Source organism: Meriones unguiculatus, chromosome 18 (genome assembly GCF_030254825.1).
Source record: "Meriones unguiculatus strain TT.TT164.6M chromosome 18, Bangor_MerUng_6.1, whole genome shotgun sequence".
NCBI lineage: Eukaryota > Metazoa > Chordata > Mammalia > Rodentia > Muridae > Meriones > Meriones unguiculatus.
In genome coordinates, this window is record NC_083365.1 from 4174595 (window position 1) to 4246683 (window position 72089).

The window sequence follows — 72089 nt, forward strand, 5'->3', positions numbered from 1 at the left end:
GGATCATGGGTTTTGGCGGTAGGTTGTTGTTGCCCTCCTTCTGTTATGCTCAGTTTGTGAGACCCCCAAAGACCACCAGGAGTCTATTCCACTGCAAACACATGAGGGTTTACTCAGTTCAAGCTGAGCTTGGGACACAAACCTTCCTGTTGAAGCAAGAGAGGAGTACAGCACTGAGGTCCAGGGGAACAGGGTTTTTAAAGCACAAAAAAAAAAAAACAGAAAACAAAAAACGCAAGTGGGGGTGAGTGAGGGGGCTCCAAGCCTTAGCATTACAAGATTGGGTAGGGAAGTTGACCTTTAGAATTATTATTTTAGGTGCCAAGACCATAAACGGTTCTGGCCAGGCCTTCTAGGCAGTTTGCCAGGAGATAGTATTACTCCCTGCAGCTGGCCAGACATATCTCATCATGCCCGTTTCTTTGTTTAAACTTGTGTCCAGGACCCGAGTTACGTGGCTCCAAAATTCGAATTTTAAATCTTGGATCTCTCACTTCCACTAGTCCCTCCTGGCTAGGAGGTGGTCATTCAGTCTTCGTGGTAGGATTTTAGGGGTCACTTATGTATGTTACCATATCATCTGTGAATAGTGATACTTTGAAATTTTCCTCTTCCAATTTCTATCTTCTTGATCTCCTTTACTTGTCTTATTGCTCTGGCTAGAACTTCAAGTACTGTGTTGAATAGATATGGAGAGAGGGGGCAGCCTTGTCTTTTCCCTGATTTTAGTGTGAACACTTTTAGTTTTTCTCTATTTAACTTGATGTTGGCTATTGGCTTGCTGTATGTTGTTTTTTTTCATGTTTAGGTATGTGCCTTGAATCCCTGATCTCTCCAAGACTGTAAACATGAACTGGTATTGGATTTTGTCACAGGCCTTTTCAGCATCCAATGAGATGATCATGTGGTATTTTTCTTTCAATTTGTTTATATAGTGGATTATGTTGATGGATTTTTGTATGTTGTACCATCCCTGCATTCCTGGAATAAAGCCAACTTAATCATGGTGGAAATTTTTAATATGTTCCTAGATTCTGTTTCCAAGTATTTTATGACTATTTTTGTACCAGTGTTCATGAAGAGATTGGTCTGAAATTCTCATTCTTTGTTGGGTCTTTCTGTGGTTTAGGTATCAGGGTAACTTTGGTCTCATAAAATGAGTTTGGGAGTGTGCTTTCTGTTTCTATTTTGAGGTACAGTTTGAGGGATATTGCTACTAGTTTTTCTTTGAAAGTCTGATAGAATCTTTTTACTTTCTAAGCAACTAAGCTAATTGTAATACTATGACTCTCTGGTCTTCAACCCCATCAGACACTTTAGAAGGAATAAAATTAATTACTTGAGTAAATAGAAAGTGTATGCTAGCAACTTTAAAAAAAAAAAAAAAAACAGAAAATTGGCAGAGACTGTTTGCTGCCTGAATAGCTACCTAAAACTCTCTCTAATGTTGGAGCATCATCTTCAGCCTTCTGGCCCAGTACATTTGACAGACATATATGTGCAGCAGGAATTATTTAAGACTTGCTTACCCTGTCTTCGCAGAGTTTGTCAGTCAACTTGGCCTGCATTTAAGCTTGCCCATTTTAGGCAGAATTCTGTCTGTATAAAGTGAGGGCATTTTCTTTACCTAAGTACCTGGTTTGCTGCATTGGAAACAATCTCCATGTGGAGGTTCTTTGATGATCATCATCTTCTTTGAGATAGTCTGGGTGCTGCCAGGAGATAGCAAGTCTCATTGTCAAATAATCTTTAAATAATAAAAATATTTCTAAATGCCCTTTGGCACCATTTCTCCTGTGGAAATCCCACTTTCTGAGGAGATTGTCTCTAGTCATTTTTTTAAATATTATTTTTTTATCTTCAACAAATGGTACTGGTCTACCTGGATGTCTAAATGTAGAAAAATGCAATACATCCATATTTATCATGCTGCATAAAGTTCAAGTCCAAGTGGATCAAAGACATCAACATAAAACTAGAGACACTAGTTAATCAGTTAAAAGAAAAAGTGGTGAAGAGGCTCAAACTCAGTGGCACAGGAGACAACTTTCTGAACAGAACACAAACAGCTCAGGCTCTAAGATCAACAATCAACAAATGAGACCTCATGAAACTGAAAAACTTCCGTAAAGCAAAGGACACTGTCAACAGACCAAAACGACAGCCTACAGACTGGGAAAAGATCTTAATCAACCCTATATCTGACAAAGGGCTAATATCAAGAATATATAAAGAACTCAAGAAATCACACAACAAGAAACAAAATAACCCAATTTAAAAAATGGGGCACAGAACTAAACAGAGAGTTCTCAACAGAGTAATATGGAATGGCTGAGAAGCATTTAAAGAAATGTTCAACTTCCTTTGTCATCAGGAAAATGCAAATAAAAAGGATTCTGAGATTCCACCTTAAACACATCCACTAAGATCAAAATCAGTGGACTTGGAGAAGGGCTTGGGAGGAAATGAGGGAGGGAAGGTGGGATTGGGAGTGAATGAATGAGGGGGCTACAGCTGGGATACAAAGTGAATAAACTGTAATTAATATAAAAAATAAAATAAAATAAATAATCTAAAAAAAAACAAAAACAAACAAACGAACAAACAAAAACTGAAAAACCTCAATGGCCAGCCCTTTGATCACCTCTCTCTGGGAGGTGCAGCCTTTCCAGGCCACAGAGGAAGATGAAACAGCCAGCCTTGATAAGACCTGCTAAGCTAGAGTCAGATAAAAGGGGAGGAGGTCCTTCCCTATCAGGGGACTAGGCAATAGGTAGAGGGGAAGAAAGAGAGGGTGGATGGGAGTGGGAGGAGATGAGGGAGGGGGCTTCAGCAGGGATACAAGGTGAATAAATGTATAAATAAAATTAAATTAGAAAAAAAAAAAAACCTCAAGTGACAGCACATCCCGGCTGGCTAGGGTGCAGAGAAAGGTGAACCCTCTTCCATTGCTGGTGGGAATGTAAATTTGTACAACCACTTTGAAAATCACTGTGGTGCATTCTCAGAAAATTGGGAATAACTTTACCTCAAGACCCAGGTATACCTTTTTCTGGTATATACCCAAAAGCTGCTCCACCACACAAGAACACTTGCTCCACTCTAGTCCTTTCAAATGCTAACTCATCCCTTTTTTTCCATGAATACTGTCCTTGTATTGTTATGGATATTTCTTTTTTTTTCTTTAGTTCTGATTTTTTTTTTCTTCTTGAAGTCAGCTATAATTTTTTATTTATTATTATTATTTATTATAATTTATTCACTTCGTATCCTGGCTGTAGCCCCCTTTTTATCCCTCTTCCCCTCCCATGTTCCTCTACTAGTCAACTGATAAGGGAGGCACTCCTCCTCTACTATCTGACCCTATTCTATCAGAGCTCATCAGGACTGTCTGAATCCTCTTTCTCTGTAGTCTACTTAGGCCACCTAGACAGGGGGAGGTGATCAAAGAGCCTGCCACTGAGTTTATGTCAGAGACAGCCCCTACTCCCCTTACTAGCAAACTTACATGGGCTACATCTGAGCAGGGGGGCTAGGTCCTCTCCATGAAGGTCCTTGGTTGATTCATCAGCCTCTGCAGGAACCCCTGGGCACAGATTTTTCAACTCTGTCTCCTTGTGAAGCTCCTGTCCCTCCAAGTCTTTCTAGCTCCCCCTTCTTCCATAAGATTCCCTGTACTCTGCCCAAAGTTTGGCTATGAGTCTCAGAATCTGCTTCAATACCGGGCTAGGCAGAGTCTTTCAGAGGCTCCCTGTGGAAGGCTCCTGTCCTGTTCCCTGTTTACAGACTGAGTAAACATCTTCACTAACCCTACATCTGACAGAGGGCTAATATCCAGAATACATTAAGAACTGAAGGAGTTAAACACCAGCAAATCAAGTAATCCAATTAAAAAATGGAGTACAGAGCTAAGCAGAGAATTCTCAACAGAAGAATATTGAATGGCAGATAAACACTTAAAGAAATGTTCAACTTCCTTAGTCATCAGGGCAATGCAAATCAAAACAACCCTGAGATTCTACCTTACACCCATCAGAATGGCTAAGATCAAAAACTCAAGTGACGGCTGGAGAGATGGCTCAGCAGTTAAGAGCACTGTCTGCTCTTCCAAAGGTCATGAGTTCAATTCCCAGCAACCACATGGTGGCTCACAACCATCTGTAATATGAACGGATTCCCTCTTCTGGCAGATGTAAATGCAGACTGAACACTCATATACATGAAATAAATAAATCTTTAAAAGAAACAAAACTAAACTAAAAACATGATTTAAAAAAAAACAAAAACAAAAACAAACAAAAAAATATTAAAAAAAAAAAAACTCAAGTGACAACACATGCTGGAGAGGATGTGGAGAAAGAGAAATTCTCCTTCACTGCTGGTGGGAATGTAAACTTGTACAACCATTTTGGAAATCAATCTGTTGCTTTCTCAGAAAACTGAGGAATAATGCTAGGAATAGTTGTATAGACCCAACTATACTACTTTTGGGCATGTATCCAAAATATGCTCAAGCATACAACAAGGGTATTTGCTTAACTATGTTCATAGCAGCTTTATTCATAATAGCCAGAATCTGCAAACAACCTAGATGTCCCTCAACCAAGGAATGGATACAGACATTTTGGTACATTATACAATGGAATGTTACTTAACCATTAAAAACAAGGAAATTATGAAATTTCCAGGCAAACAGAACTAGAAAAGATCATCCTGAGTGAGGTAACCCAGAAGCAGAAAGACACACATGGTATATATTCACTTACAAGTGGATGTTAGATATATAAGATAAGCATACTAAATTCTATAGTCCTAAGAAGCTAAACAATAAAGAGGACCCTAAGGAAGAGGCTGAATCCTCATTCAGAAGGGCAAACAGGATGGACATGGGAAGCAATAGAAGACAGGTGCATTTTTTGGCATGTATTTTTGTTTGCTTGTTTTTATATGGTTCTTTTTCACGACCCTATTTAAAATTCTATTTTCCTGTCTCATTCTTCTACTTAACTTTTATTCCATGACATTTATTACTATATCATATTCTCTACATTTTGTCAGCGTGTTGATCGAGTTACTCTATGACCGGTATATTTGTCATAGCCGCTGACAATTAATGTGCTTGGAGCCTGACAGTAATGAGTGGGGAAGCTGGAACATCAAGTGATTAAATGCCTTATTGACGGTTATTGCATTAGTTATGGAGATAGCTTTTTCTTTCATTCAAGAGTATATCACTGTCTGAGTCTAGAGACCACCAATGTCTGTTTATCACTATTAAAATAATACCATTTTTATACAATAGTATGCCATTATAATCAGCTTGGTGGTCCTACTCATGTTAAAAATATTAGTGATAATTTTATTGACTTAATTTCTCATTAAAATATAACATTGTTACTGAATTTTGTTTTTAATCCTGATTTTGCATGCTACTATTTACCTTTATCAGAACAGGTTTGCTGATGGAGGCAGGTGATCTTTTCCTACAGGGTCAAAACTATATTTTGTTATATAGTGTTTTCCAGTCTGAACACAATAAAATAACCTCACTGAGAATAGGCCTCATCTCAATGAAATAAAAACAGATTCCATCCTTAATACTTCCTTATGTAAATTAATTCTGTCATAGAAATAAATGCAGCAAAATGAAAACAACAGATGCATTCTTGAGTTTAAGTGAATGTTTTTTCAATATTATGAGACTTTTCTTGGTCATGATTTTGCTGTAACAAATGCAAAATAATTCTTAGACATGTAGTAGAAGATTGGTTTGGGACCTGAGCAATGACTTTTAGCATAAAAGCAATTATTAATTCAATTCATCAGGCAACCTGTATAAACAAATGGCATCTATTGAAGCCAATTTAAGATTATTCCTTTAGTCTATACTTTCATTTGCAAAGCTAATATGTGGAAATCTTCCCAGTAACCACTAAATGTGTCAGCTTAGGTTTTGAAGTTTCTATTCCATCTCTATGATTAAAGTGTTGAAAGGAAAGACTTCAATAGAAACAAACCTCTGATTTAAAGTCAATAGCCCCAAATAATGCTTAAATGATGAGTTTAATGTGTGTATGTAAGAAATCCTTGTGCAGTTGCAGCAAAATTTCACAAGACAAAAAAGAGTAATTAAATTCATATTATATTTTCAAAACAAACTCTCTATGAGAAATTATAAGCTAAACAACCCTAATATAAATAATTTCTGACATGTCCAGCATGGACATGTCCAGCTGCAGTTATCTGAAGTCTGTCTATAAGACTATGCACTGTGTTCTCTACTGGGCTGGGAAGCGGGGGCTGGGTTGTTCTGCTTACAGGGTGTGGGGGCTTTTTGTTTCTCTCAGGGACAGGTAGAGCCAGGGGATAAATAAAGAGTCTCAGAAGGTCGTGGTGGAAGGCTGATGGTATCAGGCAGCCAGTCAGCAGCACTTTTATTTGAAATCAGGGTTTTATAAACTTTGGGCAGTGGGAGGGCTTTCAAGGGTGAATGTATTTGATTCCCTGTGGTTGGAGGGTCAGGGATTCTTGATTTACATTTTCCATGCAGTAGCATGGTCCTATCACAAGAAGGAAAATACAGTAGTTATCCTAGAGTGAGGAGAAAATCTCCAAATACACTTGAAGGCCACTGCTTAAGACTAAGATCTCCTTACCAGGGTGGGGCATTTCTAGGAATTCCTAGATGCTTGCTGGAACAGTTTTCTTATCAGGAAAGGATCCTGGCCTGTAACCTGCCCTGAGGGTTATGTGACACAAGTCCTAGGGTCACCCAGTTCAGGGAAGACATAGAACCTCTCTAAGAAAGGGGAGTCCATCTTCATGGACAGAGCACAAATAAATGGCTAGAGACATCAGACTTCAACCTTATCCAGCAGAGCCCCACAAAGAACATTCATAATTAATTGATGTATTTCAGTTTAAACAAAATATAGATATGTAAAGCATATGCTAACATTCCTACGTGCTATATTTAAGATCAATGCTTTTATGGAAAAATATGAGGCATATAAGGTACATGATATTCATATATGATGTAAATGTAAGCTTATGTGAGTTTTAGGTTTCAATTCAATTTTTGAAATGTGTTTTATTCATGAAGCAATTTTCTCTTGAGTAACTTTCTCATTGCCTCTTTTACATCTTTGTTTCTCAGACTGTAGATGATAGGATTCAGCATGGGAATCACAATGGTGTAAAATGTGGACACTACCATGTCATGTTCAAGGGTATAGTTAGAACTTGGTCTCACATACATGAAGAGAATTGTCCCATGAAAAAGGGACACACCTGTTAGGTGAGCTCCACATGTAGAAAATACCTTCCTCCTCCCTTCAGCTGAATTAACCTTCAGAATGGCTAACAGAATAAAACCGTAAGAGACCAGGACAATGAAGATGGTGACTAGCTCAATGGAGCCTGCACAGTAGAAGAGCAGAAGTTGATTTAAGTGGGTGTCAGAACAAGAAAGTGCAAGCAACGGAGGAATATCACAGAAGACATGCCTAATTTCATTGGACCCACAGAAAGAAAGGCTAAAAGTAGCCACTGTGTGTATAGTAGCATGTAAAATTCCACCAGTATATGACGCAATAATGAGTGGCACATAGACTCTGGGTGACATCCTCACTGCATACAGAAGTGGGCTGTAGATTGCCAAGTAACGGTCATAAGCCATTGCTGCCAAAAGGAAGCATTCTGTGGTTCCAAATGTAACAAAGAGAAGCATCTGTGTTTCACATCCGACAAATGAAATAGATTTATTTTTAGAGAGAAAATTGATCAACATTTTGGGCGTCAGTACTGTAGAAAAGCAGGCATCCAACAATGACAAAACAGTAAGAAAATAGTACATGGGGTTATGGAGCCGAGAATCCTCAATGACCAATACGACCAATCCCAGATTTCCAATCAGAGTTACAACATATATTGCAAAAAATAATATAAATAAGAATATGTTCATGTCAAAATCCTCTGTGAATCCCAGTAGTATAAATACAGTGATTTCCGTCATATTTTTCATCTCGGTTTTTTCTGCATTCATACCTGATCATGTCCTTGGCATTTCTTGTTTTGCTTACACATTCTAAAGCTACAGCCTGTAGATAGAAGTCAACACAATCCAATGCTCGTGGTCATATTTTGAAAAGTTACTGTCATTGATGAGATTGTCAGTAAAGTGAGTCTGAGTAGATCGATTATTCTGTTCAAGTAAATTGAAGAACAATTATTTGTCAGTTTTTTTAATTAAATTTTTTTACATTAATTACATTTTATTCGCTTTTTATCCCAGCTATAGCCCCTTCCTCATTTTTCGGTTTTTGAATAAAATTTATCAGGTTAAAATATAGTCAAGCAGTTAAGTCTAGTTACCCTAACCACTCAAACACTTTTATCATAGTTCATGTTATATTATATTAAAATTCAGAGAGAGAGCCTGAACATAATTCATATATGGCCAACAGAGGGAATTTCCTTAATTTTCTAAGGAATATTGTGTTTGTGTGTGTGTGTGTGAGTGTGTGTGTGTGTGTGTGTGTGTGTGTGTGTGTGTGTGGAAGGGCCATGATAAAGATTGTAATTCTCATTACAAATTTATACTTGCTCAAACTACAGTTTAAATGATTTTTGGAAAATCAAGAATATAATATAAATTAGGTGAATACATACATATGAATATGGAAGCTATGCATGCATTTTTTAAACTGGTCTTCAGTTGACAGGTATCCAACTGGATAGGAATCATTATATAAAATACTCTTGGACATGTTGATTGACATACAGACTAAAATTTCAAATCTATCAACAGCCTTTAATTTCTTTCCCATTCAGAGAAGTAACAATTGTGGGGAGTGGCTCAATGGAGCAAGTATGTAAGACACTGAAATAACTGAAAATAACTGGGTTCAGAGACTTTTTCCAAGGATCCTAAACACAAACACAAAAGTTTCCACCAAATATTTTAGAAAGCTTGAACCAATGTTTGTGTGTGTATGTGTGTGTGTTTAACATATATGACATATAGTAGAATGAAGAAGATTCTAGAGAAGTATTTATTAAAATTTTAATTAGAAAACACAAAAACAATTGTACCTGTGTTTGCCATATTTGATGGGTCATAGAGTGATGAAGATTTTAGAGATTTTTTTTTAATTAATTACAAAACACGAAACACGGGACATAAACAAGAACAGTATTCCTATGCAAGAGGGAAAAAGTCAGGAAGGCAACTGCTAACTAATAAGTTTGCACAAGAAAAAAGATATGTAATATACATTTTCTTATGTACACTTTGTAAGTCTGCAAAGAATGCTAAGGAAATGATTCAATATCCTTTAATTGATAAGGTAAGTTTGACTAGTCTAGTCACAGATCCTGAGGTCACATAGTTCATAAGCAAGCAATGATTCATGTCTAATTTTTTTGTGAGTGCACTTAGACCTACCGTAACATAGGAATATTATTTTTCTAGAAACAACATAAAATCAAGTTTCCACAGATTCAAATTAGTTCACAAATTAACCTTTGATTTTTATTAATTTTTTAATTAAACAAGTTTAAGCTTTATTTTAATCCTCAATAAGAAAAATAGTAGTAATACCTAATGGCAAGTAAACAAAGATTGGTTTATAGTTTTTATAAACTACACATATATCCCTGATTGCTTTGCTCTTGTGCTGCTTTCTCAAGTGTGTTAAAGGAAGTCCTTAACTTAGATCTGTGCTCACAATGTACACCGGGAATTCTGCCTCTTTGTTTGGCTATGTTCCTTAATGCAGCCTGTATTTCAGTAATAGTACACAAACATTTCAATTTTAAATGAAAGGTTATGTCTTCTAAATATTTCATATGCAATAAGAAGCGTTCCTTCTTACCTTTAGAAAACGATGTGTCAGTCAAGGGAGGCAAGGTGTAAACACTGCACATTCCCTCCTTATGCCAGGCCCTTGAGCACCTCGGAAGCTCCCAGGGGCTCGCCAAGGAGGAAACACTGAAACTCCTTAGGGCAGAACAGTACCCATGTGCTATTATTTCCCCCACAGTAAGCAACAGAATTGCTTTCAAAAATGAAATTTCAATATAAAAATAATACAAATTATTATAAAAATGAAATTAGGCCTTGACAGCTATTAACCCTCAATACAAAAAGCATATCTGGGGGATGGAAAAACAAATTTAATGATTTAAAACATAATTCTAGCTCTGATTTTGTGTCATGGACCTAATAAATATTCAGAAATCCCGCTTCCTCTCTTGAAATATATTTTTCTCTGATTATTCTGTAAACATATAAAATCAAAGATATTATATAAACACAGCTTATGAGAGAATATGTACTCTTTCAACAAAGATTACTAACTAAACACAAATTTTAAAACATCATACTTCTAATTTATATGAGAGATAGATTTCGGGTTATATAATATAATGGATTAGAAAATATACAAGTGTACATAGTTAAGCTACATTTATCTGGAAAAGAAACATTAAAAGTAGAGCTATACAAATGGATTAATCACTATAAAATTCTTTGAATGGGACAATATAAAATTAGAGCATTGGCAGTCCAATGTCAGCCTTTTAAGGCTTAGCAGACCCTTGTGTATTTCATATGTTCTAACTGCTCACTTCTCCATCTGTGTGTGTCAATATACAACAGGGATTTTTAAACACATTACTGAGAAAATTTGGGTTACCTCTTTTGGGTTCTCCCTATGAATAAACAACAAACCTGTAAGGAAGCGCAAAGCTAATGTTGTTAACTCTTTAGAGAGAATTGATACAAGAGGAAAATTATAAATTCTAGCAGCTATCTAAAGGGAGGTGACAATAAAGACAGAAAAACATATCATTTGAAAGCACTGGAGAGGGAGAAATGGGTGCTTGAAAAATAGATTCAGAAAAAGGGTGAAAGAGCCAAGAGTAACACACACTCAAAAATACCAAGTTTAAAAAAAAAATGAAATAAAAAGACAAACAAAACCATACAATGTAAAAAAGATAGCATCTTCAACAAATGGTGCTGGTCTAAGTGGATGTCTACATGGAGAAAAATGAAAATAGATCCATACTTATCACCCTGCACAAAACTGAAGTCCAAGTGGATCAAAGACCTCAACATAAACCAGATACATTAAATTGGTTAGAAGAAAAAGTGGGGAAGACTCTAGAACTCATTGGTACAGGAGACAACTTCCTGAACAGAACACCAACAGCACAGGCTCTAAGAGCAACAATCAATAAATGGGACCTCATGAAACTGAAAAGCTTCTGTAAAGCAAAGGACACTGTCATCAAAACAAAACGAATACCTACAGTTTGGGAAGAATCTTCACCAACCCTTTATCTGACAGAGGGCTAATATCCTGTATATATAAAGAACTAAAGAAGCTGAAAAACAGCAAACCAAGTAATCCAATTTAAAAAATGGGAAACAGAGCTAAACAGAGAATTCTCTGTAGAGGAATATAGAATGGCAGAGAAACACTTAAAGAAATGCTCAACATAATTAGCTATCAGGGAAATGCAAATCAAAATGACCCTGATATTTCACCTTACACCCATCAGAATGGCCAAGATGAAAAACTCAAGTGACAACACATGCTGGAGAGGCTGTGGAGAAAGGGGAACCCTCCTCCACTGCTGGTGAGAATGTAAACTTGTACAACCACTCTGGAAATCAATCTGGTGCTTTTTCAGACAACTAGGAATAATGCTTCCTCAAGATACAGCAATACCACTCCTAGGCATATATCCAAAAGAGGCTCAATTACACAACAAGGACATTTGCTCAACCATGTTTGTAGCAGCTTTATTTATAATAGCCAGAAGCTGGAAATGGCCCAGATGCCCCTCAACTGAAGAATGGATGCAGAAATTGTGGTACATCCACTCAGCAATGAAAAATAAGGAAATCATGAAATTTGCAGTAAAATGGTGGGACCTAGAAAGGATCATCCTGAGTGAGCTGTCCCAGAAGCAGAAAGACACACACGGTATATATTAACTCATATAGAGATATAATATAGGATAACCCTTCTAAAATCTGTACATCTAAAGAAACTAATCAAGAGAGAGGACCCTGACTAAAATGCTCAATCCCCATCCTGAAAGGCAAAGAGGAAGGACATCAGAAGAAGAAAACAGGAAACAAGCTAGAAATCTGCCACAGAGAGCCTCTGAAAGGCTCTGCCCTGCAGACTATCAAAGCAGATGCTGAGACTTATGGCCAACTGTTGGGCAGTGTGCATAGAATCTTATGAAAGAAGTGGGAACTAGTAAGATCTGGAGAGGACAGGAATCCCACAAGGAGAACAACAGAACCAGAAATTTGAACACAGGGATTTTCCCAGAGACTCATACTCCAACCAAGTACCATGCATGGAGAGGAGGGATTGATTGCTGAGTAGTATTCATTGTGTAAATGTACCACAATTTCTGTATCCATTCCTCAAGTTGAGGGACATCTGGGTTGTTTCCAAGTTCTGGCTTTTACAAACAAAACTGCTACAAACATGGCTGAGCAGATGTCCTTGTTGTATACTTGAGCATCTTTTGGATATATGCTTAGGAGTGGTACAGCTGGACCTTGAGGAAGCATTGTCTTTTAAACACAAGATGCTGTTAACTGAGGAAGACAGCTGCATTTGTCCTCTCGCTTATGCAGCTGTGTGAAACAGACATGTAGATGTGGCCTGTCTGCCTGTCCCTCCCAAGTGCTGAGACGATAGATGTGTACCACCTTATCGGCTGTGGAAAAACTGTGTGTTCCTAATTTATCAACGCCAAATGCTTTTACCACGGCTCTAAGAACGGGATGTTCTCTTTCTACTTCTGTGTGCTTATGTGTCAATTCTATATGGTATTTCTGCATGGGAGCATATACATACATGTATGTATGAGGAAGTATATATGAATGCTTGCAAGCATTCAGAATACTTCAAATGAGTAGACTATAAGTTTGGATCATGATCCACAACATAAGCTTTACAAAGTCTTAAAGAGGAGGGCTTTGCAGCCAGTCCTGAAGATACCTGATAAAACAGATCAGATGAATGGGGAGGAGGTCCCCCCTATCAGTGGACTTGGAAAGGGGCAGGGTGGAGATGAGAGAGGGAGGGTGGGAATTGGGAGGGAATGAGGGAGCGGGACACAGCTGGGATACAGAGTTAATAAAATGTAACTGATAAGAAAAAAATAAAACTTAAAAAATTTTAAAAAATTAAAAAAGAATAAGAAACTTAAATAAACAGCAAATTAAAAATTGTTTCAGAATTACACCATAATGAACATTGCTTCACTTAACCAGCAGTTAAGACACAAAATATTTGAGTGGAATGGCCTGGATTAACATATCTGACTCTGCCTTTTATAAGCAGTGTTGGTGGACTAGTTACTAATTTTATGCTTCTATTTTACCATCTTTGTAAATAGAATATTAGTAATATTATTAATAACAAATAAATATATGAAAACTATATAGACCATTAACTGAAATTAATAAACATTTGATTTTCAGGAAAAAAAAGAATTAGATTGTTTTTGTCTTCTCAACATTTTTCTTTGTTTTCATTTTGTTTTTCAATACAGGGTTGCTCTGTGTAGCCTTGAGTGTCCTACAATTACTTTGAAACCCAGGCTTGTCTTGAACTCACAGAGATCTGCTTGCCTCATTCTTAAGTGCTGAGATTAAAGGCATGTGCCATTACCGCCTGGCAACTAGCATTTTTCTTTGACTTTTACTTGAAAATAATAATCCTCTGATATTCTCAAATTGTATTTTTTGTTTATTTCTAATAGTTTAAATTGGGCAGAATGTTAAGGATCTGAGTGGCTTTAATCATCTCTGCTTCAATGTTCCAGCAGCCTAACATGAAAGCTGATTGATCGCAGTATAACTAGGCTAGACCATGGCCATGCATCATCAAACTTAAATTTTAACTCTGTCAAAGCTGTAAGATTTTTGCCTGCTATATCAAGATTTCTTAATTCATATTAAAATATTAAATATTTTCTGAATTTGTCATTTTTTGAAATTTTTTTCTTTTTATATTCTATGAATTGTCTGCATGTGTTGCATTGTTTTCCAGCCCCTTGTCTATTTCTATTGATAAGTTATCACATTGTTTACTGAAACAGAAGATAATTAGTACCATTTCTACACAGGAGAATTTCCTCTGGGCTTCACGGCAAACTCAGCAGATATAAACAATCTCAGTGAACCCTATCTGTCAGTTAATTAAACCTGTATTTGATCTTCCTTGGTAAGATACATTTTTTTTTTTTAGGCCTAGACTTAGAATGTTTAGGAGACCTAAAATTCAACATAAAGTATGTTATTTTGTACTAAACAGTTTCATTATTAAACATGGAGGATAAATTTCTTTTAACATGTTTGTGCTGTTGGGATTAAAATAACTAGGTAATCAAAATTGTTTTCATAAAAATCTAATTTGAAAAGAGATGGGTCACAAATTTGTATTATGTAAAAAAAAAATCTTAAAATATATCACCCTAGCTTTTTTAAACACATATACTTTTAAAGTTTTACTTTTATCCTAGTACATCACTTTAAGCATACTAAGCAAGTCCTGTGTAATTTAGCTGCTATCCCAGTGAAACTTTCTTCTCTTCTGCATGCACATGGGAAATATTTGTATTGTAATAGATTCAAAATGTATCCTTTCATAGCTTTCAGTTGGTCCTGTAGTAGCTTGTTTGTATTCACTTTAATCACAGTTGCTTACTTTATCTCTGTGTGTTTGGGGTTCCTGTAGACAGAGTCAGTGGCCAGGTTGTGCAGCACATGGGCTGGTCCCAGGGACTGACCCCAGGTTGGCATGTTTAACGGGAACACCGTTGTCCACTGAGCCACCTCAAGCCCTTGGTTATGTTCTCATTTTCTCTTCTCAGGCTTTTGCCTCCAGATTATAATGCAAAAACTATCTAGCAGTTCTGAAAATTTCATGATATGCTAATAACAAAAATTATAGAATGGATAACAATTGTATTTGTTATATTTTAGTGGTTTTCATCTTGTCTTATATTAATGATTTAAAAGAGTCTTATATTAAAACTTTCATCTCATGTGAAACTCTCATAGTGGTGCCTGTAATAGTCCAGTGTGCACAGTATATACATTAATCGAATTCAGACTCCTAACGCCCAATCTTTTACTTTCTTCTAAAACTCTAATAATCACTGATTATTTAATTAGTTAATTAATTTAATTAATTAATAATCACTGATTGTATAATTTCAGATAAATTCTTTTCTCCACGTCGCAACACTAGGTAATCCCAAGAGAGTATAGATGCTGTGTATAATTAATACACAGTTGTCTATATTAAAATGACTTAGTAATGAATAAAAAATGACAATAATCCACAAAGAAAATAATAATGTAGAATAAAGATTTTTTTAATTTTTTTAATTATTTACACTTTATTAATTTTGTATCCCCGCATAAGCCTCTCTCTCCTCCCCTCCCCATCCCACCCTTCCTCCCGTTTCTGCATGCATGCCCCTCCCCAAGTCCACTGATGGGGAGGTCCTCCTCTCCTTTCTGATCTTAGTCTATCAATTCTCATCAAAAGTGGCTGCATTGTCCTCTTCTGTGGCCTGGTAGGGCTGCTCCCCCCTCAGGGGGAGGTGATCAAAGAGCAAGCCAATCAGATTATGTCAGAGGCAGTCCCTCTTCCCATTATTTGGTAACCCACTTGGACACTGACCTGCCATGGGCTACATCTGTGCAGGGGTTCTAGGTTATCTCCATGAATAGTCCTTGGTTGAAGTATGAGTCTCTGGGAAGTTCCCTGTGTTCAAATTTTCTTGTTCTGTTGCTCTCCTTGTGGAGACCCTGTCCTCTCCAGCTCTTACTATTTCCCACTTCTTACATAAAATTCCATTCACTCTGCCCGAGAGTTGGCCATCAGGCTCAGCATCTACTTGGATAGTCTGCAGGGCAGAGGCTTTCAGAGGCCCTCTGTGGTATGTTCCTAGTTTGTTTCCTGATTTCTTCTGGCTTTCATAGGCCCTCTGTAGCAGGTTTCTAGGTTGTTTCCTATTTTCTTCTTCTTCTGATGTCCATCCTCTTTGCCTTTCCAGATGGGGATTGGACATTTTAGTTAGGGTCCTCTCTCTTGCTTGGTTTCTTTAGATGCATAGATTTTGGTGGCTTTGTCCTACGTTGTATGTCTATATGAGTGAGTATATACCCTGTGTGTCTTTTTGCTTCTGGGACAAGTCACTCAGGATGATCCTTTCCAGGTCCCACCATTTACCTGCAAATTTCATGATTTCCTTGTTTTTCATTGCTGAGTAGTATTCCATTGTATAGATGTACCACAATTTCAGCATCCATTCTTCAGTTGAGGGGCATCTGGGTTGTTTCCAGGTTCTGGCTATTACAAATAAAGCTGCTACAAACATGGTTGAGCAAATGTCCTTGATGTGTACTTGAGCCTCTTTTGGATATATGCCTAGGAGTGGTATGGCTGGATCTTGAGGAAGCGCTATTCCTAGTTGTCTGAGAAAGCGCCAGATTGCATTCCAGAGTGGTTGTACGAGTTTACATTCCCACCAGCACTGGAGAAGGGTTCCCCTTTCTCCACAACCTCTCCAGCATGTGTTATCACTTGAGTTTTTCATCTTGGCCATTCTGATGGGTATAAGGTGAAATCTCAGGGTTGTTTTGATTTGCATTTCCCTAATGGCTAATGAGGTTGAGCATTTCTTTAAGTGCTTCTCTGCCATTCGATATTGCTCTGTTGAGAATTCTCTGTTTAGCTCTGTTCCCCATTTTTTAAATGGATTACTTGGTTTGCTGCTTTTCAGCTTGTTTAGTTCTTTATATATACTGGATATTAGGCCTCTGTCAGGTAAAGGGTTGGTGAAGATTCTTTTCCAATCTGTAGGCAGTCATTTTGTTTAGATGACGGTGTCCTTTGCTTTACAGAAGCTTTTCAGTTTCATGAGGTCCCATTTATTGATTGCTGCTCTTAGAGCCTGTGCTGTTGGTGTTCTGTTCAGGAAGTTTTCTCCTGTACCAATGAGTTCTAGGGTATTCCCCACTTTTTTTTCTAGCCAATTTATTGTGTCTGGTTTTATGTTGAGGTCTTTGATCCACTTGGACTTCAGTTTTGTGCAGGGTGATAAGTATGGATCTATTTTCATTTTTCTACATGTAGACATCCAGTTGGACCAACACCATTTGTTGAAGATGCTATCTTTTTTCCATTGTATGGTTTTGGCATCTTTGTCAAAAATCAGGTGTTCATAAGTGTGTGGGTTTATTTCTGGGTCCTCTGTTCGGTTCCATTAATCCACCATTCTGTTTCTATGCCAGTACCATGCAGTTTTTAAAACTGTTGCTCTATAGTACAACTTATGATCAGGGATAGAGATACCTCCAGAAGATCTTTTATTGTAGAGGATTATTTTAGCAATTCTGGGTTTCTTGTTATTCCATATGAAGTTGAGGATTTTTCTTTCCAGGTCTGTAAAGAATTGTGTTGGTAATTTGATGGGAATTGCGTTGAATCTGTAGATTGCTTTTGGTAAGATGGCCATTTTTACTATGTTAATCTTGCCAAGCCATGAGCATGGCAGACATTTCCATCTTCTCATATCTTCTTCTAATTCTTTCTTCAGAGACTTGAATTTTTTTTCATACAAGTCTTTGACTTCCTTGGTTAGGGTTACTCCGAGGTACCTTATGTCATTTGTGGCTATTGTGAAGGGTGTTGTTTCCCTAATTTCTTTCTCAGCCCTTTTGTCTTTTGTATACAGGAGGGCTAATGATTTTTTTGAGTTAATTTTGTATCTGGCCACTTTGCTGAAGGTGTTTATCAGCTGTAGGAGTTCCCTGGTGGAGTTTTTGGGGTCACTCACTTATACTAACATATCATCTGCAAATAGTGATAATTTGATTTCTTTTTTTCTAATCTGTATCCCCTTGATCTCCTTCAACTGTCTTATTGCTCTAGCAAGGACTTCCAGCACTATGTTGAAGAGATATGGGGAGAGTGGGCAGCCTTGCCTTGTCCCCGATTTTAGTGGGATTGCTTTAAGTTTCTCTCCATTTAGTTTGATGTTGGCTATAGGCTTGCTGTATATCACCTTTACTATGTTTAGATATGTGCCTTGTATCCCTGATCTCTCCAATACTTTAAACATGAATGGATGTTGGATTTTGTCAAATGCTTTTTCAGCATCTAGGGAGATTATCGTGTGGTTTTTTTCTTTCAGTTTGTTAATATGGTGGATCACATTGATGGTTTTCCGTATATTGAACCACCCCTGTATACCTGGGATGAAGCCTACTTGGTCATAATGGATAATATCTTTGATGTGTTCTTGGATTCGGTTTGCAAGTATTTTGTTAAGTATTTTTGCATCAATATTCATAAGGGAGATTGGCCTGAAATTCTCTTTCTTTGTTGAGTCTTTGTGAGGTTTAGGTACCAAGGTGACTGTGGCTTCATAGAATGAGTTTGGTAATGTTCCTTCTGTTTCTATTTTGTGGAATAGTTTGAAGAGTATTGGTGTTAGCTCTTCTTTGAAGGTCTGGTAGAATTCTGCACTGAAGCCATCTGGTCCTGCGCTTTTTTGGATGGGAGACTTTTGATGACCACTTCTATTTCTTTGGGGGATATAGGACAATTTAGTTGATTTACCTGGTCCTGGTTCAGCTTTGGTAAGTCAAATCGATCAAGAAAATTGTCCATTTCTTTTAGATTTTCAAATTTTGTGGCATATAGACTTTTGAAGTAAGTCCTAATGATTGTTTGGATTTCCTCAGTGTCTGTAGTTATATCCCCCTTTTCATTTCTGATTTTGTTGATATGGATGGTGTCTCTCTGCCTTTTAGTTAGCTTGGCTAAGGGTTTGTCAATCTTGTTGATTTTCTCAAAGAACCAGCTCTTGGTTTCATTGATTCTTTGAATTGTTTTATTTGTTTCCAATTGATTGATTTCAGCCCTGAGTTTGATTATTTCCAGCCATCTACTCCTTCTTGGTGTGTCTGCTTCTTGTTTTTCTAGGGTTTTTAAGTGAGCCATTAAGGTGCTTGAATGAGCTGTCTCGAATTTCTTCTTGAAGGCACTTAGTGCTATGAACTTTCCTCTTAGCACTGCTTTCATTGTGTCCCACAAGTTTGGGTATGTTGTGTCTTCATTTTCATTGATTTCCCAAAAGACTTTAATTTCTTTCTTTCTTTAATGACCCAGCTGTCATTTAGTAACAAGTTGTTCAGTTTCCATGTGTGTGTAGGCTTTTTGCTATTTCTGTTATTGTTGAGGTCCAGCTTTATTCCATGGTGATCAGACAAGATACAAGGGATTATTTCAGTCTTTTTGTATCTGTTGAGGCTTGCTTTGTGACCAACTATATGGTCTATTTTGGAGAAGGTTCCATGAGGTGCTGATAAGAAGGTAAATTCTTTTGTGTTTGGGTGTAAAGTTCTGTAAATGTCTGTTAGGTCCATTTGATTCATGACCTCTGTCAGAGACATTGTTTCTTTGTTTAATTTCTGTTTTGTTGACCTGTCCTTTGTTGAGAGTGGGGTGTTGAAGTCTCCCACTATTAATATGTGGGGATCTATATGTGGTTTAAATTTTATCAATGTTTCTTTAACAAATGTGGGTGCTCTTATATTTGGGGCATAGATGTTCAGGATTGTGATGTCTTCCTGGTGGAATTTTCCTTTGATGAGTATGTAGTGTCCTTCCCCATCTCTTTTTATTAATTTTGGTTGAAAGTCTATTTTATCAGATATTAGAATGGCTACTCCTGCTTGCTTCTTGGGTCCGTTTGCTTGGAAAGTCGTCTTCCAACCCTTTACCCTCAGGTAATGTCTATCTTTGTGTCTTAGGTGTGTTTCTTGTATGCAACAGATTGCTGGGTTCTGTTTACGTATCCATTCTGTTAATCTGTGTCTTTTTATTGGAGAGTTGAGTCCATTGATTTTGAGAGAGATTAATGACCAGTGGCTGTTAGATCCCTTGATTTTGATGTTGGCTGTGGTCATCAGGTTGTGTGCTTGGTTGCTTTTTGTTTTACTGTAGTATGGTTATTTATTTCCTGTGTTTTCTTGAAAGAAGCTATTTTTTGGGGTTGTATTTTCCCTTCCAGTGTCTTCTGTAATGCTGGATTTGTTTGTAGGTATTGTTGAAATTTGTTTTTGTCATTGAATATCTTGTTTTCTCCATCTATGAGGACTGAGAGTTTTGCGGGGTATAGTAGCCTGGGCTGACATCTGTGTTCTCTTAGGGTCTGCATGATATCCGTCCAGGCCCTTCTGGCTTTCATAATCTCTGCTGAAAAGTCAGGTGTGATTCTAATGGGTTTGTCATTATATGTTACTTGGCCTTTTTCCCTTGCAGCTTTTAGTATTTTTTCTTTGTTCTGTATACTTACTGTTTTGATTATTATGTGGTGGGAGGATTTTTTTTTTATGGTCAATTTGGTGGGTGTTCTGTAGGCTTCATGTATTCTTATTGGCCTCTCCTTTAAGTTGGGGAAATTTTCTTCAATGATTTTGTTGAAAATATTTTCTGGGCCTTGGAGAAGGGAGTCTTCTTTTTCCTCTATTCCTAGTATTCTTAGGTTTCATCTTTTCATATTGTCTTGGATTTCTTGGACAGTCTGTGTCAGGAATTTTTTGGATTTAACATTTTCTTTGACAGATACATCGATTTCTTCCATTGTATCTTCTACACCTGAGATTCTTTCTTCTATCTCTTGTAGTCTGTTGGTTATGCTTACCTCTGTAGTTCCTGTTTTCTTCCCTAGATTCTTCCTCTCCATTATTTCCTCCATTTGTGTTTTCTTTAATTTTTCCAATTCTATCTTCAGGTCTTAAGTTGTTTTGTTTACTTCCTTCACCTGTCTGATTGTACTTTCCTGTTTTTCTTTTAGTTCCTTCAACTCTGTTTCTTTTATTTCATTCAGTGCTTTAAGCATTTCCTTTCTAAAGGCCATAAACTGTTTGGCTGCAGCTTCCTCTATTTCTTTACGGATGGCAATATTCTGTTTCAGTTTATCTTCCTCTATGTCTTTACGTATCTTATTTGTTTCCTCTGTTATCATCTTCATGAGCATAGTTTTTAGGCCATCTTCTTGGATTTCAGTTTTGCTGGGGTGTCCAGGGCTACTTGCCCCTGGGTAACTGGGTTCTGGGGATGCCATATTGCTCTGTCTTTTGTTGCTTGAGCTTTTACACTGGCCTCTACCCATTGTGCTATCTTAGGTGTTTGGGGTTATTTTCTGGTGGTTCCTGGGGATCCTGTGGTGGAGAGAATCCCCTTTGCAGAAAGCTGGTTTTTCCTGAAGGATGTCTTCTCAGCTTTTTGGGTATAGTCCCTGGATGGATGGCGTTTTTTCAGGAGTTGCTGCTGCTCACCTCAGGGATAGAGATCTGAGTGGTAACTGTGGTCTTTGTTAGTCGAGAGGGTTCTCCTCTCAACCAGGGAAGTCCTGAGGACAGCTGCCTTGTTTCTGGGTTTCTTGCTGTAAATTTAATGATCAGCTGCTGTGACCCAGTTGGACATCTGGTGCGCAGCAACTGTTTGTGCCTGTGTCTGGAGCACAGCTGAGTGATGGCGGCTCGGCCCCCCTGGTCTTTGCTAGACTTTTTCCAGGGAAGGATTGGGTGATTTAAGTCAGTACAGTTTCCTTCCTTCCCTGTGGATTCTCTGGAGACAGGGACTCTCAGTCTCTCTCTTTCTCTCTCTTTTTTTTTTTTTTTTTGCCCTGGTGCACACTGCTTGGTCTCCGTCAGCTGGCTGGCCGCAGAAACTGCCTGTGTCTGGAGCACAGCTGAGTGATGGCGGTTCAGTCTCCACCTTTCTGGCCTTTGGGAACCTGGGTGTTTGCCTAAACTGGGTAATTTTCCCGAGACCTTTTCGGTGTGGGGGTGTCGGCTGAGTGCTCTGAGATCAGGCCAGCCATTTCCCTCCCTGTGTGTTTGCACCGGACAGTGAATCTCATTCGCTGGTGCCCTGGTGCCCACAGTTCTATCTCAGGCAGCGAGTCAGGCACGCAGGCAGGCAGGGCTCTGTGCCGGAACCTGGGTCCCCGGCTCTGGCTCCAGGCTGGCTCCTGGGGTGCCCGTGGAACCCGAGTCTTTTCCAGGGGATGTCTGGGTGACCTAAGGTCGGTCCCAATCGTTTCCTGTACTGTGGGGTTATCTCTTTACTGAAGATTCCAGTCTCTGATAGTGTGGTGCACACGGTTCAGTCTGGGACCGTGACCAGAGTCACTGGCTTGTGGCTCTGGGCTGGGGCTGGGGCTGGCGGCCAGCAGCCAAGCGTCTGGCGGAACTGGGATCTCTTCAGTGGTTTAGCCGGGGGAGTTAAAAGCTGATTGAATCCCCCACCGTGGGGTATCCTCTCACCTGGGAAACACAATGACTGTGTTTTATGGCCGAGAGTTCTGATTACTGGTCACTGTGCTGATCCTGCTGCTGCTGCTCAGAATGGGAGTCCTCCTGGTGCCGCCATCTTGCCCCTCCTCCTAGAATAAAGTTTTTATATAAATATAAAATCCTATGTAAAAGGAGCCCCACAAGGACCAAATATATCTGGGCACAGGGGTTTTTTCTGAAACTGTTTCTCCAACCAAGGACCATGTATGGATATAACCTAGAACCTTTGCTCTGATGAAGCTCATGGTAGCTCAATAACCAATTGGTTTCCCATAGTAAGGGGAACAGGGACTATTTTTGACAGGAACTCAATGGCTGGCTCTTTGGCCTCCTCACCCGCCAAGGGAGGAGCAGTCCTGTTAGGCCACAGAGGACTTTGCAGCCAGTCCTGAAGATACCTGATGAAACAGGGTCAGATGAAAGGGGAGGAGGTCCCCCCATCAGTGGACTTGGAAAGGGGCAGGAAGGAGATGAGAGGAGGGTGGGATTGGGAGGGAATAAGGGAGCGGGATACAGCTGGGATACAGAGTTAATAAAATGTAACTAATAATAATAAAATAAAAATAATAATAAAAAATTCTATGTAAACATAATTTGAAGTAACACAGTAGTCTCCATATGTTTTCATCACTATGATATTGCTCCTTTTTGAAAATTCATGTTAATTTTATATAATATTTAATTCACCTCTTTTAGCTCAGCACTAAAGTAATATGTAATGTGTATACTACAATCATAAAAACCTTTTATTTCTAGTTCTCTGTCCTTATATATTCTGTACTTTCATGTGGAGTTTTAGTTTATTATTTTTTCAAGATATGCAGCATCTATTTCTTCATCCTCAGGGTGGATTTTATCAAACCTTTTTATGATAACATGGCTATATTTTATTGATGTCTGTGATTTTGTGTTTGATGAACTTTTCAATAAGGAATAATCCCCACCCTTTTCAGTTGAAAGAATTAAATATTCACAATTAAAAATAATATGCCTCATGACAGTTTTATGACTTGACAAAGCAATTGTATTAATGCCAAAAGGAAAAGAGGGGGAATCTTAATAGATAACCACCCACCTTGAGATACTGAGGTTGAGAATTATTGTGGTAAGAGATAGTAAAACGAGTGATGAAAAGAATAAATAATGGAAGGATAACTGGAAGAAAAGGGGAAGAAAACAAAAGAGAGTAAGGAAGAAGAAAGAGAAGGGGGGAAATGAAAAGGGGAGGGAGAGAAAAGAGGCAAAGAGTTTTTATAATTCCTTTGGCCTTATTATTTCTACAAATGCTGCCACAATATTTTTCAGGATATTGACAGTTCTTTCACACAACCCAGAATTCCTGTCAGGGCTTGTTGAAACGTGGCTTCATTCTTTTTTCCAAAGACTCTTCTGAAATAGATGATACCAGTAGTTTGAAACAGGACTTTGGTAAGTCTAATTAATTTATTTATTATCACTGGTAACAGATAAAGTGTCAAGAATTTAAGAGATGTGATATATTGTAATGTAATCATAATGTTCCATTTACTTCAACTATTTATCAATTTATTAACCCATTCATTTTATAGAATACATGAAATTTGTTGCGTTTTTGGAAGATTTTGTCATAAATGTGGCAAGGCATGCATGTGGAGATCGGAGGAAAACTTGAAGTATTTGGTTCTCTCCTTCCACCATGTTAGTTTTCAGGGATTAAATTCAAGTTGTCAGTTTGGCAGTAATGACTTGACTTGGTAAGCCACCTCAGCAGCCACAAATTACATTAATAATATCTAAGAGAGACAACATTCTTTTAAAATATTTTTTAAAAATATTTAAATTCATGGTTCTTTTACTCTAGATCATCAACTTATTTCAGCATATTGTTTAAGTGTAGAACAATGCTACTAACATGTTTTTTCCTCAATGTTTATACTTACATTGTGAAATCATGTTCACATTCTACAGGACTGAAGATTGTAGCAAATTATTTTACCCAGTTGCTGAAGGACCTAGAAATCTACATTTGAATCCTGTGCGCTGACACTAACAGAAATTAGATTGTCTGAAATGTCAGAGAAATTTTCACCCCTTCGACTTGTTTGTTTGACAGTCTCACGTGCCTCAAGCTATCCACACACTTACGAAGACACCTTTCCGTTTACAACTTCACCTCCCAACACTGTACTATCACTCTTGATTCTCAAATTGGATTTCTTATGGAATTTGAAATGATAAATAAAGCTAACTGAATGCAGGGATGAAGTGGCTAATAGAGCTGACAGTTATAAGCACAACATGAGTTCATCAACATACTTTCTGCTGGATTCTGTGTTTGTGGTTGAGCATTTTATATGATAAATTGATAAATGAAAGGGGTCATTACCTATCTTAACTCCAAGACTCTTTACTGTTTTCTAGTACTATGAATGATTATTCTCTGAATGACTTTAAGATAGCTGTCTGAGATTTCAGCATGGAGAATGTCACTGACTTCCTTCTATTTATCCTGAGAGGCCTCCCAGACAATGCTGAACTTCAGATCGTTCTTTTTGTACTATTTCTAGTGATTTACCTTTTCACACTAATGGGAAACGGGGGACTGATTGCAGCAGTCATTGGGAACACCCAGCTCCACAACCCAAAGTACTATTTGTTGGGTGTTTTATCATTCATAGATGCTTGCTTTTCTACCATTATCACCCCCAAAATATTAATAGATTTCATGTCAGAGAAGAAAGTCATTTCATTCCTTGGATGTGCAGCACAAATGTTTCTTGCTGTCAGTTGTGGAACCACAGAATGTTTTCTCTTGGCAGCAATGGCTTATGACCGCTATGAGGCTATCTACAACCCACTTCTGTATGCAGTAAGCATGTCACCCAGAGTCTACATCTCACTCATTATTGGCTCCTTGGCTGGTGGAATTCTCCATGCACCTATCCATACAGCAGCCACCGCTAGCCTATCTTTTTGTGGCTCCAATGAAATGAAGCATTTTTTTTCTGTGATATTCCCCCTCTGCTGGCTATTTCTTGCTCGGACACGAAAGTGAATGAGCTTATACTCTTCATCTTTGTAAGCTCTATTGAGGAAGTCACTATCTTGATCATCATCATCTCTTCTAGTTTCATCCTCTTTGCCATTCTGAAGATACATTCTGCTGAAGGGAGGCAAAAAGTGTCCTCTACATGTGGCTCTCACCTCATTGGAGTGTCCATCTATTATGAAACAATCCTCTTCATGTACATGAGACCAAGTTCCAGCTATGCCTTGGAGCATGATATGGTAGTATCCACATGTTATGCTATTGTGATTCCCATGCTGAATCCCATTATCTACAGTCTCAGGAACAGAGATGTGAAAGAGGCAATGAGAAAACTTTTAAGAAAAATGTTTATGTCTATAAAATGAATTTTTCACCTTAAATCCTCAATAAAACAAAGATTTACTTTCAATGTCTTATCACTGATTCTGTTAGAAACTTCTTTTTATTATTTTTAATTTTTTATTTGTATCTTATATTTTTATATTATTTATTTACTTTACATCCAATGGGTGCCCCTTCCCTCCTCTCTTTCTAGTTCCCCCCACTTCTCCTACTTCCCCCTTTCCTTTTCTCCCAATTTCTCATTGAATTTTAATTGTATTTCTATTCTCAGTTAACAATTTAAAGTAAAGACCAAAACTCAAATCTAAGTGGATCAAAGAACTCAATATAAAACCAGAAACACTGACCCTGATAGAAAAGAAAGTGGGAATAGCCATATCGACACAGAAGACTACATTCTGAACAGAACACCGATAGAGCAGGCACTAAGATCAACAATTATTAAAGGGACCTCATGAAACTGAAAGGCTTCTGTGAGGAAAAGGACATCATGAATTGGACAAAGCAGCAGCCTACAGAACAGGAAAAGATTTTTGCTAAGTCCACATCTAATAGAGTACTACTATCCAAAATATGAGTAGAACTCAAGAAAGTAGATATCAAAAAATCAGATAAGCCAATTTAAAATTAAGGTACATATCTAAACAGAAAATTCTCAATACAGGAAACTAAAATGGCTGATAGTCACTTAAAGAAAAGTTCAATATTCTCAGCCATCATGAAAATGCAAATATAAACTACATTGAGATTCCATTTTGCATCTTTCAAAATGAAGATGATCAGTAACACAAGCAGTAGCTCATGTTGGCAAGAATGGGGAGCAAGGAGAAACATTTCTCCACTACTGGTGGTAGTGCAAGCTTGTACAGCCACTATAGAAACCCTGCCTTGGGGGCTAGAAACCGGAGACTAGATAGCCCAGACACCTAAGGTAGAACCAACCATGACTTGGGGAAAAGAATCAATGATGAAACAATTCCTAATGATATTCTGCTATATTCCTAGATTGATGTCGTTGGTCATCATAAAAAAGGCTTTCTCTGCAGCATGTAGGATTGAGCACAGAAACCCACAGCCAGACATGTGAGGAGAGAGTCTAAACTGGAGGTCTCCATGGGTCCCTCCCCTTGGAAATTGGGGAACTCCATGGAATAGGAGCGGGAAACATTGTAGGAGCCAGAGGCGGTAAAGGACTCCAGAAAAACATGGCCTACTTAATCTACTAAGGAGGGCTCACATGACATCACAGGATCTGAAGCTGCAAACATACTGCCTCCATGGATCTGTACCAGGTCCTCTACAGATAGATAGATAGATAGATAGATAGATAGATAGATAGATAGATAGATAGATGATAGATAGATAGATAGATAGATAGATAGATAGATATAGATAACATATATTATATGTATATGTAATGGCTGTTAGCTTGGTGTTTTTGTGTGGTTCCTAGAAGTAAAAGCAAGGGTGGCTGGACCTTTTACCTGATCTTGGGACTCTTTCAGATATTGGGTTGCTTTGTTCAACATCAGGGCTTTTGACTTGTTTTATTGTATATTGTTTTTGTTGTGTTTGTTTTTGTCTCTCAAAGACCTGCTCTTTTCTGAGTGTATCTTGGGGAGGCAGGTGGAGTGGTGCTGGGAAGACTGGTAGGAGGAGAAACTATGGTTGAGATATCTTGTAGAAGAATTTATTTTAATAAAAAGTAAGTAGAAGTCATAATTACCACTGTATTCATTTCATTTTCACAGGCGGAAAGAAATTCCTCCACTATTTTAATCTTCTCCATTTCATACACTCATATACATCCATACACACATATTCCTGCAACACTGATAGCAGTTAGGTTTATTTGCTGTGCTTAAAGTAAATACATGCAATATAACAAATGGTTTAAGTGATAGTCATATTTATTGTCAGTCTTCTGAAGGACAGATTCGCTTAGGTATGTTGTTGTGAGTTGATTTCTTCTGAGAATTTTCTCTATGGTTTGCAATAGAAAATTATTCCCAGTATCTCCATATATTCTTCACTCTAAATATCTCTATATGTTAAACTCACCTTACACATATACAAAAAGATTGAATACATGCTTACTTAGATCTCCTCATTTCATCTCAGTGCTTCGTTAAGTAATATGATTCTGAATACAATCACATTCTGAGGCAAAGCACAGTGAATATGCAAGTATGAAGAGATGTGTACAATTTGCACATGCTTATGTACACACAGAGATTCACACATTTATTCAAACTTTAAAAAATTATAATCATGCAAACATTTAATATCTTAATTGTATAAAATACAATGCTCTAATATGTGTTACAGAATCATACTTATAGCCAGTCATACTAATCAAATATTATCAACCTAATAGGAAAATAGAAAGAAACTCAATGTTAATTTATTTTTTAAATCAATGTTGTTAAATTTCAGTTTAAAGCCATCTCCTGCTTCATTTAGTATATGAATCTGAAGCAAGGCAAACATGGATAAAGATTATGACATCTCAGATTAAGTGCTCAAATCCCTGAGTTTTATTGTAACTATGCTAAGTGTGGAAGATGTATTTTTTCATTATTTACTTCATTATTCATTGCACTGACTCAAGAAACATTGCTGAGGTGGGAAGTGGCACAAGGCCATATTCTCATCATTTAGGAGGCTGAGTCGAGAGAATGAATAGTCTGAGGCAAGTTGTTCTACATGGTGAGACTGTTTTATGACAGTAAATAAGATAAAGTTCTTAAATTCTGCACACAAAGTAGTAATATTTACAGAAGTTTGTATTTAACTCACGTACACACACGAACTCTCAAGGACTGTTCTAATCATCAGATGCAGCTGATGGTATGTTACAGCTCCTTCTCAGGCAAAGCCTCCTTCCATCTGGATCCCACTTACCACTCAGCCTTAGGTTCAATTTTATTTGACATCTGCCAACTTGTGGAGTATTGTACATGCCACTCATACCTTATGGTCCAAGCCAAAGGAGGAGTCATTTCTACCTATTCAAAAACATTAATTTCATTTTGAATTTAGACTAAACTCACAGAATCTTTCCCTGAAATAATTTCATTTCCAGCAAAAATATTTTTAAATAAAATACACAGCTACTTTAAACTCACATTCACACCCCTTCATTCTTATTAAAAGAGCCCATTTGACACAATTATGAATATATGAAATGAGCTTTATTTTACTTAATTAATTCTAGAATTATTATTAGATTCAGACAGACTTTGTTACATTTTCACAATATTTTTAAATAAAAATGAACTTAAGAGACTCACTGACGAAATGAAGCAAATTTTGCAAGTTTCATATGTTGCAGAAGATAAAACAAATGGGGTATTATCCATCCTTGTGATGCTAAAATGTGCTTATCACCTTGAGAATGTCAGTTCATTTCTTTAAGATTGATGCCAATCTAATCAGAAATACATGAATCTAAGGACTTTGTAAAATGTCAGCAAAAGACAGGCCATAATACATAAAATTCTTAGGGTAAAATATCAGAAAATATTGAATATACAGTATAATATTTATAAAAATATGCAAAACACTGTGCTTGTTCACGAAAGGAAATCATTGAGAAAGCTGCTATTTATGTTCTAAAGAAAACTATTAACAAGAACTGGGACTTGCCTTCATTGATTCATATCAGATTTGAATTAGTCTACTATTTCTACAGAATACATTTTATTCAGGAACTATCACAGTTTTCAACTCAAAATATCTCTTATGGAAAATTTGCCACTTTATCCTTGATACTGTCGCTCATAAATGTAAGTTACAAAATGTATACATGTAGGTAGATAGATATGAATAATATTTTTCTCTTTCATAGTGTAGGAGATTATCTCATGGCCATTGTAATCCCTAAAAATACACCTCATAAATCCATACATTCATTTATAATATGTGTTCATTTTAAATATGTGCTTTAAATTTAGTTGGAAAAACAGACATATTCAACATAGCCAGTCTTTCCCTCAGGCTCCTTTGAAGCCTTTGCTGAATTAGATCTAGAACTGTGGTTTTTGAAAGCATGCCAAATAATCTTGCAGGAAAATTGGTCCCTAAGGAAGACCAATGGTGGTGCTCATTGTCCTTAGACCCTGGCAGAGATAAGAGCTGTGTACAGCTCAGCCTGTGTTCACAGTAGCTCTCTGAAATGCTTTTGATTCATAGCTGTCTAAGAAATGCTCCATTTTGTCAAGACCCAAGAATAATTTCTAGGGTAACTTAACTCTGAATTTAAAAAAACAAATGGATAAAAGATCCAAAAGTATTGATCACATGAAAAATATATGCTGTAGTACTGAAATATTTATGTCTTTATTCGGATTTCATATGTTAGTCATGAGAAAAATTGGAAACTAGCATCATTTTGGACATAGGATGTTGAAGGTTTATTGCATTCATTGCTGTGTTTTCCATTCACGTCTGGCTCACAGTAGGTATTGTTAAAAGTGGCACGGTGTAGATCTGTTAGCATGAAGTAAGGCTTTACTGAAGACACAGGTGAGCACTTAGTACTTGTGCCTTATCTAAGTAAATATCAATATTTGTGCAATCAGACATGCAGAACTAACGGAATTAGACTCCACAGGTGACGACTGTGATTTTAGAACGTACTTGATATTGCACTGACAGGAGGAGAAAGCATACAACCTTCATTAATGTTTATATGGTTTCAAGTACCCTATTGAACTCTATAAAAAGTAAAATATAATTGTAATAAGTTTTTACTGACATCAAAAATGAACCAAGAACAGATAATCTGTAAGGTTGTTTTATAATAAGTAAGTAATTAGAGTGTGATGAGTAGTCATATACAGGAGTCAGCATCACATTTATAGTCCTTTGAGCATAACTAGTAGAAACACCAGAGAGACAGCATTCATTGTATACAATTCTGGTAAGTTATTTGACCTTTCTAGATTCTTCATTTAAAATCAATGCATGCCAGTAGTACCTACAGACAAATATTCTATACTAATTAAATGCTATTAAATAAAATTATTTAGAATATTTCCATGGTAGTTTTAAACATGAAGTATGCTGCGTTATATCATATCCTAGCAAATGTGAGTTTTAACCTTCACTATCTTTAGTATTTGTTCATCCTTATACTCTAAAAGAAATATCAATATTGAGCCAACCAAAACTACAAATATACCAATATTTAATTTAAACAAAACTGTTTTTTAAAATTATTCCAGTTTAGTATTACCTTTGATTTCTCATCAGTTTTAGGGCCATTCACTATGAAAAATTTGAATTACACAAGTGAGCCTGACTTCTTCATCCTCATGGGGCTGACAGATTCCAGAGAGATTCAGAGGGTCCTTGCTCTACTGTTCCTCCTGATATACCTGGTCACTGTGCTGGGCAACGCAGGCATGATGCTGATCATCTGTCTAGATACTCAGCTTCACACTCCAATGTATTTCTTTTTAACCCATCTGTCATTCCTTGACCTCAGCTACTCAACTGTCATCACACCTAAAACCCTAGAGAATCTGCTGACTTCCACTAAGATTATTTCCTGTACTGGCTGTTTCACTCAAATGTACATTTTTGTGCTCTTGGCTGCTGCTGAGTGTTTCCTTCTTGCTTCAATGGCCTACGATCGGTATGTAGCTATATGCAACCCTCTCCACTACCCAGTTGTCATGTCCACAAGACTCTGCAGTGTCCTTATCACTGGTTGCTATATGATTGGAACTATGGACTCCACTGTTAATATGCTATGCATGAGCACCTTACATTTCTGCAGACCCAAAGTAATCCATCACTTTTTTTGTGACACAACTCCAATTTTAGCACTCTCTTGCAATGATAAACGTAACATTGAAATCATTATGTTCATTTTTGCTGATTCCACCCTAATGGTGTCTCTAACTACAATATCTGTGTCCTATGTGTCTATTCTCTCTACTATTTTGAAGATCAATTCCACTTCAGGAAAGCACAAAGCCTTCTCTACTTGTGCCTCTCATCTCTTGGGAGTCACTGTCTTCTACGGGGCTTTAATCTTTACTTATTTGAGACCAAGTAAGTCCTACTCCTTGGGAAAGGATCAAGTGGCTTCTGTTTTCTATACCATTGTGATCCCAATGCTGAACCCACTCATTTATAGTCTCAGAAACAAAGAAGTGAAAAATGCTGTCGGTAGAGTTATCAAGAAACGGGACAGCTCAAGGTAGTTAAGTTCACAGTGATGCTAAGTGATTAAACTATTGTTTTATTTTTTTAATATTGAAATCTCTCTTGTTCTGTCCTTCCAAACGCACCTGACAGCCTGTTTTCCTGAAATATCACTTGTTTTGTCTTCCTAAATGCAACTGACAGCCTGACTTCTATATTTGTGGAGCTCCTCTTATACAAACACTGTTTTAGCCACTCAGAAGACTGTGGTTTCTAAAATTTATTTTATTTAGAAAATAGAAAACACATTAGTTGTGGCTTAAATATGTTTTTGAAAACATCTATTGTAAAAAAATAATAATTTTTAAGTTTAAGCCTATATTAAACAGAAACTCAACACATTAAATTTTAATTGTTCACACCATGGAAAAGGTAACTTTGACACAATATCAATAGTTTCAGAATCATTTTTATAGTATATGGATTAATGAGTCAGCTACCAAATGATAAATGAATATTTAAGCCTCATTTTCCCAACTTCAGAATATAAACAGTAAGTCTAGCTGCATGTGATAGAACAATAAGCCTGGCAATCACAGTACTATTAATTATCATTAAGATTTAATTTGCAATAATTTATATGCATGATGCCTTTTGTTATAGACCATCTAGTATGCTTTGCAAATAATTTTCCATTTCGTTAGTTCAGGAAAACACTAGAAAGAATACAATCCGTAATTCTCTGATTTTGTAATGTAAATTATATTGGTAAATTGTTGTGTGTCATTTGTGTTTACTGTTTAGTTGTCTGTGTAAGTGGTGTTTCCCTGTCACTTTCAGAGCCAAGCCTGCTTGTCTCAAAGCATCCACCAAGGCCCCAAATGGTAGTCCTGTTCTCCTAACACTTAGGGTTAGGGTTAGGGTTAGTGTTATATCACTTTTCAGTTTTCCTGTTATAATAATTGAACAGGCGACACGTATGTGAATTAGTTTACAAAGTTGTGCTTTGCGTTTCTGTTCTTTCGATGGAAACTTGTTCCTGTGCTGTACAGTGCGTTATATCACTTTTCAGTTTTCCTGTTATAATAATTGAACAGGCGACACGTATGTGAATTAGTTTACAAAGTTGTGCTTTGCGTTTCTGTTCTTTCGATGGAAACTTCTTCCCGTGCTGTACAGTGCGTTATATCACTTTTCAGTTTTCCTGTTATAATAATTGAACAGGCGACACGTATGTGAATTAGTTTACAAAGTTGTGCCTTGCTTTTCTGTTCTTTCGATGGAAACATGTTTCTGTGCTGTACAGTGCGTTATATCACTTTTCAGTTTTCCTGTTATAATAATTGAACAGGCGAAACGTATGTCATTTAATTTACAAAGTTGTGCTTTGCGTTTCTGTTCTTTCTTTGGAAAATTGTTTCTGTGCCATACAGTGCGAGATAACACTTTTCGGTTTCCCTGTATTCCTAATTGAGCGAGCGACACACATGTGATTTAGTTTACAAAGTAGTGCTTTGGATTTCTGTTCTTCGGTTGGAAACTTGTTTCTGTGCTGTACAGTGTGATATATCACTTTTCAGTTTTCCTGTTGTAATAATTGAACGGGTGACACGTATGTGATTTAGTTTACAAAGTTGTGCTTTGCTTTTCTGTTCTTTCGATGAAAACTTGTTTCTGTGCTGTACAGTGTGATATATCACTTTTCGGTTTTCCTGTATTCCTAATTGAGCGAGTGACACACATGTGATTCAGTTTACAAAGTCGTGCTTTTCATTTACGTTCTTTCCTTGGAAACTTGTTCCTGTTAGGAACAAGTTAGGTTAAGGGTTAGGGTTAGGGTTAGGGTTAGGGTTAGGTTAGGGCTGGGTAAGGGATATGGTTACGGTTACGGTTAGCGTTAGGGTTAGGGTTAGGGGTTAGGTTTAGGGTTAGGGTTTAAGTTAGGGGTTAGGTTTAGGGTTAGGGTTGGGGTTAGGGGTTAGGGTTAGGGTTAGGTTTAGGGTTAGGATAAGGGTTAGGGTTAGGGTTAGGGTTAGGTGTTAGGGTTAGGGTTAGGGGTTAGGGTTAGGGTTAGGGTTAGCGGCTTAGGGTTAGGGTTAGGGTTAGGGTTAGTGTTATATCACTTTTCAGTTTTCCTGTTATAATAATTGAACAGGCGACACATATGTGAATTAGTTTACAAAGTTTTGCTTTGTGTATCTATTCTTTCAATGGAATCTTGTTTCTCTGCCGTACAGTGCGAGATAACACTTTTCAGTTTTCCTGTATTCCTAATTGAGCGAGCGACACACAGGTGATTCCGTTTAAATGTAGTGCTTTGCTTTTCTGTTCTTTCGTTGGAAACTTGTTCTTGTGCTGTACAGTGAGATATATCCCTTTTCAGTTTTCCTGTATTCCTAATGGAGCGAGCGACGCACATGTGATTTAGTTTACAAATTAATGATTTTCTTTTTGTTCTTTCATTTGAAACTTGTTCCTGTGCTGTACAATGTCATATATCACTTTTCAGTTTTCCTGTTATAATAATTGAACAGGCGAAACGTATGTCATTTAATTTACAAAGTTGTGCTTTGCGTTTCTGTTCTTTCGATGGAAACTTGTTTCTGTGCTGTACAGTGCGTTATATCACTTTTCAGTTTTCCTGTTATAATAATTGAACAGGCGACACGTATGTGAATTAGTTTACAAAGTTGTGCCTTGCTTTTCTGTTCTTTCGATGGAAACATGTTTCTGTGCTGTACAGTGCGTTATATCACTTTTCAGTTTTCCTGTTATAATAATTGAACAGGCGACACGTATGTGAATTAGTTTACAAAGTTGTGCTTTGCGTTTCTGTTCTTTCGATGGAAACTTGTTCCTGTGCTGTACAGTGCGTTATATCACTTTTCAGTTTTCCTGTTATAATAATTGAACAGGCGACACGTATGTGAATTAGTTTACAAAGTTGTGCTTTGCGTTTCTGTTCTTTCGATGGAAACTTGTTCCCGTGCTGTACAGTGCGTTATATCACTTTTCAGTTTTCCTGTTATAATAATTGAACAGGCGACACGTATGTGAATTAGTTTACAAAGTTGTGCCTTGCTTTTCTGTTCTTTCGATGGAAACATGTTTCTGTGCTGTACAGTGCGTTATATCACTTTTCAGTTTTCCTGTTATAATAATTGAACAGGCGAAACGTATGTCATTTAATTTACAAAGTTGTGCTTTGCGTTTCTGTTATTTCTTTGGAAAATTGTTTCTGTGCCATACAGTGCGAGATAACACTTTTCTGTTTCCCTGTATTCCTAATTGAGAGAGCGACACACATGTGATTTAGTTTACAAAGTAGTGCTTTGGATTTCTGTTCTTCGGTTGGAAACTTGTTTCTGTGCTGTACAGTGTGATATATCACTTTTCAGTTTTCCTGTTGTAATAATTGAACGGGTGACACGTATGTGATTTAGTTTACAAAGTTGTGCTTTGCTTTTCTGTTCTTTCGATGAAAACTTGTTTCTGTGCTGTACAGTGTGATATATCACTTTTCGGTTTTCCTGTATTCCTAATTGAGCGAGTGACACACATGTGATTCAGTTTACAAAGTCGTGCTTTTCATTTACGTTCTTTCCTTGGAAACTTGTTCCTGTTAGGAACAAGTTAGGTTTAGGGTTAGGGTTAGGGTTAGGGTTAGGTTAGGGCTGGGTAAGGGATATGGTTAGGGTTACGGTTAGCGTTAGGGTTAGGGTTAGGGGTTAGGTTTAGGGTTAGGGTTTGGGTTAGGGGTTAGGGTTAGGGTTAGGTTTAGGGTTAGGATAAGGGTTAGGGTTAGGGTTAGGTGTTAGGGTTAGGGTTAGGGGTTAGGGTTAGGGTTAGCGGCTTAGGGTTAGGGTTAGGGTTAGGGTTAGTGTTATATCACTTTTCAGTTTTCCTGTTATAATAATTGAACAGGCGACACATATGTGAATTAGTTTACAAAGTTTTGCTTTGTGTATCTATTCTTTCAATGGAATCTTGTTTCTGTGCCGTACAGTGCGAGATAACACTTTTCAGTTTTCCTGTATTCCTAATTGAGGGAGCGACACACAGGTGATTCCGTTTAAATGTAGTGCTTTGCTTTTCTGTTCTTTCGTTGGAAACTTGTTTCTGTGCTGTACAGTGTGATATATCACTTTTCAGTTTTCCTGTTGTAATAAATGAACGGGCGACACGTATGTGATTTAGTTTACAAAGTTGTGCTTTGCGTTTCTGTTCTTTCGATGGAAACTTGTTTCTGTGCCGTACAGTGCGAGATAACACTTTTCGGTTTTCCTGTATTCCTAATTGAGCGAGTGACACACATGTGATTCAGTTTACAAAGCAGTGCTTTTCATTTATGTTCTCTCCTTGGAAACTTGTTCCTGTTAGGAACAAGTTAGGGTTAAGGTTAGGGTTAGGGTTAGGGTTAGGGTTAGGGGTAGGGTTAGGTTAGGGCTGGGTAAGGGATATGGTTAGGGTTACGGTTAGGGTTAGGGTTAGGGTTAGGGGTTAGGGTTAGGGTTAGGGTTAGGGGTTAGGGTTAGGGTTAGGGTTAGGGTTATATCACTTTTCAGTTTTCCTGTTATAATAATTGAACAGGCCACACATATGTGAATTAGTTTACAAAGTTGTGCTTTGCTTTTCTGTTCTTTCGTTGGAAACTTCTTCTTGTGCTGTACAGTGAGATATATCACTTTTCAGTTTTCCTGTATTCCTAATGGAGCGAGCGACGCACATGTGATTTAGTTTACAAATTAGTGATTTTATTATTTGTTCTTTCATTTGAAACTTGTTACTGTGCTGTAAAATGTGATATATCACTTTTCAGTTTTCCTGTCATAATAATTGAACAGGCGACACGTATGTGAATTAGTTTACAAAGTTGTACTTTGCGTTTCTGTTCTTTTGATGGAAACTTGTTCCTGTGCTGTACAGTGCGTTATATCACTTTTCAGTTTTCCTGTTATAATAATTAAACAGGCGACACGTATGTCATTTAATTTATAAAGTTGTGCTTTGTGTTTCTGTTCTTTCTTTGGAAATTTGTTTCTGTGCCATACAGTGCGAGATATCACTTTTCGGTTTCCCTGTATTCCTAATTGAGCGAGCGACATACATGTGATTTAGTTTACAAAGTAGTGCTTTGGATTTCTGTTCTTCGGTTGGAAACTTGTTTCTGTGCTGTACAGTGTGATATATCACTTTTCAGTTTTCCTGTTGTAATAATTGAACGGGTGACACGTATGTGATTTAGTTTACAAAGTTGTGCTTTGCTTTTCTGTTCTTTCGATGAAAACTTGTTTCTGTGCTGTACAGTGTGATATATCACTTTTCGGTTTTCCTGTATTCCTAATTGAGCGAGTGACACACATGTGATTCAGTTTACAAAGTCGTGCTTTTCATTTACGTTCTTTCCTTGGAAACTTGTTCCTGTTAGGAACAAGTTAGGTTTAGGGTTAGGGTTAGGGTTAGGGTTAGGTTAGGGCTGGGTAAGGGATATGGTTAGGGTTACGGTTAGCGTTAGGGTTAGGGTAAGGGGTTAGGTTTAGGGTTAGGGTTTGGGTTAGGGGTTAGGGTTAGGGTTAGGGTTAGGGTTAGGATAAGGGTTAGGGTTAGGGTTAGGGTTAGGTGTTAGGGTTAGGGTTAGGGGTTAGGGTTAGGGTTAGGGTTAGCGGCTTAGGGTTAGGGTTAGGGTTAGGGTTAGTGTTATATCACTTTTCAGTTTTCCTGTTATAATAATTGAACAGGCGACACATATGTGAATTAGTTTACAAAGTTTTGCTTTGTGTATCTATTCTTTCAATGGAATCTTGTTTCTGTGCCATACAGTGCGAGATAACACTTTTCAGTTTTCCTGTATTCCTAATTGAGCGAGCGACACACAGGTGATTCCGTTTAAATGTAGTGCTTCGCTTTTCTGTTCTTTCGTTGGAAACTTGTTCTTGTGCTGTACAGTGAGATATATCCCTTTTCAGTTTTCCTGTATTCCTAATGGAGCGAGCGACGCACATTTGATTTAGTTTACAAATTAATGATTTTTTTTTTTTGTTCTTTTATTTGAAACTTGTTCCTGTGCTGTACAATGTCATATATCACTTTTCAGTTTTCCTGTTATAATAATTGAACAGGCGAAACGTATGTCATTTAATTTACAAAGTTGTGCTTTGCGTTTCTGTTCTTTTGATGGAAACTTGTTTCTGTGCTGTACAGTGCGTTATATCACTTTTCAGTTTTCCTGTTATAATAATTGAACAGGCGACACGTATGTGAATTAGTTTACAAAGTTGTGCCTTGCTTTTCTGTTCTTTCGATGGAAACATGTTTCTGTGCTGTACAGTGCGTTATATCACTTTTCAGTTTTCCTGTTATAATAATTGAACAGGCGACACGTATGTGAATTAGTTTAAAAAGTTGTGCTTTGCGTTTCTGTTCTTTCGATGGAAACTTGTTCCTGTGCTGTACAGTGCGTTATATCACTTTTCAGTTTTCCTGTTATAATAATTGAACAGGCGACACGTATGTGAATTAGTTTACAAAGTTGTGCTTTGCGTTTCTGTTCTTTCGATGGAAACTTGTTCCTGTGCTGTACAGTGCGTTATATCACTTTTAAGTTTTCCTGTTATAATAATTGAACAGGCGACACGTATGTCATTTAATTTACAAAGTTGTGCTTTGCGTTTCTGTTCTTTCTTTGGAAATTTGTTTCTGTGCCATACAGTGCGAGATAACACTTTTCGGTTTCTCTGTATTCCTAATTGAGCGAGCGACATACATGTGATTTAGTTTACAAAGTAGTGCTTTGGATTTCTGTTCTTCGGTTGGAAACTTGTTTCTGTGCTGTACAGTGTGATATATCACTTTTCAGTTTTCCTGTTGTAATAAATGAACGGGCGACACGTATGTGATTTAGTTTACAAAGTTGTGCTTTGCGTTTCTGTTCTTTCGATGGAAACTTGTTTCTGTGCCGTACAGTGCGAGATAACACTTTTCGGTTTTCCTGTATTCCTAATTGAGCGAGTGACACACATGTGATTCAGTTTACAAAGCAGTGCTTTTCATTTTTCATTTATGTTCTTTCCTTGGAAACTTGTTCCTGTTAGGAACAAGTTAGGGTTAAGGTTAGGGTTAGGGTTAGGGTTAGGGTTAGGGGTAGGGTTAGGTTAGGGCTGGGTAAGGGATATGGTTAGGGTTACGGTTAGGGTTATGGTTAGGGTTAGGGGTTAGGGGTTAGGGTTAGGGTTAGGGTTAGGGTTAGGGGTTAGGGTTAGGGTTAGGGTTAGGGTTATATCACTTTTCAGTTTTCCTGTTATAATAATTGAACAGGCCACACATATGTGAATTAGTTTACAAAGTTGTGCTTTGCTTTTCTGTTCTTTCGTTGGAAACTTGTTTCTGTGCTGTACAGTGTGATATATCACTTTTCGGTTTTCCTATATTCCTAATTGAGCGAGTGACACACATGTGATTCAGTTTACAAAGTCGTGCTTTTCATTTACGTTCTTTCCTTGGAAACTTGTTCCTGTTAGGAACAAGTTAGGTTTAGGGTTAGGGTTAGGGTTAGGGTTCGGTTAGGGCTGGGTAAGGGATATGGTTAGGGTTACGGTTAGCGTTAGGGTTAGGGTTAGGGGTTAGGTTTAGGGTTATGGTTTGGGTTAGGGGTTAGGGTTAGGGTTAGGGTTAGGGTTAGGATAAGGGTTAGGGTTAGGGTTAGGGTTAGGTGTTAGGGTTAGGGTTAGGGGTTAGGGTTAGGGTTAGGGTTAGCGGCTTAGGGTTAGGGTTAGGGTTAGGGTTAGTGTTATATCACTTTTCAGTTTTCCTGTTATAATAATTGAACAGGCGACACATATGTGAATTAGTTTACAAAGTTTTGCTTTGTGTATCTATTCTTTCAATGAAATCTTGTTTCTGTGCCGTACAGTGCGAGATAACACTTTTCAGTTTTCCTGTATTCCTAATTGAGCGAGCGACACACAGGTGATTCCGTTTAAATGTAGTGCTTTGCTTTTCTGTTCTTTCGTTGGAAACTTGTTCTTGTGCTGTACAGTGAGATATATCACTTTTCAGTTTTCCTGTATTCCTAATGGAGCGAGCGACGCACATGTGATTTAGTTTACAAACTAATGATTTTCTTTTTTGTTCTTTCATTTGAAACTTGTTCCTGTGCTGTACAATGTCATATATCACTTTTCAGTTTTCCTGTTATAATAATTGAACAGGCGAAACGTATGTCATTTAATTTACAAAGTTGTGCTTTGCGTTTCTGTTCTTTCGATGGAAACTTGTTTCTGTGCTGTACAGTGCGTTATATCACTTTTCAGTTTTCCTGTTATAATAATTGAACAGGCGACACGTATGTGAATTAGTTTACAAAGTTGTGCTTTGCGTTTCTGTTCTTTCGATGGAAACTTGTTTCTGTGCTGTACAGTGCGTTATATCACTTTTCAGTTTTCCTGTTATAATAATTGAACAGGCGACACGTATGTGAATTAGTTTAAAAAGTTGTGCTTTGCGTTTCTGTTCTTTCGATGGAAACTTGTTCCTGTGCTGTACAGTGCGTTATATCACTTTTAAGTTTTCCTGTTATAATAATTGAACAGGCGACACGTATGTCATTTAATTTACAAAGTTGTGCTTTGCGTTTCTGTTCTTTCTTTGGAAATTTGTTTCTGTGCCATACAGTGCGAGATAACACTTTTCGGTTTCCCTGTATTCCTAATTGAGCGAGCGACATACATGTGATTTAGTTTACAAAGTAGTGCTTTGGATTTCTGTTCTTCGGTTGGAAACTTGTTTCTGTGCTGTACAGTGTGATATATCACTTTTCAGTTTTCCTGTTGTAATAAATGAACGGGCGACACGTATGTGATTTAGTTTACAAAGTTGTGCTTTGCGTTTCTGTTCTTTCGATGGAAACTTGTTTCTGTGCCGTACAGTGCGAGATCACACTTTTCGGTTTTCCTGTATTCCTAATTGAGCGAGTGACACACATGTGATTCAGTTTACAAAGCAGTGCTTTTCATTTTTCATTTATGTTCTTTCCTTGGAAACTTGTTCCTGTTAGGAACAAGTTAGGGTTAAGGTTAGGGTTAGGGTTAGGGTTAGGGTTAGGGGTAGGGTTAGGTTAGGGCTGGGTAAGGGATATGGTTAGGGTTACGGTTAGGGTTAGGGTTAGGGTTAGGGGTTAGGGGTTAGGGTTAGGGTTAGGGTTAGGGTTAGGGGTTAGGGTTAGGGTTAGGGTTAGGGTTATATCACTTTTCAGTTTTCCTGTTATAATAATTGAACAGGCCACACAAATGTGAATTAGTTTACAAAGTTGTGCTTTGCTTTTCTGTTCTTTCGTTGGAAACTTGTTTCTGTGCTGTACAGTGTGATATATCACTTTTCGGTTTTCCTGTATTCCTAATTGAGCGAGTGACACACATGTGATTCAGTTTACAAAGTCGTGCTTTTCATTTACGTTCTTTCCTTGGAAACTTGTTCCTGTTAGGAACAAGTTAGGTTTAGGGTTAGGGTTAGGGTTAGGGTTCGGTTAGGGCTGGGTAAGGGATATGGTTAGGGTTACGGTTAGCGTTAGGGTTAGGGTTAGGGGTTAGGTTTAGGGTTATGGTTTGGGTTAGGGGTTAGGGTTAGGGTTAGGGTTAGGGTTAGGATAAGGGTTAGGGTTAGGGTTAGGGTTAGGTGTTAGGGTTAGGGTTAGGGGTTAGGGTTAGGGTTAGGGTTAGCGGCTTAGGGTTAGGGTTAGGGTTAGGGTTAGTGTTATATCACTTTTCAGTTTTCCTGTTATAATAATTGAACAGGCGACACATATGTGAATTAGTTTACAAAGTTTTGCTTTGTGTATCTATTCTTTCAATGAAATCTTGTTTCTGTGCCGTACAGTGCGAGATAACACTTTTCAGTTTTCCTGTATTCCTAATTGAGCGAGCGACACACAGGTGATTCCGTTTAAATGTAGTGCTTTGCTTTTCTGTTCTTTCGTTGGAAACTTGTTCTTGTGCTGTACAGTGAGATATATCACTTTTCAGTTTTCCTGTATTCCTAATGGAGCGAGCGACGCACATGTGATTTAGTTTACAAACTAATGATTTTCTTTTTTGTTCTTTCATTTGAAACTTGTTCCTGTGCTGTACAATGTCATATATCACTTTTCAGTTTTCCTGTTATAATAATTGAACAGGCGAAACGTATGTCATTTAATTTACAAAGTTGTGCTTTGCGTTTCTGTTCTTTCGATGGAAACTTGTTTCTGTGCTGTACAGTGCGTTATATCACTTTTCAGTTTTCCTGTTATAATAATTGAACAGGCGACACGTATGTGAATTAGTTTACAAAGTTGTGCTTTGCGTTTCTGTTCTTTCGATGGAAACTTGTTTCTGTGCTGTACAGTGCGTTATATCACTTTTCAGTTTTCCTGTTATAATAATTGAACAGGCGACACGTATGTGAATTAGTTTAAAAAGTTGTGCTTTGCGTTTCTGTTCTTTCGATGGAAACTTGTTCCTGTGCTGTACAGTGCGTTATATCACTTTTAAGTTTTCCTGTTATAATAATTGAACAGGCGACACGTATGTCATTTAATTTACAAAGTTGTGCTTTGCGTTTCTGTTCTTTCTTTGGAAATTTGTTTCTGTGCCATACAGTGCGAGATAACACTTTTCGGTTTCCCTGTATTCCTAATTGAGCGAGCGACATACATGTGATTTAGTTTACAAAGTAGTGCTTTGGATTTCTGTTCTTCGGTTGGAAACTTGTTTCTGTGCTGTACAGTGTGATATATCACTTTTCAGTTTTCCTGTTGTAATAAATGAACGGGGGACACGTATGTGATTTAGTTTACAAAGTTGTGCTTTGCGTTTCTGTTCTTTCGATGGAAACTTGTTTCTGTGCCGTACAGTGCGAGATCACACTTTTCGGTTTTCCTGTATTCCTAATTGAGCGAGTGACACACATGTGATTCAGTTTACAAAGCAGTGCTTTTCATTTATGTTCTTTCCTTGGAAACTTGTTTCTGTTAGGAACAAGTTAGGGTTAAGGTTAGGGTTAGGGTTAGGGTTAGGGTTAGGGGTAGGGTTAGGTTAGGGCTGGGTAAGGGATATGGTTAGGGTTACGGTTGGGTTAGGGTTAGGGTTAGGGGTTAGGGTTAGGGTTAGGGTTAGGGGTTAGGGTTAGGGTTAGGGTTAGGGTTATATCACTTTTCAATTTTCCTGTTATAATAATTGAACAGGCCACACATATGTGAATTAGTTTACAAAATTGTGCTTTGCTTTTCTGTTCTTTCGTTGGAAACTTCTTCTTGTGCTGTACAGTGAGATATATCACTTTTCAGTTTTCCTGTATTCCTAATAGAGCGAGCGACGCACATGTGATTTAGTTTACAAATTAGTGATTTTATTATTTGTTCTTTCATTTGAAACTTGTTACTGTGCTGTAAAATGTGATATATCACTTTTCAGTTTTCCTGTCATAATAATTGAACAGGCGACACGTATGTGAATTAGTTTACAAAGTTGTACTTTGCGTTTCTGTTCTTTCGATGGAAACTTGTTCCTGTGCTGTACAGTGCGTTATATCACTTTTCAGTTTTCCTGTTATAATAATTAAACAGGCGACACGTATGTCATTTAATTTATAAAGTTGTGCTTTGCGTTTCTGTTCTTTCTTTGGAAATTTGTTTCTGTGCCATACAGTGCGAGATATCACTTTTCGGTTTCCCTGTATTCCTAATTGAGCGAGCGACATACATGTGATTTAGTTTACAAAGTAGTGCTTTGGATTTCTGTTCTTCGGTTGGAAACTTGTTTCTGTGCTGTACAGTGTGATATATCACTTTTCAGTTTTCCTGTTGTAATAATTGAACGGGTGACACGTATGTGATTTAGTTTAAAAAGTTGTGCTTTGCTTTTCTGTTCTTTCGATGAAAACTTGTTTCTGTGCTGTACAGTGTGATATATCACTTTTCGGTTTTCCTGTATTCCTAATTGAGCGAGTGACACACATGTGATTCAGTTTACAAAGTCGTGCTTTTCATTTACGTTCTTTCCTTGGAAACTTGTTCCTGTTAGGAACAAGTTAGGTTTAGGGTTAGGGTTAGGGTTAGGGTTAGGTTAGGGCTGGGTAAGGGATATGGTTAGGGTTACGGTTAGCGTTAGGGTTAGGGTAAGGGGTTAGGTTTAGGGTTAGGATTTGGGTTAGGGGTTAGGGTTAGGGTTAGGGTTAGGATAAGGGTTAGGGTTAGGGTTAGGGTTAGGTGTTAGGGTTAGGGTTAGGGGTTAGGGTTAGGGTTAGGGTTAGCGGCTTAGGGTTAGGGTTAGGGTTAGGGTTAGTGTTATATCACTTTTCAGTTTTCCTGTTATAATAATTGAACAGGCGACACATATGTGAATTAGTTTACAAAGTTTTGCTTTGTGTATCTATTCTTTCAATGGAATCTTGTTTCTGTGCCATACAGTGCGAGATAACACTTTTCAGTTTTCCTGTATTCCTAATTGAGCGAGCGACACACAGGTGATTCCGTTTAAATGTAGTGCTTTGCTTTTCTGTTCTTTCGTTGGAAACTTGTTCTTGTGCTGTACAGTGAGATATATCCCTTTTCAGATTTCCTGTATTCCTAATGGAGCGAGCGACGCACATGTGATTTAGTTTACAAATTAATGATTTTCTTTTTTGTTCTTTTATTTGAAACTTGTTCCTGTGCTGTACAATGTCATATATCACTTTTCAGTTTTCCTGTTATAATAATTGAACAGGCGAAACGTATGTCATTTAATTTACAAAGTTGTGCTTTGCGTTTCTGTTCTTTCGATGGAAACTTGTTTCTGTGCTGTACAGTGCGTTATATCACTTTTCAGTTTTCCTGTTATAAAAATTGAACAGGCGACACGTATGTGAATTAGTTTAAAAAGTTGTGCTTTGCGTTTCTGTTCTTTCGATGGAAACTTGTTTCTGTGCTGTAAAGTGCGTTATATCACTTTTCAGTTTTCATGTTATAATAATTGAACAGGCGACACGTATGTGAATTAGTTTAAAAAGTTGTGCTTTGCGTTTCTGTTCTTTCGATGGAAACTTGTTCCTGTGCTATACAGTGCGTTATATCACTTTTCAGTTTTCCTGTTATAATAATTGAACAGGCGACACGTATGTGAATTAGTTTACAAAGTTGTGCTTTGCGTTTCTGTTCTTTCGATGGAAACTTGTTCCTGTGCTGTACAGTGCGTTATATCACTTTTAAGTTTTCCTGTTATAATAATTGAACAGGCGACACGTATGTCATTTAATTTACAAAGTTGTGCTTTGCGTTTCTGTTCTTTCTTTGGAAATTTGTTTCTGTGCCATACAGTGCGAGATAACACTTTTCGGTTTTCCTGTATTCCTAATTGAGCGAGCGACACACATGTGATTTAGTTTACAAAGTAGTGATTTTATTATTTGTTCTTTCATTTGAAACTTGTTCCTGTGCTGTACAATGTGATATATCACTTTTCAGTTTTCCTGTTATAATAATTGAACAGGCGACACGTATGTGAATTAGTTTACAAAGTTGTGCTTTGCGTTTCTGTTCTTTCGATGGAAACTTGTTCCTGTGCTGTACAGTGCGTTATATCACTTTTCAGTTTTTTTGCTATAATAATTGAACAGGCGACACGTATGTGAATTAGTTTACAAAGTTGTGCTTTGCGTTTCTGTTCTTTCGATGGAAACTTGTTCCTGTGCTGTACAGTGCGTTATATCACTTTTCAGTTTTCCTGTTATAATAATTGAACAGGCGACACGTATGTGAATTAGTTTACAAAGTTGTGCCTTGCTTTTCTGTTCTTTCGATGGAAACATGTTTCTGTGCTGTACAGTGCGTTATATCACTTTTCAGTTTTCCTGTTATAATAATTGAACATGTGAAACGTATGTCATTTAGTTTACAAAGTTGTGCTTTGCGTTTCTGTTATTTCTTTGGAAATTTGTTTCTGTGTCATACAGTGCGAGATAACACTTTTCGGTTTCCCTGTATTCCTAATTGAGCGAGCGACACACATGTGATTTAGTTTACAAAGTAGTGCTTTGGATTTCTGTTCTTCGGTTGGAAACTTGTTTCTGTGCTGGACAGTGTGATATATCACTTTTCAGTTTTCCTGTTGTAATAATTGAACGGGCAACACGTATGTGATTTAATTTACAAAGTTGTCCTTTGCGTTTCTGTTCTTTCTTTGGAAATTTGTTTCTGTGCCATACAGTGCGAGATAACACTTTTCGGTTTCCCTGTATTCCTAATTGAGCGAGCGACATACATGTGATTTAGTTTACAAAGTAGTGCTTTGGATTTCTGTTCTTCGGTTGGAAACTTGTTTCTGTGCTGGACAGTGTGATATATCACTTTTCAGTTTTCCTGTTGTAATAATTGAACGGGTGACACGTATGTGATTTAGTTTACAAAGTTGTGCTTTGCTTTTCTGTTCTTTCGATGAAAACTTGTTTCTGTGCTGTACAGTGTGTTATATCACTTTTCGGTTTTCCTGTATTTCTAATTGAGCGAGTGCCACACATGTGATTCAGTTTACAAAGTCGTGCTTTTCATTTACGTTCTTTCCTTGGAAACTTGTTCCTGTTAGGAACAATTTAGGTTTAGGGTTAGGGTTAGGGTTAGGGTTAGGTTAGGGCTGGGTAAGGGATATGGTTACGGTTACGGTTAGCGTTAGGGTTAGGGTTAGGGGTTAGGGTTAAGGTTAGGGTTAGGGTTAGGGGTTAGGGTTAGGGTTAGGGTTAGGGTTAGGGTTAGGGGTTAGAGTTAGGGTTAGGGTTAGGGTTAGGTGTTAGGGTTAGGGTTAGGGGTTAGGGTTAGGGTTAGGGTTAGGGGCTTAGGGTTAGGGTTAGGGTTAGGGTTAGTGTTATATCACTTTTCAGTTTTCCTGTTATAATAATTGAACAGGCGACACATATGTAAATTAGTTTACAAAGTTTTGCTTTGTGTATCTATTCTTTCAATGGAATCTTGTTTCTGTGCCGTACAGTGCGAGATAACACTTTTCAGTTTTCCTGTATTCCTAATTGAGCGAGCGACACACAGGTGATTCCGTTTAAATGTAGTGCTTTGCTTTTCTGTTCTTTCGTTGGAAACTTGTTCTTGTGCTGTACAGTGAGATATATCACTTTTCAGTTTTCCTGTATTCCTAATGGAGCGAGCGACGCACCTGTGATTTAGTTTACAAATTAATGATTTTCTTTTTTGTTCTTTCATTTGAAACTTGTTCCTTTGCTGTACAATGTCATATATCACTTTTCAGTTTTCCTGTTATAATAATTGAACAGGCGAAACGTATGTCATTTAATTTACAAAGTTGTGCTTTGCGTTTCTGTTCTTTCGATGGAAACTTGTTTCTGTGCTGTACAGTGCGTTATATAACTTTTCAGTTTTCCTGTTATAATAATTGAACAGGCGACACGTATGTGAATTAGTTTACAAAGTTGTGCTTTGCGTTTCTGTTCTTTCGATGGAAACTTGTTTCTGTGCTGTACAGTGCGTTATATCACTTTTCAGTTTTCCTGTTATAATAATTGAACAGGCGTCACGTATGTGAATTAGTTTAAAAAGTTGTGCTTTGCGTTTCTGTTCTTTCGATGGAAACTTGTTCCTGTGCTGTACAGTGCGTTATATCACTTTTCAGTTTTCCTGTTATAATAATTGAACAGGCGACACGTATGTGAATTAGTTTACAAAGTTGTGCTTTGCGTTTCTGTTATTTCTTTGGAAATTTGTTTCTGTGCCATACAGTGCGAGATAACACTTTTCGGTTTCCCTGTATTCCTAATTGAGCGAGCGACACACATGTGATTTAGTTTACAAAGTAGTGCTTTGGATTTCTGTTCTTCGGTTGGAAACTTGTTTCTGTGCTGTACAGTGTGATATATCACTTTTCAGTTTTCCTGTTGTAATAATTGAACGGGCGACACGTATGTGATTTAGTTTACAAAGTTGTGCTTTGCGTTTCTGTTCTTTCGATGGAAACTTGTTTCTGTGCCATATAGTGCGAGATAACACTTTTCGGTTTTCCTGTATTCCTAATTGAGCGAGTGACACACATGTGATTCAGTTTACAAAGTAGTGCTTTTCATTTATGTTCTTTCCTTGGAAACTTGTTCCTGTTAGGAACAAGTTAGGGTTAAGGTTAGGGTTAGGGTTAGGTTTACAGTTAGGGTTAGGGTTAGGTTAGGGCTGGGTAAGGGATAGGGTTAGGGTTACGGTTAGGGTTAGGGTTAGGGTTAGGGGTTAGGGTTAGGGTTAGGGTTAGGGTTAGGGGTTAGGGTTAGGGTTAGGTTTAGGGTTAGGGTTAGGGTTAGCGGGTTAGGGTTAGGGTTAGGGTTAGGGTTAGGGTTAGGGTTATATCACTTTTCAGTTTTCCTGTTATAATAATTGAACAGGCCACACACATGTGAATTAGTTTACAAAGTTGTGCTTTGCTTTTCTGTTCTTTCATTTCAAACTTGTTCTTGTGCTGTACAGTGAGATATATCAAATTTCAGTTTTCCTGTATTCCTAATGGAGCGAGCGACGCACATGTGATTTAGTTTACAAATTAGTGATTTTATTATTTGTTCTTTCATTTGAAACTTGTTCCTGTGCTGTACAATGTGATATATCACTTTTCAGTTTTCCTGTTATAATAATTGAACAGGTGACACGTATGTGAATTAGTTTACAAAGTTGTGCTTTGCGTTTCTGTTCTTTCGATGGAAACTTGTTCCTGTGCTGTACAGTGCGTTATATCACTTTTCAGTTTTCCTGTTATAATAATTAAACAGGCGACACGTTTGTCATTTATTTTACAAAGTTGTGCTTTGCGTTTCTGTTCTTTCTTTGGAAATTTGTTTCTGTGCCATACAGTGCGAGATAACACTTTTCGGTTTCCCTGTATTCCTAATTGAGCGAGCGACATACATGTGATTTAGTTTACAAAGTAGTGCTTTTCATTTACGTTCTTTCCTTGGAAACTTGTTCCTGTTAGGAACAAGTTAGGATTAGGATTAGGGTTAGGGTTACGGTTAGGGTTAGGTTAGGGCTGGGTAAGGGATATGGTTAGGGTTACGGTTAGCGTTAGGGTTAGGGTTAGGGGTTAGGGTTAGGGTTAGGGTTAGGGTCAGGTGTTAGGGTTAGGGTTCGGGTTAGGGGTTAGGGTTAGGGTTAGGGTTAGGGTTAGGTGTTAGTGTTAGGGTTAGGGGTTAGGGTTAGGGTTAGGGTTAGGGGCTTAGGGTTAGGGTTAGGGTTAGGTTTAGTGTTATATCACTTTTCAGTTTTCCTGTTATATTAATTGAACAGGCGACACATATGTGAATTACTTTACAAAGTTTTGCTTTGTGTATCTATTCTTTCAATGGAATCTTGTTTCTGTGCCGTACAGTGCGAGATAACACTTTTCAGTTTTCCTGTATTGCTAATTGAGCGAGCGACACACAGGTGATTCCGTTTAAAAGTAGTGCTTTGCTTTTCTGTTCTTTCGTTGGAAACTTGTTCTTGTGCTGTACAGTGAGATATATCCCTTTTCAGTTTTCCTGTATTCCTAATGGAGCAAGCGACACACATGTGATTTAGTTTACAAATTAGTGATTTTATTATTTGTTCTTTCATTTGAAACTTGTTCCTGTGCTGTACAATGTGATATATCACATTTCAGTTTTCCTGTTATAATAATTGAACAGGCGACACGTATGTGAATTAGTTTACAAAGTTGTGCTTTGCTTTTCTGTTCTTTCGATGGAAACATGTTTCTGTGCTGTACAGTGCGTTATATCACTTTTCAGTTTTCCTGTTATAATAATTGAACAGGTGAAACGTATGTCATTTAACTTACAAAGTTGTGCTTTGCGTTTCTGTTATTTCTTTGGAAATTTGTTTCTGTGCCATACAGTGCGAGATAACACTTTTCGGTTTCCCTGTATTCCTAATTGAGCGAGCGACACACATGTGATTTAGTTTACAAAGTAGTGCTTTGGATTTCTGTTCTTCTGTTGGAAACTTGTTTCTGTGCTGTACAGTGTGATATATCACTTTTCAGTTTTCCTGTTGTAATAATTGAACGGGCGACACGTATGTGATTTAGTTTACAAAGTTGTGCTTTGCGTTTCTGTTCTTTCGATGGAAACTTGTTTCTGTGCCATATAGTGCGAGATAACACTTTTCGGTTTTCCTGTATTCCTAATTGAGCGAGTGACACACATGTGATTCAGTTTACAAAGTAGTGCTTTTCATTTATGTTGTTTCCTTGGAAACTTGTTCCTGTTAGGAACAAGTTAGGGTTAAGGTTAGGGTTAGGGTTAGGTTTACAGTTAGGGTTAGGGTTAGGTTAGGGCTGGGTAAGGGATAGGGTTAGGGTTACGGTTAGGGTTAGGGTTAGGGTTAGGGGTTAGGGTTAGGGTTAGGGTTAGGGTTAGGGGTTAGGGTTAGGGTTAGGTTTAGGGTTAGGGTTAGGGTTAGCGGGTTAGGGTTAGGGTTAGGGTTAGGGTTAGGGTTAGGGTTATATCACTTTTCAGTTTTCCTGTTATAATAATTGAACAGGCCACACACATGTGAATTAGTTTACAAAGTTGTGCTTTGCTTTTCTGTTCTTTCATTTCAAACTTGTTCTTGTGCTGTACAGTGAGATATATCAAATTTCAGTTTTCCTGTATTCCTAATGGAGCGAGCGACGCACATGTGATTTAGTTTACAAATTAGTGATTTTATTATTTGTTCTTTCATTTGAAACTTGTTCCTGTGCTGTACAATGTGATATATCACTTTTCAGTTTTCCTGTTATAATAATTGAACAGGTGACACGTATGTGAATTAGTTTACAAAGTTGTGCTTTGCGTTTCTGTTCTTTCGATGGAAACTTGTTCCTGTGCTGTACAGTGCGTTATATCACTTTTCAGTTTTCCTGTTATAATAATTAAACAGGCGACACGTTTGTCATTTATTTTACAAAGTTGTGCTTTGCGTTTCTGTTCTTTCTTTGGAAATTTGTTTCTGTGCCATACAGTGCGAGATAACACTTTTCGGTTTCCCTGTATTCCTAATTGAGCGAGCGACATACATGTGATTTAGTTTACAAAGTAGTGCTTTTCATTTACGTTCTTTCCTTGGAAACTTGTTCCTGTTAGGAACAAGTTAGGATTAGGATTAGGGTTAGGGTTACGGTTAGGGTTAGGTTAGGGCTGGGTAAGGGATATGGTTAGGGTTACGGTTAGCGTTAGGGTTAGGGTTAGGGGTTAGGGTTAGGGTTAGGGTTAGGGTCAGGTGTTAGGGTTAGGGTTCGGGTTAGGGGTTAGGGTTAGGGTTAGGGTTAGGGTTAGGTGTTAGTGTTAGGGTTAGGGGTTAGGGTTAGGGTTAGGGTTAGGGGCTTAGGGTTAGGGTTAGGGTTAGGTTTAGTGTTATATCACTTTTCAGTTTTCCTGTTATATTAATTGAACAGGCGACACATATGTGAATTACTTTACAAAGTTTTGCTTTGTGTATCTATTCTTTCAATGGAATCTTGTTTCTGTGCCGTACTGTGCGAGATAACACTTTTCAGTTTTCCTGTATTGCTAATTGAGCGAGCGACACACAGGTGATTCCGTTTAAAAGTAGTGCTTTGCTTTTCTGTTCTTTCGTTGGAAACTTGTTCTTGTGCTGTACAGTGAGATATATCCCTTTTCAGTTTTCCTGTATTCCTAATGGAGCAAGCGACACACATGTGATTTAGTTTACAAATTAGTGATTTTATTATTTGTTCTTTCATTTGAAACTTGTTCCTGTGCTGTACAATGTGATATATCACATTTCAGTTTTCCTGTTATAATAATTGAACAGGCGACACGTATGTGAATTAGTTTACAAAGTTGTGCTTTGCGTTTCTGTTCTTTCGATGGAAACTTGTTCCTGTGCTGTACAGTGCGTTATATCACTTTTCAGTTTTCCTGTTATAATAATTGAACAGGCGACACGTATGTGAATTAGTTTACAAAGTTGTGCCTTGCTTTTCTGTTCTTTCGATGGAAACATGTTTCTGTGCTGTACAGTGCGTTATATCACTTTTCAGTTTTCCTGTTATAATAATTGAACATGTGAAACGTATGTCATTTAGTTTACAAAGTTGTGCTTTGCGTTTCTGTTATTTCTTTGGAAATTTGTTTCTGTGTCATACAGTGCGAGATAACACTTTTCGGTTTCCCTGTATTCCTAATTGAGCGAGCGACACACATGTGATTTAGTTTACAAAGTAGTGCTTTGGATTTCTGTTCTTCGGTTGGAAACTTGTTTCTGTGCTGGACAGTGTGATATATCACTTTTCAGTTTTCCTGTTGTAATAATTGAACGGGCAACACGTATGTGATTTAATTTACAAAGTTGTCCTTTGCGTTTCTGTTCTTTCTTTGGAAATTTGTTTCTGTGCCATACAGTGCGAGATAACACTTTTCGGTTTCCCTGTATTCCTAATTGAGCGAGCGACATACATGTGATTTAGTTTACAAAGTAGTGCTTTGGATTTCTGTTCTTCGGTTGGAAACTTGTTTCTGTGCTGGACAGTGTGATATATCACTTTTCAGTTTTCCTGTTGTAATAATTGAACGGGTGACACGTATGTGATTTAGTTTACAAAGTTGTGCTTTGCTTTTCTGTTCTTTCGATGAAAACTTGTTTCTGTGCTGTACAGTGTGTTATATCACTTTTCGGTTTTCCTGTATTTCTAATTGAGCGAGTGCCACACATGTGATTCAGTTTACAAAGTCGTGCTTTTCATTTACGTTCTTTCCTTGGAAACTTGTTCCTGTTAGGAACAATTTAGGTTTAGGGTTAGGGTTAGGGTTAGGGTTAGGTTAGGGCTGGGTAAGGGATATGGTTACGGTTACGGTTAGCGTTAGGGTTAGGGTTAGGGGTTAGGGTTAAGGTTAGGGTTAGGGTTAGGGGTTAGGGTTAGGGTTAGGGTTAGGGTTAGGGTTAGGGGTTAGAGTTAGGGTTAGGGTTAGGGTTAGGTGTTAGGGTTAGGGTTAGGGGTTAGGGTTAGGGTTAGGGTTAGGGGCTTAGGGTTAGGGTTAGGGTTAGGGTTAGTGTTATATCACTTTTCAGTTTTCCTGTTATAATAATTGAACAGGCGACACATATGTAAATTAGTTTACAAAGTTTTGCTTTGTGTATCTATTCTTTCAATGGAATCTTGTTTCTGTGCCGTACAGTGCGAGATAACACTTTTCAGTTTTCCTGTATTCCTAATTGAGCGAGCGACACACAGGTGATTCCGTTTAAATGTAGTGCTTTGCTTTTCTGTTCTTTCGTTGGAAACTTGTTCTTGTGCTGTACAGTGAGATATATCACTTTTCAGTTTTCCTGTATTCCTAATGGAGCGAGCGACGCACCTGTGATTTAGTTTACAAATTAATGATTTTCTTTTTTGTTCTTTCATTTGAAACTTGTTCCTTTGCTGTACAATGTCATATATCACTTTTCAGTTTTCCTGTTATAATAATTGAACAGGCGAAACGTATGTCATTTAATTTACAAAGTTGTGCTTTGCGTTTCTGTTCTTTCGATGGAAACTTGTTTCTGTGCTGTACAGTGCGTTATATAACTTTTCAGTTTTCCTGTTATAATAATTGAACAGGCGACACGTATGTGAATTAGTTTACAAAGTTGTGCTTTGCGTTTCTGTTCTTTCGATGGAAACTTGTTTCTGTGCTGTACAGTGCGTTATATCACTTTTCAGTTTTCCTGTTATAATAATTGAACAGGCGTCACGTATGTGAATTAGTTTAAAAAGTTGTGCTTTGCGTTTCTGTTCTTTCGATGGAAACTTGTTCCTGTGCTGTACAGTGCGTTATATCACTTTTCAGTTTTCCTGTTATAATAATTGAACAGGCGACACGTATGTGAATTAGTTTACAAAGTTGTGCTTTGCGTTTCTGTTATTTCTTTGGAAATTTGTTTCTGTGCCATACAGTGCGAGATAACACTTTTCGGTTTCCCTGTATTCCTAATTGAGCGAGCGACACACATGTGATTTAGTTTACAAAGTAGTGCTTTGGATTTCTGTTCTTCGGTTGGAAACTTGTTTCTGTGCTGTACAGTGTGATATATCACTTTTCAGTTTTCCTGTTGTAATAATTGAACGGGCGACACGTATGTGATTTAGTTTACAAAGTTGTGCTTTGCGTTTCTGTTCTTTCGATGGAAACTTGTTTCTGTGCCATATAGTGCGAGATAACACTTTTCGGTTTTCCTGTATTCCTAATTGAGCGAGTGACACACATGTGATTCAGTTTACAAAGTAGTGCTTTTCATTTATGTTCTTTCCTTGGAAACTTGTTCCTGTTAGGAACAAGTTAGGGTTAAGGTTAGGGTTAGGGTTAGGTTTACAGTTAGGGTTAGGGTTAGGTTAGGGCTGGGTAAGGGATAGGGTTAGGGTTACGGTTAGGGTTAGGGTTAGGGTTAGGGGTTAGGGTTAGGGTTAGGGTTAGGGTTAGGGGTTAGGGTTAGGGTTAGGTTTAGGGTTAGGGTTAGGGTTAGCGGGTTAGGGTTAGGGTTAGGGTTAGGGTTAGGGTTAGGGTTATATCACTTTTCAGTTTTCCTGTTATAATAATTGAACAGGCCACACACATGTGAATTAGTTTACAAAGTTGTGCTTTGCTTTTCTGTTCTTTCATTTCAAACTTGTTCTTGTGCTGTACAGTGAGATATATCAAATTTCAGTTTTCCTGTATTCCTAATGGAGCGAGCGACGCACATGTGATTTAGTTTACAAATTAGTGATTTTATTATTTGTTCTTTCATTTGAAACTTGTTCCTGTGCTGTACAATGTGATATATCACTTTTCAGTTTTCCTGTTATAATAATTGAACAGGTGACACGTATGTGAATTAGTTTACAAAGTTGTGCTTTGCGTTTCTGTTCTTTCGATGGAAACTTGTTCCTGTGCTGTACAGTGCGTTATATCACTTTTCAGTTTTCCTGTTATAATAATTAAACAGGCGACACGTTTGTCATTTATTTTACAAAGTTGTGCTTTGCGTTTCTGTTCTTTCTTTGGAAATTTGTTTCTGTGCCATACAGTGCGAGATAACACTTTTCGGTTTCCCTGTATTCCTAATTGAGCGAGCGACATACATGTGATTTAGTTTACAAAGTAGTGCTTTTCATTTACGTTCTTTCCTTGGAAACTTGTTCCTGTTAGGAACAAGTTAGGATTAGGATTAGGGTTAGGGTTACGGTTAGGGTTAGGTTAGGGCTGGGTAAGGGATATGGTTAGGGTTACGGTTAGCGTTAGGGTTAGGGTTAGGGGTTAGGGTTAGGGTTAGGGTTAGGGTCAGGTGTTAGGGTTAGGGTTCGGGTTAGGGGTTAGGGTTAGGGTTAGGGTTAGGGTTAGGTGTTAGTGTTAGGGTTAGGGGTTAGGGTTAGGGTTAGGGTTAGGGGCTTAGGGTTAGGGTTAGGGTTAGGTTTAGTGTTATATCACTTTTCAGTTTTCCTGTTATATTAATTGAACAGGCGACACATATGTGAATTACTTTACAAAGTTTTGCTTTGTGTATCTATTCTTTCAATGGAATCTTGTTTCTGTGCCGTACAGTGCGAGATAACACTTTTCAGTTTTCCTGTATTGCTAATTGAGCGAGCGACACACAGGTGATTCCGTTTAAAAGTAGTGCTTTGCTTTTCTGTTCTTTCGTTGGAAACTTGTTCTTGTGCTGTACAGTGAGATATATCCCTTTTCAGTTTTCCTGTATTCCTAATGGAGCAAGCGACACACATGTGATTTAGTTTACAAATTAGTGATTTTATTATTTGTTCTTTCATTTGAAACTTGTTCCTGTGCTGTACAATGTGATATATCACATTTCAGTTTTCCTGTTATAATAATTGAACAGGCGACACGTATGTGAATTAGTTTACAAAGTTGTGCTTTGCTTTTCTGTTCTTTCGATGGAAACATGTTTCTGTGCTGTACAGTGCGTTATATCACTTTTCAGTTTTCCTGTTATAATAATTGAACAGGTGAAACGTATGTCATTTAACTTACAAAGTTGTGCTTTGCGTTTCTGTTATTTCTTTGGAAATTTGTTTCTGTGCCATACAGTGCGAGATAACACTTTTCGGTTTCCCTGTATTCCTAATTGAGCGAGCGACACACATGTGATTTAGTTTACAAAGTAGTGCTTTGGATTTCTGTTCTTCTGTTGGAAACTTGTTTCTGTGCTGTACAGTGTGATATATCACTTTTCAGTTTTCCTGTTGTAATAATTGAACGGGCGACACGTATGTGATTTAGTTTACAAAGTTGTGCTTTGCGTTTCTGTTCTTTCGATGGAAACTTGTTTCTGTGCCATATAGTGCGAGATAACACTTTTCGGTTTTCCTGTATTCCTAATTGAGCGAGTGACACACATGTGATTCAGTTTACAAAGTAGTGCTTTTCATTTATGTTGTTTCCTTGGAAACTTGTTCCTGTTAGGAACAAGTTAGGGTTAAGGTTAGGGTTAGGGTTAGGTTTACAGTTAGGGTTAGGGTTAGGTTAGGGCTGGGTAAGGGATAGGGTTAGGGTTACGGTTAGGGTTAGGGTTAGGGTTAGGGGTTAGGGTTAGGGTTAGGGTTAGGGTTAGGGGTTAGGGTTAGGGTTAGGTTTAGGGTTAGGGTTAGGGTTAGCGGGTTAGGGTTAGGGTTAGGGTTAGGGTTAGGGTTAGGGTTATATCACTTTTCAGTTTTCCTGTTATAATAATTGAACAGGCCACACACATGTGAATTAGTTTACAAAGTTGTGCTTTGCTTTTCTGTTCTTTCATTTCAAACTTGTTCTTGTGCTGTACAGTGAGATATATCAAATTTCAGTTTTCCTGTATTCCTAATGGAGCGAGCGACGCACATGTGATTTAGTTTACAAATTAGTGATTTTATTATTTGTTCTTTCATTTGAAACTTGTTCCTGTGCTGTACAATGTGATATATCACTTTTCAGTTTTCCTGTTATAATAATTGAACAGGTGACACGTATGTGAATTAGTTTACAAAGTTGTGCTTTGCGTTTCTGTTCTTTCGATGGAAACTTGTTCCTGTGCTGTACAGTGCGTTATATCACTTTTCAGTTTTCCTGTTATAATAATTAAACAGGCGACACGTTTGTCATTTATTTTACAAAGTTGTGCTTTGCGTTTCTGTTCTTTCTTTGGAAATTTGTTTCTGTGCCATACAGTGCGAGATAACACTTTTCGGTTTCCCTGTATTCCTAATTGAGCGAGCGACATACATGTGATTTAGTTTACAAAGTAGTGCTTTTCATTTACGTTCTTTCCTTGGAAACTTGTTCCTGTTAGGAACAAGTTAGGATTAGGATTAGGGTTAGGGTTACGGTTAGGGTTAGGTTAGGGCTGGGTAAGGGATATGGTTAGGGTTACGGTTAGCGTTAGGGTTAGGGTTAGGGGTTAGGGTTAGGGTTAGGGTTAGGGTCAGGTGTTAGGGTTAGGGTTCGGGTTAGGGGTTAGGGTTAGGGTTAGGGTTAGGGTTAGGTGTTAGTGTTAGGGTTAGGGGTTAGGGTTAGGGTTAGGGTTAGGGGCTTAGGGTTAGGGTTAGGGTTAGGTTTAGTGTTATATCACTTTTCAGTTTTCCTGTTATATTAATTGAACAGGCGACACATATGTGAATTACTTTACAAAGTTTTGCTTTGTGTATCTATTCTTTCAATGGAATCTTGTTTCTGTGCCGTACTGTGCGAGATAACACTTTTCAGTTTTCCTGTATTGCTAATTGAGCGAGCGACACACAGGTGATTCCGTTTAAAAGTAGTGCTTTGCTTTTCTGTTCTTTCGTTGGAAACTTGTTCTTGTGCTGTACAGTGAGATATATCCCTTTTCAGTTTTCCTGTATTCCTAATGGAGCAAGCGACACACATGTGATTTAGTTTACAAATTAGTGATTTTATTATTTGTTCTTTCATTTGAAACTTGTTCCTGTGCTGTACAATGTGATATATCACATTTCAGTTTTCCTGTTATAATAATTGAACAGGCGACACGTATGTGAATTAGTTTACAAAGTTGTGCTTTGCGTTTCTGTTCTTTCGATGGAAACTTGTTCCTGTGCTGTACAGTGTGTTATATCACTTTTCAGTTTTTTTGTTATAATAATTGAACAGGCGACACGTATGTGAATTAGTTTACAAAGTTGTGCCTTGCTTTTCTGTTCTTTCGATGGAAACATGTTTCTGTGCTGTACAGTGCGTTATATCACTTTTCAGTTTTCCTGTTATAATAATTGAACAGGTGAAACGTATGTCATTTAACTTACAAAGTTGTGCTTTGCGTTTCTGTTATTTCTTTGGAAATTTGTTTCTGTGCCATACAGTGCGAGATAACACTTTTCGGTTTCCCTGTATTCCTAATTGAGCGAGCGACACACATGTGATTTAGTTTACAAAGTAGTGCTTTGGATTTCTGTTCTTCTGTTGGAAACTTGTTTCTGTGCTGTACAGTGTGATATATCACTTTTCAGTTTTCCTGTTGTAATAATTGAACGGGCGACACGTATGTGATTTAGTTTACAAAGTTGTGCTTTGCGTTTCTGTTCTTTCGATGGAAACTTGTTTCTGTGCCATATAGTGCGAGATAACACTTTTCGGTTTTCCTGTATTCCTAATTGAGCGAGTGACACACATGTGATTCAGTTTACAAAGTAGTGCTTTTCATTTATGTTGTTTCCTTGGAAACTTGTTCCTGTTAGGAACAAGTTAGGGTTAAGGTTAGGGTTAGGGTTAGGGTTAGGGTTAGGGTTAGGGTTATGGTTAGGTTAGGGCTGGGTAAGGGATATGGTTAGGGTTATGGTTAGGGTTAGGGTTAGGGTTAGGGGTTAGGGTTAGGGTTAGGGTTAGGGTTAGGGTTAGGGGTTAGGGTTATGGTTAGGTTTAGGGTTAGGGTTAGGGTTAGGGGGTTAGGGTTAGGGTTAGGGTTAGGGTTAGGGTTATATCACTTTTCAGTTTTCCTGTTATAATAATTGAACAGGCCAAACATATGTGAATTAGTTTACAAAGTTGTGCTTTGCCTTTCTGTTCTTTCGTTGGAAACTTGTTCTTGTGCTGTACAGTGAGATATATCACTTTTCAGTTTTCTTGTATTCCTAATGGAGCGAGCGACACACATGTGATTTAGTTTACAAATTAGTGATTTTATTATTTGTTCTTTCATTTGAAACTTGTTCCTGTGCTGTACAATGTGATATATCACTTTTCAGTTTTCCTGTTATAATAATTAAACAGGCGACACGTGTGTGAATTAGTTTACAAAGTTGTGCTTTGCGTTTCTGTTCTTTCGATGGAAACTTGTTCCTGTGCTGTACAGTGCGTTATATCACTTTTCAGTTTTCCTGTTACAATAATTAAACAGGCGACACGTATGTCATTTATTTTACAAAGTTGTGCTTTGCGTTTCTGTTCTTTCTTTGGAAATTTGTTTCTGTGCCATACAGTGCGAGATAACACTTTTCGGTTTCCCTGTATTCCTAATTGAGCGAGCGACATACATGTGATTTAGTTTACAAAGTAGTGCTTTGGATTTCTGTTCTTCGGTTGGAAACTTGTTTCTGTGCTGTACAGTGTGATATATCACTTTTTAGTTTTCCTGTTGTAATAATTGAACGGGTGACACGTATGTGAATTAGTTTACAAAGTTGTGCTTTGCTTTTCTGTTCTTTCGATGAAAACTTGTTTCTGTGCTGTACAGTGTGATATATCACTTTTTGGTTTTCCTGTATTCCTAATTGAGCGAGTGACATACATGTGATTCAGTTTACAAAGTAGTGCTTTTCATTTACGTTCTTTCCTTGGAAACTTGTTCCTTTTAGGAACAAGTTAGGATTAGGATTAGGGTTAGGGTTAGGGTTAGGGTTAGGTTAGGGCTGGGTAAGGGATATGGTTAGGGTTACGGTTAGCGTTAGGGTTAGGGTTAGGGGTTAGGGTTAGGGTTAGGGTTAGGGGTTAGGGTTAGGGTTAGGTGTTAGGGTTAGGGTTAGGGGTTAGGGTTAGGGTTAGGGATAGGGGCTTAGGGTTAGGGTTAGGGTTAGGTTTAGTGTTATATCACTTTTCAGTTTTCCTGTTATATTAATTGAACAGGCGACACATATGTGAATTAGTTTACAAAGTTTTGCTTTGTGTATCTATTCTTTCAATGGAGTCTTGTTTCTGTGCTGTACAGTGCGAGATAACACTTTTCAGTTTTCCTGTATTCCTAATGGAGCGAGCGACGCACATGTGATTTAGTTTACAAATTAATGATTTTCTTTTTTGTTCTTTCATTTGAAACTTGTTCCTGTGCTGTACAATGTCATATATCACTTTTCAGTTTTCCTGTTATAATAATTGAACAGGTGAAACGTATGTCATTTAATTTACAAAGTTGTGCTTTGCATTTCTGTTCTTTCGATGGAAACTTGTTTCTGTGCTGTACAGTGCGTTATATCACTTTTCAGTTTTCCTGTTATAATAATTGAACAGGCGACACGTATGTGAATTAGTTTACAAAGTTGTGCTTTGCGTTTCTGTTCTTTCGATGGAAACTTGTTCCTGTTCTGTACAGTGCGTTATATCACTTTTCAGTTTTCCTGTTATAATAATTGAACAGGCGACACGTATGTGAATTAGTTTACAAAGTTGTGCTTTGCGTTTCTGTTCTTTCGATGGAAACTTGTTCCTGTGCTGTATAGTGCGTTATATCACTTTTAAGTTTTCCTGTTATAATAATTGAACAGGCAACACGTATGTCATTTAATTTACAAAGTTGTGCTTTGCGTTTCTGTTATTTCTTTGGAAATTTGTTTCTGTGCCATACAGTGCGAGATAACACTTTTCGGTTTCCCTGTATTCCTAATTGAGAGAGCGACACACATGTGATTTAGTTTACAAAGTAGTGCTTTGGATTTCTGTTCTTCGGTTGGAAACTTGTTTCTGTGCTGTACAGTGTGATATATCACTTTTCAGTTTTCCTGTTGTAATAATTGAACGGGCGACACGTATGTGATTTAGTTTACAAAGTTGTGCTTTGCGTTTCTGTTCTTTCGATGGAAACTTGTTTCTGTGCCGTATAGTGCGAGATAACACTTTTCTTTTTCCCTGTATTCCTAAGTGAGCGGGCGACATACATGTGATTTAGTTTACAAAGTAGTGCTTTTCATTTACGTTCTTTCCTTGGAAACTTGTTCCTGTTAGGAACAAGTTAGGATTAGGATTAGGGTTAGGGTTAGGGTTAGGGTTAGGTTAGGGCTGGGTAAGGGATATGGTTAGGGTTACGGTTAGCGTTAGGGTTAGGGTTAGGGGTTAGGGTTATGGTTAGGGTTAGGGTTAGGGGTTACGGTTAGTGTTAGGGTTAGGGTTAGGGGTTAGGGTTAGGGTTAGGGTTAGGGTTAGGGTTAGGGTTAGGGTTATATCACTTTTCAGTTTTCCTGTTATAATAATTGAACAGGCGACACATATGTGAATTAGTTTACGAAGTTTTGCTTTGTATATCTATTCTTTCAATGGAATCTTGTTTCTGTGCCGTACAGTGCGAGATAACACCTTTCAGTTTTCCTGTATTCCTAATTGAGCGCGCGACACACAGGTGATTCCGTTTAAAAGCAGTGCTTTGCTTTTCTGTTCTTTTGTTGGAAACTTGTTCTTGTGCTGTACAGTGAGATATATCACTTTTCAGTTTTCCTGTATTCCTAATGGAGCGAGCGACGCACATGTGATTTAGTTTACAAATTAGTGATTTTCGTTTTTGTTCTTTCATTTGAAACTTGTTCCTGTGCTGTACAATGTCATATATCACTTTTCAGTTTTCCTGTTATAATAATTGAACAGGCGACACGTATGTGAATTAGTTTAAAAAGTTGTGCTTTGCGTTTCTGTTCTTTCGATGGAAACTTGTTCCTGTGCTGTACAGTGCGTTATATCACTTTTCAGTTTTCCTGTTATAATAATTGAACAGGCGAAACGTATGTCATTTAATTTACAAAGTTGTGCTTTGCGTTTCCGTTATTTCTTTGGAAATTTTATTCTGTGCCATACAGTGCGAGATAACACTTTTCTGTTTCCCTGTATTCCTAATTGAGCGAGCGACACACATGTGATTTAGTTTACAAAGTAGTGCTTTGGATTTCTGTTCTTCGGTTGGAAACTTGTTTCTGTGCTGTACAGTGTGATATATCACTTTTCAGTTTTCCTGTTGTAATAATTGAACGGGCGACACGTATGTGATTTAGTTTACAAAGTTGTGCTGTGCGTTTCTGTTCTTTCGATGAAAACTTGTTTCTGTGCCGTACAGTGCGAGATAACACTTTTCGGTTTTCCTGTATTCCTAATTGAGCGAGTGACACACATGTGATTCAGTTTACAGAGTAGTGCTTTTCATTTATGTTCTTTTCTTGGAAACTTGTTCCTGTTAGGAACAAGTTAGGGTTAAGGTTAGGGTTAGGGTTAGGGTTAGTGTTAGGGTTAGGGTTAGGGTTAGGTTAGGGCTGGGTAAAGGATATGGTTAGGGTTAGGGTTAGGGTTAGGGTTAGGGTTAGGGTTAGGGTTAGGGTAGGGGTTAGGGTTAGGGTTAGGGTTAGGGTTAGGGTTAGGGGTTAGGGTTAGGGTTAGGTTTAGGGGCTTAGGGTTAGGGTTAGGGTTAGGGTTATATCACTTTTCAGTTTTCCTGTTATAATAACTGAACAGGAGACACATATGTGAATTAGTTTACAAAGTTGTGCTTTGCTTTTTTGTTCTTTCGTTGGAAACTTGTTCTTGTGCTGTACAGTGAGATATATCGCTTTTCAGTTTTCCTGTATTCCTAATGGAGCGAGCGACGCACATGTGATTTAGTTTACAAATTAGTGATTTTATTATTTGTTCTTTCATTTGAAACTTGTTCCTGTGCTGTACAATGTGATATATCACTTTTCAGTTTTCCTGTTATAATAATTGAACAGGCGACAAGTATGTGAATTAGTTTACAAAGTTGTGCTTTGCGTTTCTGTTCTTTCGATGGAAACTTGTTCCTGTGCTGTACAGTGCGTTATATCACTTTTCAGTTTTCCTGTTATAATAATTGAACAGGCGACACGTATGTCATTTAATTTACGAAGTTGTGCTTTGCGTTTCTGTTCTTTCTTTGGAAATTTGTTTCTGTGCCATACAGTGCGAGATAACACTTTTCGGTTTCCCTGTATTCCTAATTGAGAGAGCGACACACATGTGATTTAGTTTACAAAGTAGTGCTTTGGATTTCTGTTCTTCGGTTGGAAACTTGTTTCTGTGCTGTACAGTGTGATATATCACTTTTCAGTTTTCCTGTTGTAATAATTGATCGGGCGACACGTATGTGATTTAGTTTACAAAGTTGTGCTTTGCGTTTCTGTTCTTTCTATGGAAACTTGTTTCTGTGCCGTATAGTGCGAGATAACACTTTTCGGTTTCCATGTATTCCTAAGTGAGCGAGCGACATACATGTGATTTAGTTTACAAAGTAGTGCTTTTCATTTACGTTCTTTCCTTGGAAACTTGTTCCTGTTAGGAACAAGTTAGGATTAGGATTAGGGTTAGGGTTAGGGTTAGGGTTAGGTTAGGGCTGGGTAAAGGATATGTTTAGGGTTACGGTTAGCGTTAGGGTTAGGGTTGGGGGTTAGGGTTAGGGTTAGGGTTAGGGTTAGGGGTTAGTGTTAGGGTTAGGGTTAGGGGTTAGGGTTAGGGTTAGGGTTAGGGTTAGGTGTTAGGGTTAGGGTTAGGGGTTAGGGTTAGGGTTAGGGTTAGGGGCTTAGGGTTAGGGTTAGGGTTAGGTTTAGTGTTATATCACTTTTCAGTTTTCCTGTTATATTAATTGAACAGGCGACACATATGTGAATTAGTTTACAAAGTTTTGCTTTGTGTATCTATTCTTTCAATGGAATCTTGTTTCTGTGCCGTACAGTGCGAGATAACACTTTTCAGTTTTCCTGTATCCCTAATTGAGCGAGCGACACACAGGTGATTCCGTTTAAAAGTAGTGCTTTGCTTTTCTGTTCTTTCGTTGGAAACTTGTTCTTCTGCTGTACAGTGAGATATATCCCTTTTCAGTTTTCCTGTATTCCTAATGGAGCGAGCGACGCACATGTGATTTAGTTTACAAATTGGTGATTTTATTATTTGTTCTTTCATTTGAAACTTGTTCCTGTGCTGTACAATGTGATATATCACTTTTCAGTTTTCCTGTTATAATAATTGAACAGGCGACATGTATGTGAGTTAGTTTAAAAAGTTGTGCTTTGCGTTTCTGTTCTTTCGATGGAAACTTGTTCCTGTGCTGTACAGTGTGTTATATCACTTTTCAGTTTTTTTGTTATAATAATTGAACAGGCGACACCTATGTGAATTAGTTTACAAAGTTGTGCTTTGCGTTTCTGTTCTTTCGATGGAAACTTGTTTCTGTGCTGTACAGTGCGTTATATCACTTTTCAGTTTTCCTGTTATAATAATTGAACAGGCGACACGTATGTGAATTAGTTTACAAAGTTGTGCTTTGCGTTTCTGTTCTTTCGATGGAAACTTGTTCCTGTGCTGTACAGTGTGTTATATCACTTTTCAGTTTTCCTGTTATAATAATTGAACAGGCGACACGTATGTGAATTAGTTTACAAAGTTGTGCCTTGCTTTTCTGTTCTTTCGATGGAAACATGTTTCTGTGCTGTACAGTGCGTTATATCACTTTTCAGTTTTCCTGTTATAATAATTGAACAGGTGAAACGTATGTCATTTAATTTACAAAGTTGTGCTTTGCGTTTCTGTTCTTTCTTTGGAAATTTGTTTCTGTGCCATACAGTGCGAGATAACACTTTTCGGTTTCCCTGTATTCCTAATTGAGCGAGCGACACACATGTGATTTAGTTTACAAAGTAGTGCTTTGGATTTCTGTTCTTCGGTTTTAATCTTGTTTCTGTGCTGTACAGTGTGATATATAACTTTTCAGTTTTCCTGTTGTAATAATTGAACGGGCGACACGTATGTGATTTAGTTTACAAAGTTGTGCTTTGCGTTTCTGTTCTTTCGATGGAAACTTGTTTCTGTGCCTTATAGTGCGAGATAACACTTTTTGGTTTTCCTGTATTCCTAATTGAGCGAGTGACACACATGTGATTCAGTTTACAAAGTAGTGCTTTTCATTTACGTTCTTTCCTTGGAAACTTGTTCCTGTTAGGAACAAGTTAGGATTAGGATTAGGGTTAGGGTTAGGGTTATGGTTAGGTTAGGGCTGGGTAAGGGATATGGTTAGGGTTATGGTTAGGGTTAGGGTTAGGGTTAGGGGTTAGGGTTATGGTTAGGTTTAGGGTTAGGGTTAGGGTTAGGGGGTTAGGGTTAGGGTTAGGGTTAGGGTTAGGGTTATATCACTTCTCAGTTTTCCTGTTATAATAATTAAACAAGCCAAACATATGTGAATTAGTTTACAAAGTTGTGCTTTGCCTTTCTGTTCTTTCGTTGGAAACTTGTTCTTGTGCTGTACAGTGAGATATATCACTTTTCAGTTTTCTTGTATTCCTAATGGAGCGAGCGACGCACATGTGATTTAGTTTACAAATTAGTGATTTTCTTTTTTGTTCTTTCATTTGAAACTTGTTCCTGTGCTGTACAATGTCATATATCACTTTTCAGTTTTCCTGTTATAATAATTGAACAGGCGAAACGTATGTCACTTAATTTACAAAGTTGTGCTTTGCATTTCTGTTCTTTCGATGGAAACTTGTTTCTGTGCTGTACAGTGCTTTATATCACTTTTCAGTTTTCCTGTTATAATAATTGAACAGGCGACACGTATGTGAATTAGTTTACAAAGTTGTGCTTTGCGTTTCTGTTCTATCGATGGAAACTTGTTCCTGTTCTGTACAGTGCGTTATATCACTTTTCAGTTTTCCTGTTATAATAATTGAACAGGCGACACGTATGTGAATTAGTTTACAAAGTTGTGCTTTGCGTTTCTGTTCTTTCGATGGAAACTTGTTCCTGTGCTGTACAGTGCGTTATATCACTTTTCAGTTTTCCTGTTATAATAATTGAACAGGCGACACGTATGTCATTTAATTTACAAAGTTGTGCTTTGCGTTTCTGTTCTTTCTTTGGAAATTTGTTTCTGTGCCATACAGTGCGAGATAACACTTTTCGGTTTCCCTGTATTCCTAATTGAGAGAGCGACACACATGTGATTTAGTTTACAAAGTAGTGATTTTATTATTTGTTCTTTCATTTGAAACTTGTTCCTGTGCTGTACAATGTGATATATCACTTTTCAGTTTTCCTGTTATAATAATTGAACAGGCGACACGTATGTGAATTAGTTTACAAAGTTGTGCTTTGCATTTCTGTTCTTTCGATGGAAACTTGTTCCTGTGCTGTACAGTGCATTATATCACTTTTCAGTTTTCCTGTTATAATAATTGAACAGGCGACACGTATGTCATTTAATTTACAAAGTTGTGCTTTGCGTTTCTGTTCTTTCTTTGGAAATTTGTTTCTGTGCCATACAGTGCGAGATAACACTTTTCGGTTTCCCTGTATTCCTAATTGAGAGAGCGACACACATGTGATTTAGTTTACAAAGTAGTGCTTTGGATTTCTGTTCTTCGGTTGGAAACTTGTTTCTGTGCTGTACAGTGTGATATATCACTTTTCAGTTTTCCTGTTGTAATAATTGAACGGGCGACACGTATGTGATTTAGTTTACAAAGTTGTGCTTTGCGTTTCTGTTCTTTCGATGGATACTTGTTTCTGTGCTGTACAGTGCGTTATATCACTTTTCAGTTTTCCTGTTATAATAATTGAACAGGCGACACGTATGTGAATTAGTTTACAAAGTTGTGCTTTGCGTTTCTGTTCTTTCGATGGAAACTTGTTCCTGTGCTGTATAGTGCGTTATATCACTTTTAAGTTTTCCTGTTATAATAATTGAACAGGCGACACGTATGTCATTTAATTTACAAAGTTGTGCTTTGCGTTTCTGTTATTTCTTTGGAAATTTGTTTCTGTGCCATACAGTGCGAGATAACACTTTTCGGTTTCCCTGTATTCCTAATTGAGGGAGCGACACACATGTGATTTAGTTTACAAAGTAGTGCTTTGGATTTCTGTTCTTCGGTTGGAAACTTGTTTCTGTGCTGTACAGTGTGATATATCACTTTTATGTTTTCCTGTTGTAATAATTGAACGGGCGACACGTATGTGATTTAGTTTACCAAGTTGTGCTGTGCGTTTCTGTTCTTTCGATGAAAACTTGTTTCTGTGCCGTACAGTGCGAGATAACACTTTTCGGTTTTCCTGTATTCCTAATTGAGCGAGTGACACACATGTGATTCAGTTTACAAAGTAGTGCTTTTCATTTATGTTCTTTTCTTGGAAACTAGGGTTAAGGTTAGGGTTAGGGTTAGGGTTAGTGTTAGGGTTAGGGTTAGGGTTAGGTTAGGGCTGGGTAAAGGATATGGTTAGGGTTAGGGTTAGGGTTAGGGTTAGGGTTAGGGTAGGGGTTAGGGTTAGGGTTAGGGTTAGGGTTAGGGTTAGGGGTTAGGGTTAGGGTTAGGGTTAGGTTTAGGGGCTTAGGGTTAGGGTTAGGGTTAGGGTTATATCACTTTTCAGTTTTCCTGTTATAATAACTGAACAGGAGACACATATGTGAATTAGTTTACAAAGTTGTGCTTTGCTTTTCTGTTCTTTCGTTGGAAACTTGTTCTTGTGCTGTACAGTGAGATATATCGCTTTTCAGTTTTCCTGTATTCCTAATGGAGCGAGCGACGCACATGTGATTTAGTTTACAAATTAGTGATTTTATTATTTGTTCTTTCATTTGAAACTTGTTCCTGTGCTGTACAATGTGATATATTACTTTTCAGTTTTCCTGTTATAATAATTGAACAGGCGACACGTATGTCATTTAATTTACAAAGTTGTGCTTTGCGTTTCTGTTCTTTCTTTGGAAATTTGTTTCTGTGCCATACAGTGCGAGATAACACTTTTCGGTTTCCCTGTATTCCTAATTGAGAGAGCGACACACATGTGATTTAGTTTACAAAGTAGTGATTTTATTATTTGTTCTTTCATTTGAAACTTGTTCCTGTGCTGTACAATGTGATATATCACTTTTCAGTTTTCCTGTTATAATAATTGAACAGGCGACACGTATGTGAATTAGTTTACAAAGTTGTGCTTTGCATTTCTGTTCTTTCGATGGAAACTTGTTCCTGTGCTGTACAGTGCATTATATCACTTTTCAGTTTTCCTGTTATAATAATTGAACAGGCGACACGTATGTCATTTAATTTACAAAGTTGTGCTTTGCGTTTCTGTTCTTTCTTTGGAAATTTGTTTCTGTGCCATACAGTGCGAGATAACACTTTTCGGTTTCCCTGTATTCCTAATTGAGAGAGCGACACACATGTGATTTAGTTTACAAAGTAGTGCTTTGGATTTCTGTTCTTCGGTTGGAAACTTGTTTCTGTGCTGTACAGTGTGATATATCACTTTTCAGTTTTCCTGTTGTAATAATTGAACGGGCGACACGTATGTGATTTAGTTTACAAAGTTGTGCTTTGCGTTTCTGTTCTTTCGATGGATACTTGTTTCTGTGCTGTACAGTGCGTTATATCACTTTTCAGTTTTCCTGTTATAATAATTGAACAGGCGACACGTATGTGAATTAGTTTACAAAGTTGTGCTTTGCGTTTCTGTTCTTTCGATGGAAACTTGTTCCTGTCTTGTACAGTGCGTTATATCACTTTTCAGTTTTCCTGTTATAATAATTGAACAGGCGAAACATATGTCATTTAATTTACAAAGTTGTGCTTTGCGTTTCTGTTATTTCTTTGGAAATTTTATTCTGTGCCATACAGTGCGAGATAACACTTTTCTGTTTCCCTGTATTCCTAATTGAGCGAGCGACACACATGTGATTTAGTTTACAAAGTAGTGCTTTGGATTTCTGTTCTTCGGTTGGAAACTTGTTTCTGTGCTGTACAGTGTGATATATCACTTTTATGTTTTCCTGTTGTAATAATTGAACGGGCGACACGTATGTGATTTAGTTTACAAAGTTGTGCTGTGCGTTTCTGTTCTTTCGATGAAAACTTGTTTCTGTGCCGTACAGTGCGAGATAACACTTTTCGGTTTTCCTGTATTCCTAATTGAGCGAGTGACACACATGTGATTCAGTTTACAAAGTAGTGCTTTTCATTTATGTTCTTTTCTTGGAAACTTGTTCCTGTTAGGAACAAGTTAGGGTTAAGGTTAGGGTTAGGGTTAGGGTTAGTGTTAGGGTTAGGGTTAGGGTTAGGTTAGGGCTGGGTAAAGGATATGGTTAGGGTTAGGGTTAGGGTTAGGGTTAGGGTAGGGGTTAGGGTTAGGGTTAGGGTTAGGGTTAGGGGTTAGGGTTAGGGTTAGGGTTAGGTTTAGGGGCTTAGGGTTAGGGTTAGGGTTAGGGTTATATCACTTTTCAGTTTTCCTGTTATAATAAATGAACAGGAGACACATATGTGAATTAGTTTACAAAGTTGTGCTTTGCTTTTCTGTTCTTTCGTTGGAAACTTGTTCTTGTGCTGTACAGTGAGATATATCGCTTTTCAGTTTTCCTGTATTCCTAATGGAGCGAGCGACGCACATGTGATTTAGTTTACAAATTAGTGATTTTATTATTTGTTCTTTCATTTGAAACTTGTTCCTGTGCTGTACAATGTGATATATCACTTTTCAGTTTTCCTGTTATAATAATTGAACAGGCGACACGTATGTCATTTAATTTACAAAGTTGTGCTTTGCGTTTCTGTTCTTTCTTTGAAAATTTGTTTCTGTGCCATACAGTGCGAGATAACACTTTTCGGTTTCCCTGTATTCCTAATTGAGAGAGCGACACACATGTGATTTAGTTTACAAAGTAGTGATTTTATTATTTGTTCTTTCATTTGAAACTTGTTCCTGTGCTGTACAATGTGATATATCACTTTTCAGTTTTCCTGTTATAATAATTGAACAGGCGACACGTATGTGAATTAGTTTACAAAGTTGTGCTTTGCATTTCTGTTCTTTCGATGGAAACTTGTTCCTGTGCTGTACAGTGCATTATATCACTTTTCAGTTTTCCTGTTATAATAATTGAACAGGCGACACGTATGTCATTTAATTTACAAAGTTGTGCTTTGCGTTTCTGTTCTTTCTTTGGAAATTTGTTTCTGTGCCATACAGTGCGAGATAACACTTTTCGGTTTCCCTGTATTCCTAATTGAGAGAGCGACACACATGTGATTTAGTTTACAAAGTAGTGCTTTGGATTTCTGTTCTTCGGTTGGAAACTTGTTTCTGTGCTGTACAGTGTGATATATCACTTTTCAGTTTTCCTGTTGTAATAATTGAACGGGCGACACGTATGTGATTTAGTTTACAAAGTTGTGCTTTGCGTTTCTGTTCTTTCGATGGATACTTGTTTCTGTGCTGTACAGTGCGTTATATCACTTTTCAGTTTTCCTGTTATAATAATTGAACAGGCGACACGTATGTGAATTAGTTTACAAAGTTGTGCTTTGCGTTTCTGTTCTTTCGATGGAAACTTGTTCCTGTGCTGTATAGTGCGTTATATCACTTTTAAGTTTTCCTGTTATAATAATTGAACAGGTGACACGTATGTCATTTAATTTACAAAGTTGTGCTTTGCGTTTCTGTTATTTCTTTGGAAATTTGTTTCTGTGCCATACAGTGCGAGATAACACTTTTCGGTTTCCCTGTATTCCTAATTGAGGGAGCGACACACATGTGATTTAGTTTACAAAGTAGTGCTTTGGATTTCTGTTCTTCGGTTGGAAACTTGTTTCTGTGCTGTACAGTGTGATATATCACTTTTCAGTTTTCCTGTTGTAATAATTGAACGGGCGACACGTATGTGATTTAGTTTACAAAGTTGTGCTTTGCGTTTCTGTTCTTTCGATGGAAACTTGTTTCTGTGCCGTATAGTGCGAGATAACACTTTTCGGTTTCCATGTATTCCTAAGTGAGCGAGCGACATACTTGTGATTTAGTTTACAAAGTAGTGCTTTTCATTTACGTTCTTTCCTTGGAAACTTGTTCCTGTTAGGAACAAGTTAGGATTAGGATTAGGGTTAGGGTTAGGGTTAGGGTTAGGTTAGGGCTGGGTAAGGGATATGGTTAGGGTTACGGTTAGCGTTAGGGTTAGGGTTAGGGGTTAGGGTTATGGTTAGGGTTAGGGTTAGGGGTTACGGTTAGTGTTAGGGTTAGGGTTAGGGGTTAGGGTTAGGGTTAGGGTTAGGGTTAGGGTTATATCACTTTTCAGTTTTCCTGTTATAATAATTGAACAGGCGACACATATGTGAATTAGTTTACGAAGTTTTGCTTTGTATATCTATTCTTTCAATGGAATCTTGTTTCTGTGCCGTACAGTGCGAGATAACCCCTTTCAGTTTTCCTGTATTCTTAATTGAGCGAGCGACACACAGGTGATTCCGTTTAAAAGCAGTGCTTTGCTTTTCTGTTCTTTTGTTGGAAACTTGTTCTTGTGCTGTACAGTGAGATATATCACTTTTCAGTTTTCCTGTATTCCTAATGGAGCGAGCGACGCACATGTGATTTAGTTTACAAATTAGTGATTTTCGTTTTTGTTCTTTCATTTGAAACTTGTTACTGTGCTGTACAATGTCTTATATCACTTTTCAGTTTTCCTGTTATAATAATTGAACAGGCGACACGTATGTGAATTAGTTTAAAAAGTTGTGCTTTGCGTTTCTGTTCTTTCGATGGAAACTTGTTCCTGTCTTGTACAGTGCGTTATATCACTTTTCAGTTTTCCTGTTATAATAATTGAACAGGCGAAACATATGTCATTTAATTTACAAAGTTGTGCTTTGCGTTTCTGTTATTTCTTTGGAAATTTTATTCTGTGCCATACAGTGCGAGATAACACTTTTCTGTTTCCCTGTATTCCTAATTGAGCGAGCGACACACATGTGATTTAGTTTACAAAGTAGTGCTTTGGATTTCTGTTCTTCGGTTGGAAACTTGTTTCTGTGCTGTACAGTGTGATATATCACTTTTATGTTTTCCTGTTGTAATAATTGAACGGGCGACACGTATGTGATTTAGTTTACAAAGTTGTGCTGTGCGTTTCTGTTCTTTCGATGAAAACTTGTTTCTGTGCCGTACAGT

The 72089-nt window shown here is 37.6% G+C and overlaps 3 protein-coding genes across 3 annotated transcripts; 2 read left to right on the forward strand and 1 right to left on the reverse strand.

The window, feature by feature from the left end:
• Window positions 1–7090: 7090 nt before the first annotated feature.
• Window positions 7091–8065, reverse strand: LOC110541467 (olfactory receptor 5T17-like). Its single transcript, XM_021628211.1, is given in 1 exon segment — window positions 7091–8065. A coding segment is annotated over 1 exon segment (975 nt).
• Window positions 8066–24881: 16816 nt separating this feature from the next.
• On the forward strand, window positions 24882–25819 carry LOC110543773 (olfactory receptor 141-like). The gene is given in 2 exon segments (XM_021629998.2): window positions 24882–25403; window positions 25406–25819. Coding segments are annotated over 2 exon segments (936 nt in total).
• Window positions 25820–31069: 5250 nt separating this feature from the next.
• Window positions 31070–32034, forward strand: LOC110543774 (olfactory receptor 8H1-like). The gene has a single exon (XM_021629999.2). It carries the CDS (start codon window positions 31070–31072, stop codon window positions 32009–32011), a length of 942 nt encoding a protein of 313 aa, XP_021485674.1. The 3' UTR covers window positions 32012–32034.
• The last annotated feature ends 40055 nt before the right edge of the window (window positions 32035–72089 follow it).

Coding starts and splice junctions, on each gene's coding strand:
- LOC110543774 (XM_021629999.2), top strand. CDS start 31,070: ATGAAAAATTTGAATTACACAAGTGAGCCTGACTTCTTCATCCTCATG.